The sequence below is a fragment of the Leopardus geoffroyi genome, chromosome D2 (assembly GCF_018350155.1).
Source record: "Leopardus geoffroyi isolate Oge1 chromosome D2, O.geoffroyi_Oge1_pat1.0, whole genome shotgun sequence".
Taxonomy (NCBI): Eukaryota; Metazoa; Chordata; class Mammalia; order Carnivora; family Felidae; genus Leopardus; species Leopardus geoffroyi.
Window position 1 is genome coordinate 17,617,696 of NC_059334.1, and position 52,668 is coordinate 17,670,363.

The following is a 52,668-nucleotide window of genomic DNA, read 5'->3' on the forward strand; positions in this document are numbered from 1 at the left end:
TCAATTATGACATCACACCTTTCCCTTCTCATCTCAGGCCCCAACGTACTTACAAAAACATTGTCCTGTGGTGCCTGGGTGGCTCAGTTGGTTAAGTGTCTGACTCTCGATTTCGGCTCAGGTCATGATCTCAGGGTTTGTGAGTTCAAGCCCCGCATCAGGCTCTGCACTGACAGGGTGGAGCCTGCTCTCCCTTTCTCTCTGCCCCTTCCCCACTCGTGCATGCACACACATTCTCTCTCTCAAAATAAATAAGCTTAAAAACAAAACAAAACAAAACAAAAACCAAAACATTGTCCTGTGTCGGATGTTTGAGTATAATGATGGATGCTCCGTTGAAGCCAGGGTTCTATGCACCGAGTTACACTTTGGATAATTAGTAGTGGGAAGAGGTGGAGAAGGAAGGGGGAATGCCTGAACCTGAAGGTAAGGCACCAGCCATCTTCGGGAAGTGATTGTACAGAGAAATAGCATAAAATCCGAGGTCAGAGCTGTGTCCATTTCATTCTTCCAAGATCAAGATGGTGGGGCGGGGGGAGGAGAAGGTTGGGTCATGAGAGGAGAGCTCTACACCAAGAAACATTCTGAAGTTCGTGGTCCAGAAGTCAAGACTCAGCCGGACAGAGTGCGTCCTTGCCAGGGAAGCCTCAGATGTTCATTGTCAGCTTGATGAACTGGGAACGAAAAGGAGAAAGAAAGAGAAGGGCTGGTTATCCCTCTAGGTCCCCGCCAGCACTGGCTTGTTGAGTCCATGACAACTCTGCTATGCGATTGCCTTGCCTGCGAGTATGGACTTCTGCTTCGACATGAAATATTAAAAAAAAAAAAAAAAAAAAAAAGAATCCTCAGCACTTTGTTTTCCCAGAGGTCCTGAGTTCTGAATTGGCTCAAGTCAAGTGCAGACGGTGAGAGAGAGAGGGAAGTGTGCTTTCTCCTGGCAAAGCAGACAGCCTTCCTGAGGCTCCTCAGCCGTTTCCTCTTTGACGAGGGCCCCCCTCGCGGTGAGGACACAGGTGGTCCTCCATCATGTGGAGGCTGCGGGCTCAGCATCCGGGCTCTTTACAAGTGAGCTGGTGGAGAAGTTGCATGCAATTCTCATTTCCTCCATCCTGCCTCTGCCTCCCCGCCCCCCACCCCAGCTTTCCTATCACAGCATGGTGACATGGGGGACCGTGCTTGTGTGGGACGTTGTTTTCTCTCCTCTCTGCCCCTCTTCCTGGGCACGGCACGTGCCGAGGCCAGGGTCAGGGAAGGCGGCTGGGTGAAGGATGACGCACAGGCTCTTTTAGCAGAGTAACTGTGGGTGGGGCCAACCCAGGCGGGGCAAGGATCCATTGTTACCTAGGTAGATGGGGCGGTGGGGGGGGGGGGGTCCCAATTGTGGCTCTTGAACTTGACCGTATATTGGACTCATTGGGGAATTTAAAAAATATCAATGCTTGGGCATGCCTGGGTGGCTCGGTCGGTTAAGCATCTGACTCTTGACTTTAGCTCAGGTCATGGTCCTAGGGCTCTGGGATCGAGCCCCACCTTAGGCTCCGTGCTGAGTGTAGAGCCTACTTAAGATTCTGTCTCCCTCTCCCTCTGCCCCTCTCCCATCCTCTCTGTCTCTCTCCCTCCCCCACCCTCTAAAAAAATGTATCAATGCTTGTGCCCCACCCCAAGAGATTTGGACTTATTTGATCTGGGTCATGGCCAAGCCACTGGGGTTTTGAAATCTCCCCCAGGTGATGCTAATGTGCAGCCAGAGTTGAGGATGATGGGCTTGAAGGGAGAGAGAGGGAGAAGACTCAAAGATCTTCAACATCTCCCTGTTGTCTTGGAGGTGAACAAGGGGCCGGGGGCGGGAACTTACACAAGACGGCTTGGGTCTGCCAAGGGGAGGGCAGACAGGACAGAGAGCTCGTTCCAGCCCCCACACCTGTGGATGCTCGGTTTGGAAATGACACCTTGCGGGGCGCCTGGGTGGCGCAGTCGGTTAAGCGTCCGACTTCAGCCAGGTCACGATCTCACGGTCCGTGAGTTCAAGCCCCGCGTCAGGCTATGGGCTGATGGCTCAGAGCCTGGAGCCTGTTTCCGATTCTGTGTCTCCCTCTCTCTGCCCCTCCCCCGTTCATGCTTTGTCTCTCTCTGTCCCAAAAATAAATAAACGTTGAAAAAAAAAATTTAAAAAAAAAAAAAAAGAAAAGAAAAGGAAATGACACCTTGACGCTGAGGCAGTGGGATGCTTCTATCATGCTTCTGGTGGCCTTTGGCTTCGAGGCCTTTGGCTAAGAGGGTATTGAGTACCACACCTGCCCACTCTCCCCCCACGCTGGGGACAGGCGGAAAGTGTCCCTGGCTTAACAGAGGCCAAACCCTGACGAAACTGAGAAATCTGTCTAGGAGTCCCTCTTGTGTGATAGGCACAGGGTGAGTACGCACATCTTTCTTTGGAATCCTCAGGCTGAGGCCTTGATCTCTCTGCAAATGGTGACACTGAGGCACAGGGCAGGTGAATGCGTCAAAGCACGGCCCACACGGCCATCAACCTCTTCATCTTGATAGTCAGTAAAATGCAACCCAAATCCAAAGTTGCTGTTGAATTTGGAAAGGAGCCGGTGTCTCTGGTGTGAATGTGAAAGAGGGAGGGGAGGGGAAAGGGCCCAAGGATGGGAAGGAGACACAGGCTGCCTCCTTTGCTACTGTTAAGTTCAAGGGAAGACAGAGCTGGACCAGAAGACACGGGGAGAGAAAGGAAAATAATGGGAAATAAAAATCGTGGGAACCATTGGAGGAAAGCGCTCCATAATTTTCTCCCTCCCTGCCTTGGGGCAGGAGGATGACCAGCCAGCACTCGCAAACCTTAGTACGTGTAGGAATCCCTGGGGATCCTCCTAAAACAAGATCTGACTCAGCAGGTCGGGGGTGGGGCTTGGTCCTCTGCATTTCTTATTTCTAATTTTTTGTTAGTTTTATTTATTTTGGCCACATATAACTGACATGGAACACCGTGTGAGTGGAGGACGTACAACGTGTTGATTGGATACGCTTATATATTGCAGTGGGATTATCACGGTGGCGTTAGCGAACACCCCTTTTAGGTCACGTAATGGTCATGTCTTTTTTGTGGCGAGAATAGTGAAAATGGTGTCTTTTAGCAACTCGGGGGCTTATGGCAGTCCTGTGGGCTGTAGTCCCCACGTGGCACTCTGCTGTTCCTAACCAGCTTGCCTCGGTAATGCCCACGCTGCGGGTCGGCAGACCACGCTCTGGGCAGCGGGGAGAGGGCTGTCTACACCTGGCGCGCCCCTTCCGAGCCTCTGAAACTCTGACCCGTGTTCTGCCCTCCATCGCTTTGGCTGTGGTCAGCCCCTGTCACTGGCACAAGCTGTGTCTTTCTCAGGGTTTTTGAGGTGTGTGCGCGCGTGTGCATAGAATCATGAGACCCGCAGGACAGCATGAGCAAGGGGAGTGAACAAATTGGAGGCTAGAAGGCAGACAGGCTGAGGAACCCGTATGGCAGAAGGCAGAGAAGCAGTCAAGGTTTGCTGGCTCACTCTGTTCAGGTGATTAAGCTCTTTATGCCTCAGTTTCCACTTCTGCAAAACGGGGATGCTATGAATCCTTAGCTCACAGGGCTATGGCAATGATCGCATGGACTGCTCACCGACGGGTCCCTAAACATATTAGTAGGTTTACTGTTGTCACTGCCCCCGTGGCTCAGTGTAAACTTCACATTCAGTCGCGCATTCAGCAAGCGTTTACACAGCATGGGCTCTGCCTCGTGCTGGCCGGTTCGTACCTCGTTTATGTTGAGATGAATGAACTCCTTGTTCTTTGTACTGAGCGCCTGGAACACCCCTAACGGGGAGAGACATGAGAAAGGTATCATTGTGGGGACGGTTCCTTCAACAGGTTCAAGGGTTTCCTGTGACCTTGGGGCCTGCCGGGCTGCTGGTGGAGGAACTGCTCCATCTGGTGGTGAGCACGGGTCTTCTAGAACAGCAGGCCAGACTTAGGCTGACTCCGCGGGGATCTCTCGCGCCTGGGGGAGGCTCTTGAATTCCTGGGATGGCAGAGCTGGTGGCCTTACCATTGGGTGGCACCTGTTGTCATCTACAATGTGCCAGTCAGCCGGCCAGCTCCCGGGCCCCAAACATCTCCCCTGTGCTAACTTTTTGGGGAGCTACCGATCCCCTGCAATCTACGGACCTCCTCCCCAGAGAAAGAACGCACGTACGTGAAGTTTTGCCTGAGTCTTGAGAGCCGTTCAGCCTCCATGAGCCCCTCACAAGAACATGAGACCCCAGCTGTTCCCACACATAGGAGCAAAGGTAGGACAGAGAGCCCTCTACGCTAGACGCCATGGCTAACGCGCTGAATAGCCTGGGGGTTACTTTCCTCTCTGGGCCTCAGTCTCCCCATCTTAGTCAAAGTGGCCAAGCCACTCAACCCTGGCTTCCCCTGAGAGTCACCCGGGAACTTGAGAAATACAAAAGGGGGGGGAAGGGTGGCTGTCCTAGAGCAAAACAGACAGGGCCCGACAGCCCAATGCAGTTGGGTACATCCCGAGACTGGCAAGCCAACGTGGAAAGACGGCCTGCGGAAGTTGAGCAGGGGCCAGGTCTTAGATGAGGTTGAGGGCTCGCTGAGAGCCTGCCTGTCAGAGATATCGACAGGGGAAGGGACTCAATTTCTGAGGTCTGTTATTAAATAATTCAGGAAAAAAGGATGCGTTAGAAGGACGTCTGAAAGATCAGCAGAACGATCGTTGCTGAGGCTGGTATAAGGCCCTAGAACTCCCTGGGGGAATTTTTATAAATACTGACACTGTGTGTCACCCCCCGGATTCTATTCAGTTGGCCTCCCGGGCAGCCTGGTCATCACAAAACATTATTTTTTCTTTTAACCCCCTTCTCCTATTGTGCCCGTCCCCCCGCCACACACACACACTCCCAGGTCATCAAAAAATGCTAGCCCTTCCCCGGGGGCGGGGAGGGGCTTTGTAGTGGGTGGCAAAGTTTGGAAACACTGGTGCAGGGCACATGGGGACCGATTGTCCTTCTTTCTACCTATGTATGAGTAAAAATTTCTAGAGTAAAAAGTTTAAATGATCCTGGGGTAAAACCCTAGCCTTGATATTTTAAAAACGGTCTCCAGGTGGTGAATCTAACGTGAGGATCCCGGAGTAGAGGGTGTTGGGGCAACCATACCTTCCCCCTAATAGTCCTCTGTTGTAAGAACACGTTGAGCACCCCTTGCTGGGAAGGATCGGCCCAAGGGGACTCAGGACAGGGGCAGTTGAGAGAAGAGAAGCTACCAAGTCTCATCATTTTTAGGTCGGTTTTGGCCACCGCGTAATTGTACTAAGTGACCATCTTTCAGGAGGCGCCTTCCTAAAATGCACCTCTTACCAGCTGCTGGTGACCGCCTACAGAAGGCACAACCTCCCGGCTTGGCGTACAAGGCCAAAGACCTGCTTGCCTCTCTCAAAGCACCACGATCAGCCAGCAGAAGTGTCTTGCTTGTCTCCTAAGCCCAGCCCTCCCAGGGATGACAGCCTGGTGGAGACAGGCTTCAGCAGGGAATCACCTGTGACCCAAGTGGCACAAAAGAAGCCGAGGGGGGAGCCCCAGCGCCCTAGAACCGAGGAGCACGGACCCTGCCTTGGTTTAACGAGTGCCTTGAAGTCACCTAAGCGAGCACCCTTTAGAAAATGCCAAGCAGAACGGGGCCCTGATCTGTGGGGCCCAGCGCAAAATGGAAACGTGGGGCCCCCTGTACAAAAATGATTAAAATTCCAGATGGCGACGTCAAAGTATTAAACCAAGCGTGGGTCTCCTCAGGGGTGCGGGGCCCTGTGCGCCAGCGCATTTCGCTCCCCTCCCCCAACCCTGACAGCCACCCCGGTCCTGGGTTACAAGCCCCCGGATGCGTTTCTTTCAGCTTCAACTTTGTGACAGTGTGACGAGAAACTGTAAGCCCTAAGGACCCCCTGCACATAATCTCTTGAGGTAACGACTCTTGTCTGGGATAACTGGGTCAGCGTTCAGACAAGTGTTTGGACAAGACAATGTTGAGTACAAGACACAAAGGTAGGGTGGAGGGAGGGGGACGGAGGGAGAGGGAGAAGGGGAGGGACTCCCCTGGTTCTGTGTGCTGTGATAGATTTGACCTCAGATGGGGCCTTCCTCAGAAAAGAGGCAGGAGCCCCCCCCCCCCCCCCCACCCATGGCCCTGTCCTCCCACGAGGACACTGTGAAAGCATGCGAGGAGAATGGCTCTTAGCAAGCGGAAATGTGCTGGGCCCATAACCCACAGGTCGTGCACGAAGACGCCCCCACCCCCACCCCTCAGTTAACCACACGCAGCGCAGAGATCACACGATGACAGCCGTCTGTGGCCTGTCCTCGCCAGGATTTCTGGCAGGTTATCTCTCACCAGCTCCTGGAAGGGAGCCCAGGGGTCGTGGCCCCCCTCCTGGGGGCCCAGGGGGCGCAGCCCCGACGACACTCACGGCTCGCGTTCTCCAGCCGGACCAGGCAGTTGAGGAAGTCATCAAAGCCCAGCTGGAGGTTCTCGTCTGTGTACCTGAGGACAATCAGCTGCAGGAGGCGACCGCTCAGCTGGAAGCCTGCGGGCAAGAGCGAGGAGACCCCAGCCGGTCAAAGGCCGGGCCCCGCGGGCGCTCTGTCCGCAAAGTGCGGGTTCTCAGGCCCAGCGGGGGGCGGCCGTCCTCAGACACTGCGTGTCTCCACTAGCTGACGATGTTTCTGGATGTTTGGTTTACCTGGGAGGGAACCACATTAAGAACTCTGGCAGGGCCCGGGGGGGCCTGTCTGTGAGGCATGCTCTGTGAGAAGCACCACGCAGCTTGGCAGGGGCTGTGGGCTGCAGTGGCCTCAAGGCCACGGCTACGTGCAAAGGACGGCCAACCCCAGACACTCAGACTGCCATGGTGGGGACTGCGGGGGGATGAGAGACGCCTCCTGGATCCCGTCCTTTGTGTAGGGAGCTCGTAGATGTTAGGACTGAATCATCTGGTTTGGATTCAGTCTGCTGGTGACAAAGCCAGGGACAGGGTGGCAGATGGCAGAGGAAATCTGTGAGCTCCTCCCTGACCCCCAACCATGGGATCATCCATGATAATCACCGTCCTAGAGTGCAATTAGAGGCTTGGAAGCACCACGGCCTGCCACCAAAGGGCCACACGTACCCCCGCTTGGCCAGGAAGCTCGGCCAGAGGCTGAGAGAGGGGGTGAGGCTAAGTTCAGCCCTAGTGGGTACATTTGAAAGACTCCAATATTGCACAGCAGTTTAAAACACGGGTCCCGGTGTGCGGGAGCGAGTCCTGAGCCCGAGGCCTGCCTCCGGCACTGACAGGGCTGTGCTCTTAAGAAGCATGAACTCAGGGGCGCCTGGGTGGCTCAGTCGGGTGAGCCTCCGACTTCGGCTCAGGTCACGATCTCACGGTTCGTGAGTTCGAGCCCCGCGTGGGGCTCTGTGTCGACAGCTCGGAGCCCGGAGCCCGCTTCGGGTTCTGTGTCTCCCTCTCTCTCTGACCCTCCCCCATTCATGCTCTGTCTGTCTCTGTCTCAAAAATAAATAAACATTAAAAAAAAATTAAAAAAAAAAAAAAAAGAAGCATGAACTCAGGTTAAAGACTGGCCACCCTCTAGAGCACCAGAAGCAAGTGGCTTCTAGTCTTTTCTAGGCTTTTCTTTACCTGTGGCTTTCAGGGCAGTCCGCAGCTCATAGGAGGACATGGTGCCAGACTTGTCAGCATCGAACTGAAGGAACAGGTTCTACAGGGAGGACAGAGGCATTGAGAACCAGAGGGCACCCAGGGGCGCCAGCCAGCGACAGCCCGCGCGGGAGGACAGACTCCTCACAGGGTCGGGCGAGGCCTTCAAAACAGGCCGGTCCCTGTGATTTCCCTTTTCAATTTGGGCGCCAGCGCTGTGGTACTTTGCTAAGCCTGAGACGTGATCTTGGGAATGGAAATTCCACCATAATTACTTCCCTTCTGCCCTCTCCTGGCCGGCAGCACCTTGACCGTTTAGAACCCCCTCCTGCTCTAGGCCCGCGCAATCCCCAGAGGCCAGGCCCCGGCCGGGTTACTTACTGTCCACTTCTGCAGCTTGTCCCAGAACACTTTGAACTCCGCGAACTCCAGCTTCCCGTTGCCGCTGGTCTGTGCCGAGAGCATTAAGGAAGGAAGGGAAGAAGGCAGGTGAGCCGGGTTTCAACCCGCTGCCTCGTAGGACTCCAGAGATGAAGGGGCAAGGGGCTGGCCCCGGGGGACTGGGGACACAGATCCAGGGCTCTTAGGGAGGCGGCTTAATTACAAACCATGCATCTCTGAAGAATGAAAACTGCAGGGGTGAGATGGGGAGGGCACCAGAAGGCTCGAAAAAGCACATTATAAAAAAAATTCCCTTTATTCTCTTAGAGGGGACCCCAAAGTGGTAACAAGATCCCCAAGTCCCTTCAAAACCTTCCCCCCACTGGCCAGTTCAGGCCTCTTGACTCGGTTCCAATTCTAGGGGCGGCCATCTTGGGTTGTTCCCCGAGGAGACGCCTATCCTACCCGTGAAGGAGGCCACATTCTAGAAAGGTCCGCACCGCAGGAAAGCACAGCTATTTCTGCCCATGAATTTGGAAGGATACGTCCATTAGAGAAATGATGTTTTTACAGGAAATCAGGCTGAGCTTCTTGAATTTGACGTCCTTTTCTGAAATCACACACGAAAGCAGAATTCATGCGACATATGATAAGATAAACCTATTTCCAGCTGCTGGAAGTCCTATGGTGTGGTCAGATCTGGGGCTGGTGAGGGGGACACGTGGTCACTCCCGGGATGCTGGTGACAGTGGAAACTGACAGGGCCCTTTGTGAGGAAAATTTGCTAAATATAAAAAAGATGCCTTAAAAATGGGAATGTCTTTCCATTCTTTATCCTAGTTTTAAGACTCCCAAGCAAAGAATTACAAATTAAGATTTTCTTTTTTTTTATCATTTGGTCATTAATAATGGCAAACATTTAGAACGGAAAGGGGCAACAATGCAAATGTCTCCCCGTGAGGAATAAACGACACCTGGTATATTCTTACAATGAAACATTATCTGGCGACAAAAAGGGATGCAGTGATCCTGGTAAATACTACAACGTGGATAGATTTTGTGAATGTTATGCTAAGTAAAGAAGCCCATGAAAAAGGACTCCCTATTACATGATTTTTTTTTTTTCCTAAGTAGCCTTCATGCCCATAGTGGAGCCCAACACGGGGCTTGAACTCACGACCCTCAGATCAAGGCCTGAGCTGAGATCAAGAGTCGTCAGATGCTTAACCGACTGAGCCACCCAGGCGTCCCACATGATTCTTTTTATATGAAAAGTCCAGAATAGGCCAGCCTAATAGAGACAGAAAGTAGATAGGTGGTTGCCATGGGATGGGGGCGATGGGGAGTGACAGCTACTGGGTACAGGGTTTCTTCTTGGAGTGATGGGACGTTCTAAACTTGGTGGTGGTTGCACAATTTTCCGAACATCCTAAAACCCATGGGGGGCGAATGGTATAGTAGGTGAATTATATCTCAAAGCTGTGACATTAAAAAATAAAATTGTCAAGGGGCGCCTGGGTGGCTGAGTCGGTTGAGCATCCGACTTCGGCTCAGGTCATGATCTCGAGGTTCACGAGTTCAAGCCCCGCATCTGCGCTGACAGCTCAGAGCCCGGAGCCTGCTTCAGATTCTGTGTCCCCCTCTCTCTCTGCCCCCTTCCCCACTCGCGCTCTGTCTCTCTCTCTCTCTTTCAAAAATAAATAAACATTAAAAAAAAATAAATCAATAAAAATTGGATCTATAATTTAATGACGATTATGTGTGTGCACATATATCCACACACTGAGAGATACGGACGACACATACATGAAGATACACACACGTATCTTAACAGTGGTTATTTATGGGCAGTTGATTATTGGTGGCTTTGGTCATTGTCTTGGGGCTTTTCTGACTATTTTAGAATTTTCTGCCATAACTGGCTTCGTTTTTGTAATCAGGAAAGAAACAACAAAAGCTATTTTTAAAGTCTACCTAAGGCCAGCCCTGGAAAGCAGGGAACCTGGGAGAGCTGGAGGGGAGCCAGGAGGTATGCAGTCACAGGTCACACGTCCCCTCCATAGGAGCCCTGGGGTCCCCGATGGGTGGTGGGTATGAGTACTTACTCTTTCGCAGCACAGCATTTAAAACATATTCCAGTTTCTCTGCAGTTACCTCCATGTCCTGTGGGAGGGGAGACAATTGCTTTTGATGGCCCACAGCACCTTCTTTGTTAGTTGCTTCCAGTTCTGAGCTTGATTTGGCTCAAGCAATAGCTCGGCCCTCAAGGACCTTGCCACGGGCCCGTGTGCCCACGTCGTGAGTGACTGCAGCCTGCTGAACTTCTCAGGGACTATGGCCAACCCAGAAAGGACGGGAAGGCTGGGCCCCACAAGGCAAGCTTCCCCCCTGAGCTAAATGTTCCCAGGTGCTTATGTCAGAGCACATTGATGTCTGGTTCTCCAAGCCTCTGTGCAGCAGAACCGCCTGGAGAGAATTAGAAATGCGGGCATGGATTATTCCCATGGGTTGTTTTCAAAACCTCCAGGGTGAATTTCAGAACCGCTTCTCTAAGGCCGTCTGCTCAGCGCACTAAATCTCGGCATCGAGGACACTGAGAAGCTGGTTAGAGATGGGGAGGTCCAGGCCCCGCCCCTGACCTCCTGGTGAGGAAATCTGCATTTTCCCAGGATGCTCAGGCGATGTGTCTGTACCTGACTGAGCAGCGTGGACTTAGGGCTCCTTCTGTCCAGGGTTTTGAACCAGCATGCGAAACAATCACCTGTGAAGTTACTTCCGCACACACCTGCCCAGGTTCCACCCCGGAGCTTCTGAGGCCCAGGTGTTGTTTGGTCGTCAATACAGTTTGAGAGAATCTCCTGCAACATTCTTCACTTCCCTTTCCAACCCGGATCTCCAGTTCCAGCAACTTCTGCCCCTCCTACGCTGGGAGGGGGTGCTCACCCAGGCCCGTCCTCCGGATGGCATCAGATGCCAGAAGTTAACCATTCACTCCCTTCCCCACCCAGCCAATCAGCCCCGGAAGGAGAACGGATGGCCGCTTTGCCTGCACGGGCCCCCACTTTCCTCCACCCAGACTGTTGTGCCCAGGTCTCCCTGACCTCCCGTTTATGGCACTGCTTGAAATCCCACTGTTAGGGCTTCGACCCCAGGGGCAGGTGTCACACGGGTTTTACGATTCAGGAGCCCCATTGGGGCAGGAAGCTAATGAGGTCATTAGCACCGGCCATGAAATGGTTAACTCTATTTATGGCTACCAGGGAACACAGGTGGGGACAGTTTCTAGGAGAACGGAGGAGGCGGGGCCAGGAGATACCCAGGGCCCCCAACAAACAAGCTAAGTACTGAGGGGGCAGGGATGGGGTTGGGGTCAGAGAGCGGGAGGTGAGGGACAGATCCTTTCCTTCCCCAGTGGCTGGCCCCGGCCCGAGCTGCCAAACCTGGCCACACTGCTGATGTCACTGGACAGAAATCATGTTTGTAATTTAACGGTGACGTCCAAGCAGCACCAGCCTCCCCCGGAGCAGAGAGAACATTTTAATGGAGGTGGTCTATGGGTAGAGTTCAATGAGCCACGTCTTCCAAGCTTTCTCTAGCCTTTCACAGAACGCCTCTGGGCCGGGCTGAGCTCCTTTGGGTGCTATTACCCCACGGACAGTGGCAGACCGGCGTGAGAGTGCGGTGGGGGAGGCGGTCCTGAGAGCCTCTCAAGGGACTGGGGCTGGTCTTCCAAGTGACCTGAGCTGGCCTCGCGTTGGAACTAGGTCCGCCAGGCCCCCGGGAGGCGTTGCTGACCAGCACCCTGCTGCATCCCTGGGCGGAGGAAACCAGGGCCCTGAGCTCTACAGAGGATCAAGGCCGAGTGCAGCTTGCGGCCAGCCTTACCTCGCCGGCAACTTGTTCAAACAGGGCCCGGAACTGCAGTTGCTCCTCTGTCTCCTGGCCAGCTGGAGTCGGCTTCGGAGGCTAAAAAAGCAACCAGAGGAACTCAGTTGGGCCCCACGAGAAAGGAACTTGGCATTTGCTTTCCCAAAGAGAGAGCAAGGAGAAAAGAGGCCCGCCCTGGAGACGGTGTGGCCCCGTGGGATACGCTGGGACCTCGCTGCTGTGTGGGGCGGGGTGGGGGTGGGGGACAGAACTGGCCACCGTCTGTGGCATTAGGAACGAACGGCAGCCTGATTCCTTGCGATGGCTCTTGAGAGGGAGAGTCTGGAAGGACTAATTAGTGGGACTTTGCAGGTAAGAGCGACAAAGGAGGCCAGAATCCTGACCGAGTTGGGGTCCCGGCCAGGGTGGTCACGGCCCCCTGTCTGACCCTCACCACTCTTGACTGCTTGACTCTTACTTGCTTCACCATCTGTGTTGACGGGTGGTCAACTCTTTGAGGGCAGGAGTCTGTCTCTAGCCGGGAGCCCGGGGCCTCGTGCGTGGAAAGAGCTCAGTAAATGTTTTGGGTGTTTTGTCCTGTGCGGATCCGAGCTGACTTGGGAAGTGTCAGACTGTTCCGGCTACACCTCAGCACCTCTCGAAAGTCTCAGAGCCCTTGGACAAGTATAAAACCCGCCCCTCCCTCTCCCCCTCCCCACACACGTATCGTCAGGAAGAAGTAACGTGTTGCCCTAAGTCCGCTGTAAAAGAATCCACCAGCTACTCTTGTTTTCTTCTTATCGCTTATTTTTCTTAAATTGAATGCGCTTTAAAGATACATCATCCCCTTCGGAGGCAGCAGCCACCTCTCAGGGAACAGAGCGAGTTGGTCAGCACAGAGAAAGATCGGTCCAAACAGAGCTTCCTTCCGGGCACCTACCTCGTCCCCGTGCCTGGTCCTGGTGGGATACGAAAGGCTTAGAAGGTACAAAGCCTCTTCTCCAGGAGGTTAGAATCGAGGTACTTACCTGATCGCAGATAAGACACTCCCCAAACTCCAAAGTTTTGAATGATGCTGTGACTGAAGGAAGCTTGCAGGACAGACACTGAATCCCACCCTCCAGAGTAACATGAGAAGGCTCACCTCGGGAAGGTCAATGTTCACATCTCCATCCATGTCCCTGGGTGGGGCGGGGAGGGGGGCAGAAAATACACCGACTCACTTGTGGATTCACTTCCTCCCTAGGATCTGCAGCACTAACGGGGCCCCAGAGGGCTTGGAAGGTTCTGGCCCATTGAAGCCCTTCTTTTTCCATGATGTTTATGTGTCACAGGGTCTGCAGACCCCCTGCGTTGACCTCCCTCTCTCTCCCCTATCACTCAGACCCTGCCCAGCACGAAAATGAGAGGGAGGCAGTGTAGCCATCAGCCAAGGAGAACTTGTAAATCCTGGACTTCTAGAAGTAAAAGAAACTACCAGCTACCACCCCCTGTTTCCCGGATGCGCTTTCGAAAGGGATATTTATGAAGTGAGGGTTGGGCTGTGTGTGTACGTGCCTATGTTTGGGGAAAAGAGGAAAACTAATGGAAAGGTTTATTTTGCTGTTCACATATTTAGGGGAACCGATAGTGTTTGGAAAGCAATAATATTGGCAGCAGGAGGGGGCTTCAGCTTTTAGTGAGACGAAAACATTTGGAAGAATCCAATCTTACAGAGGAAACTCGAAGCACTCCCCAAGAAAAACTGCTAAAAATTCAGAGGGAAGACCCATAATCAAACATTAAAATGGAACCCAGATTGGGGGGGTGGGCAGAACTGGCCGATGCCTGTAGCATTAGGAACTGCAGACTGAGTCCTTGTGAAGGCTCTTCAGGGAAGAGTCTGGAAGGACTAATTTAAATTAGTGGGAGTTTGGGGCGCCTGGGTGGCGCAGTCGGTTAAACGTCCGACTTCAGCCAGGTCACGATCTTGCAGTCCGTGAGTTCGAGCCCCGCGTCGGGCTCTGGGCTGATGGCTCAGAGCCTGGAGCCTGTTTCCGATTCTGTGTCTCCCTCTCTCTCTGCCCCTCCCCCGTTCATGCTCTGTCTCTCTCTGTCCCAAAAATAAATAAACATTAAAAAAAAAAAATTTTTAATTAGTGGGAGTTTGCAGATAAGAGTGACCAAGGAGGCCAGACTCCTGACCCAGTTGGGGTCCCGGCCATCCCCTGGGCACACACAAGAGAACCCTTTCACAATGTTTTAAATTGTTTAAGATCCTCTCAAGAGGACGAGGCCAATGGCAGTAGAGGTCACTGTGGTTCTTCAGTTACTGAGCTACAGAGCTGATGTGTATGCTCGAGATCACAGCAGACGACAGTACTTCATTTGGAGGCCCCTGGGTGGCTCAGTCGGTTAAGCGTCCGACTTCGGCTCAGGTCATGATCTCACGGTTCATGAGTTCGAGCCCCACGTCAGGCTCTGTGCTGACGGCTCGGAGCCTGGAGCCTGCTTCAGATTCTGAGTCTCCCTCTCTCTCTATTTAGCTGATGGGAAAGAACCACGCCTTTTGTAATCAGCTCGGGAAACCCAGCCAGACTTGAGAACCGAGAGTATTCTCAATGCCCGCCACCAGTCCAACTCCATGCCACGAAACACAAGATAAAACCGGAGGCCACGAAGTCACCGCTGACTCCATCTTGTTTTCTCAGGTCGGTCCTCAGTGGGGGGTGCATCTAGCTCAAATACAGAATTCTCTGCGATCCCTCGAATGCCTCTAGAACGTCGCCCTGATGGCGAAAAGGGCAGCAACAGGAAATTTTTTCTTAGAAGTATCTGATACGGTCTAATTTTTTGCTAAGACGCTGCAAAGGGGAGGCGGCAGAAAGTCGGGTGTACAAAATGGAGGGCAGACTTGGGTAAGGTAAGCACTTGACCATTGGCTTTGGTGATTGTAAGTGCCTGACATTACATTCTGGACTGTCGAGGCATCCATTTCAAAGACCCTCATCTCAAATAAACACATCGCGAGCGACATGGCTAGATAAAAAGCCCAGTTACCCCACCCATGAGGTTGCCCCTTTTTTTAGAAAGCTCCAGTAGACCATTTGACCCACTGCTTCCTTTGCCTTCAAGCATTTTATTTTTTTTATTTTTTTTTTCCCAACGTTTATTTATTTTGGGGACAGAGAGAGACAGAGCATGAACGGGGGAGGGGCAGAGAGAGAGGGAGACACAGAATCGGAAACAGGCTCCAGGCTCTGAGCCATCAGCCCAGAGCCTGACGCGGGGCTCGAACTCACGGACCGCGAGATCGTGACCTGGCTGAAGTCGGACGCTTAACCGACTGCGCCACCCAGGCGCCCCTGCCTTCAAGCATTTTAATTCACCAATAGTGATTCTTTTGAAACTCTAGGCTCCTACCCTCAACCCCAATAAAGGCAGAACCCCAGGCCTGTGCACACGCTCTCTCTCCCCTCAAGATATTGCTGTGTGACTCCAGGGGTGCTGTGTATCCTCCAGAACCTGTGAGCAATAAACCTTGTCCTTTCCAAGTTCCCTGGGTCATTGCTGAGATGCGTCTGCCCTCAACGTTGGCTCCAGCTAGGGAACCGTCTGGGGGGGGGGGGCTCGCCACAGGGAGTACAGGCCCAGGTGAGTGCCCTCAGATGTTCCTAGCTGATGGCATCACTGTCCCTAGGCTGAGACCGACGACCCCAAACAACTTGGCAATATTTATTAACTGACGCTGAAAGAGCAGGTCATGCTAGAAACTTTCTAGAAACCTGTTCTAGAAGGAACTGGTCATTGTAATAGCCACCCCCTTTCACTTTGCTCAGAAATAAGTCCTAGCATTTCTAAATGTGGTCCCACTCCAGAAGCTTCTTGGACATAGGGTTTGGAAAATGAAGTGCTCCACCCGGGGGGGTCTGGTGAGCATGATTCTGGAAGTGGTTGGAGAGAGCAGCTTTTCAGTGGCCTGTTTGAGGGAAGGAAGGAGCAGAACCAAAATAGAAATGTATCCCACTTTGCAAATGGGTTAAGAGACCTTCCTGCCTGCTTTCTCAGGTGCGTCATGGAGAAGAGAAGAAAGGGGTCAAGGCTCCAACAGTCCCCTGGTGACTTCTCGGGGATTGAACCACTAAATGAAGAGGGATTCTTGAACCTGTTACTCACTGGGTGATAATTTTCTTCTCTGTAAAGATCCTCAGGCAGAAATCAGCTTCCTGATGGGGCTCAAAAGTGCTGGGTATCAGGATATACTCCCCAGGGGGCAGCTGGAAGCGGTCGGAGACTTCTCTCAGGTTGATGAACGTTTTGCTTCTGGCCTGGGAAGCATGGTACCTGAAGAAGTCTTTGTTCAGGTGTTCGTCTTTGCGGGGGCTCTGCAGTGGGAACGTAAGAGGGTGGTTCTATAAGGAGGGCCATTGGTCTTGGGTATTTGGACACAGTTTGGGGACTGACCATTGAGTCTCGGGCATGTGGCTGAGAATCCAGCACATAGGTGGTGGGCTCTAAAGCTCAGCTTGGTTCCTACCCACCTGGTAAATGGCATAGCCAATGGTCAGCATGTCGGCACCAAACCTCTTGAGTTTCCTTCGATCTTTCTGCATCAGGGCTACAAGGAAAGTGCAGTCCTCCTGCCCCTCATCTTTCTCAATCAAGGACAGTTTTATCTGTGGATTGGTCCAGAAGGTATCTGCCATTGAAAGAAGTGAATTATTTTGCCTTCCTTTAGAAGAACACAAAGGACACCCCCCTACACACACACACACACACACACACACACACACACGCACGCACCATCCACCCCTACCACAACCTCCCAAACCTGAGAAAGTCATTCATTTCTTCTCTCCCTGTTCTGATGGTCCTCGTGCCCTACTTCCCATAATCCCAGTGAGAATGCCAAGTGCTCTCCCTTTTCATTTCCACCTTCTCTTGAACCATTTCCCACAGAGCTTTTAAAAGACATTCTTCTGGGGCGCCTGGGTGGCTCAGTCGGTTAAGCGTCCGACTTCAGCTCAGGTCACGATCTCCTGGTCTGTGAGTTCGAGCCCTGCGTCAGGCTCGGGGCTGATGGCTCGGAGCCTGGAGCCTGCTTCTGATTCAGTGTCTCCCTCTCTCTCTGCCCCTCCCCCGTTCATGCTCTGTCTCTCTCTGTCTCAAAAATAAATAAACATTAAAAAAAATTAAAAAAAAAAAGACATTCTTCTGGGTCTACTCAACTACAGTTCATTCCATCTTATTTTGTCCGTGTGGTATTTCAAAGGAGAGTGCGGTGCCCTTGGAGTTGTGCAATTTGAGCAGAAGCCACCCCACTCCGGCTCCAAGGGTGAACACTGAGTGGTTTACGTTCACCCCTGTTGCCTCGGACAACTGGAACAAAGCCAACCAGCATGTAGCATTCACCAGGCAATATGGGTTCAAGGAATTCCCAGTAGAAGGGAGTTGAGGACTACTGTTGGATGACCCTTGGGAGCTCTCACTGTTCATGCAAACGAGGGCTCAGAAAGCCCTGAATGCTGCTGCCAGCCCTCCTGTGACTCTCAAGAAATCCAGACTGAGGAAAAAGTCAACAGAGGGAAGAGGGCAGAGCAGAGGATTACAAACCAATGCGTTGACAGAACTATGCCTGAAGGCCACCCCGCTTCTCCTCTGAATTTTTCAGTTATGTAGGGGAAAAAATCCCTTTTTATTGCTAAACTAGCGTGAGTTGTGTTTTCTATTATTTGTGCTGGAAAAGAACCTAAGTGGGAAAACAAGAGAGTTTCCTTGAGCAATTCTTATCCAACTTCCTGCTCCTTCTTTGCAGCCCTCACCGGCCATCTCTGAAATCCTACTGTCTAAACTCTACACTTCAGGCTTTCTCCAGGGTCCTGGCCCTGATCCACTGACGTACCCCAGGTTGGACTGGACACTTGGCAATGACAGAGAGTGACAGGTGGATGACCAACCTAGAAAATTGCGGCAGCCCCCGGCGGTGGAGCCCCGCACCCAGCTTCCTTGATGGACCGTCACCTCCCATTTGTGGACAGCATCCTCCTCCAGGGCGTCAGGAGTCAGGTTGCAGATTTCTACCTTGTCAAAGTGGGTCTTGAAGTCCCTAAACGCCATCCTACAACAAGGTGGAGAGACACCAAGGCGTAGGAGGTGATGGTGATGCCATGATCCACTCAATCGCTTAATCATCTAACCGACCACTAGTGAGTGTCTGCATCTGTCCTCAAGACTCACGTGTGGGCGGACAGAAAATGCACAAAGGTAAGGAAAACCCAGAGCCTCGGTACTCAAAATTCAAGGTAAATGCATCTCTAATTTCCAATCGAATGGCTTGTTAATCTCTCAAGCTTGTGGATCCTACGTGTTTTCCACAAATTTTTTTGACTCATGACTGCATGGTTCCTGAAGCAGGCCACCAAAGTTCACCCATCAAAATGGGGCCAAGGACTGCAACCCATTCCTTCCATCTAGAGTGGGGTGTAAGCAGTGATGTGTGGGTCAAGGCTGTTGGGAGTGGGGGTGTCTTCTCCAACCTTTCCTGTTTTTCCTTTTCTGGGGGGAGCCATACAGAAGAAGGGGCTTGGGTTCCTGAATCTCTGCACAGAAAGGGCCACCCACAGAATAAGGGTGTCTTCCTGGACTGTTATAATGAGTGAGAGATAAACTGTATTGCATTTGAGTCTTTATACATCTTGAGTCTATTTGTGACAGCAGCTGGTGTTACCCTAAGTCATTGGTGCCTTGAAGCATGGAGCTGCCATGACCAAATTCTAAAATATGTGATATCAGCTTAGCATATGGGCAGGTTTCAAGGACATATTGGAGATAGAAAATAGATATTCATGTTAGGAATGGCAATATATTTATTAAAACTGTAAAAATAGGGGCGCCTGGGTGGCTCAGTCGGTTAAGCGACTGACTTCGGCTCAGGTCATGATCTCGTGGTCCGTGAGTTCGAGCCCCGCGTCGGGCTCTGTGCTGACAGCTCAGAGCCTGGAGCCTGTTTCAGATTCTGTGTCTCCCTCTCTCTGACCCTCCCCCGTTCATGCTCTGTCTCTCTCTCTGTCTCAAAAAATAAATAAAAAAATAAATAAAAAAAACCTGTAAAAATATGGAAGACAGAGGCTGTACTCCAGGGGAAGAGAATGGAAAAAGCTGGAATATTCATACGTACCAGTTTTTGGTTAGGGTGTTTAAGAAGGTATCTAAGAAAGAGGTGAGCTCAGGTAAGAATTGACTGGTTTGCTCACCAGGGAATAAAGCTAGAAATCCGAAATTTGTGGTCTTACACAGGGGAAGAGCCAACTGTTTTCTGAACCCCACAGGAAGAAACACGATTAAAAAAAAAAAGCTTCTAGAGATGAAGGTCCATTAAAAACTTTCAGTTAGGGGCACCTGGGTGGTTCAGTCGGTTAAGCGTCCGACTCTTGATTTGGGCTCAGGTCATGACCTCACGGTTTCGGGGGATTGAAAACCACATCGGGCTCTGCGCTGACAGTGCAGCTCCTGCTCGGGATTCTCTCTCCCTCTCTCTCTCTCTGCCTCTCCCCCACTCGTGCGTGCTGTCTCTCTCTAAATAAATAAATAAATAAACGTTAAAAAAAAAAAAAAAAAACCTTTCAGTTACGCAAAAACCTTTCAGTTTCCACCCTGTGGAAAGTCCAGATTAGGAATGTTTTGTGCCCACTTCAGTCTATATTCAGCTCTCAAGGTCGCTGCCTTCAGGGGTCCTTGTCATCAAGTGGGGCGAAGGAGTAGCCCCTGGGAGCAGTGGGGCTGCCTGCCTTCAAATTCACGGTGCAAACTCGGATAATGGGTAGTTCGGGAGAGGGGTGCCGGGCTGCAGACCCAGGCTCGGCCGCACATACAAATCAAATTCTCTGCCAACCTGGGTGAATGCGAGGGGGTTGAGACAGATGCATTTGCTTTACCAGAGAAATCAAAGACAGACAGACAAGGGAAACATGCAAGTAAGCCAAGGGCCATAGGGCGCTCTCATACCCGTTATGTCGTTAATACAGAAAGGAAAACAGAGGCCAGCACTGTACCAGAATTCCCCGTCGTCGAGAGAGGTGTGACACAGGCGCTTCTGCTCAGCTGGCCCGACCGAAAGCCACTCGGAGGAACTAGGGATAAGCAAAGTCAGGCTTTAGGTGGAGGGTCTTGCATAGCGGCCGAAACAACACTGGCCTTGGTGGAGAGGAGTGTCCCTCCTGGGGAGGCAGGGTATGCGGCCATGTGGGGAATGGTCCCGGTCAGTGACTGCTCCCTGGGCCCCAGAAATGTCCCAGGGGAGCTGGAGGCTGGTTGAAAAGTGAGCGTCCAAAAGCAGCCGATGGAAAAGGCCCTTGGGGTCATTTGAACCTCCTCCATGGGGGATTCTCACGGGGCCGTCATAGGATGTTGAACACCAGCAGGGTAGCAGAAACTTCCAACTGGAAGCCACGAAAGGACTGAAATGCGTGCCCGGGAGCATCTCCTGGCCTCGCCTCTTCGTTTGTAAGCGACGTTTTGACAAGTGATGGTAATAATGCCTTATGTTCACCTGGGCTTGAGATTCCACACGCCAAACACCTTATTTACGTGACCGTGCTAGGAGGCCAGGTGGGGTTCTGTGAGGTTCACGGGCCCATTTCGTGGACCCGGGCACCCAGGTGGGCAGCCATCACCACCCGCCTCCAAACCCAAGAGTTCCACCTCGCCTCCGAGTTCGCTGTGTCTCCGCGACCCCCGCAGCCACCCCCAGAGAGTTCAGGCCGAGTCACCACCAGTGTGGTGCTCAGCCAAGGCTGCCCGCCTCACCCACGCCCTGCATGGGCCCCTCCCAGGAGGAAGGAGCCCCTCTCCAGGTCCAAACAGGGTTGGAACAGCAGAACTAAGAGCCATTATTTTCTTTTTGAACCATTACCTTCCACGGGGCTCACCCCCCCCCGCCGATAGTGGGTAGACTGGCTAAGGAGCACTTTCAGCACTTCCGTCATAACAGGGGGTCAGGATCAGGACTCAGAATGGGGACCTGCCCTGCATCACCCCAAGGCTGAGCGGGAGCATCCGGCCTTGACCCCAGTAAATGCACTCTCCTTATTTCACCCTCTGCGTGTTTCGCAGGAGAAGGAGAAAGGGGCCCCTCGCTCTTTTACACCGCGTGTTCTCTAAACTGAAGGACGCGATGAGTCTACGCAGGATAGGAAGCCGTCTCGTTCATTTGGGTTTCAGTATTTCTGTGCTTTCCATTTCTGCCAGGAGAGGGAGGCCGCTCTCTTCCCTCCTGTGATGCTGCTGGGGTGTGAATCCATCTCGGCCACAGCTCCTGGGCTCTGAGGAGGCAGGAGCCGAACCAGGGCGGCAGGTAGGGGGACAAGAGCAGCCATGGGAGGCCTGGCCTCCGCGGGGGCGTGTGCTGTGCCCTCGGGCTGGAGTCAGGTTAACGGAGACACAGACGCGCTGACGATTGTGCCGCGGTGGCTTGGTTGTGAGCAGAGGACAAACACGAGCTCAAGATCTATTCAGGTTCGAGACTTGCCGGAGGTCTCCCCAGGGCCCCACGAGCCATGAGCGGGCGGGGCTGGGACAGCAGGACCCCAAGACGGCAGGGGCAGGGGCAGGGTGGGCCCCGCCCAAGCATATCTAAACATTCCCTGGTCCCCGTCACCTGGGCCGCTTCCCGAGGGACAAGGAGGGGACACACACCTGCAAACCAAAACTTTCTTTATAACTGGGGACCAAATAAAGAACCCTGGCTGACTGCTGTGTAATGGATGAATTTCCTGTCTTGCTTCCTCTGTCTCTCCACTGGGCCACCGGGCCTCTGGCCAGTGGTCACTGACCAATGAGAGAGAACCCTGGAATGACCTGCCTGGTGATATTTCAGGGATCCTCACACCCAAAATACTCATTGCCACCCCCACCCCCACCCAAAACACATACGTACCAAATATCAAAGCTACCATAATTGGAGATCAAGCCTTTCACAATACCATGGGGATATGAACTATTCCCATGGGAGGGAATACATCCACTGACATAAATACAATTATTGGAAAGTTTCAAAAGACATTAGGGGCACCTGGGTGGCTCATTCGGTTAAGCGACCGACTTTGGCTCAGATCATGATCTCGCAGTTTGTGGGTTCTGTGCTGATGGCTCAGAACCTGGAGCCTGCTTCAGATTCTGTGTCTCCCTCTCTCCCTGCCCCTCCCCGACTCTCTCTCTCTCTCTCAAAAATAAATAAACATTAAAAAAATTTTTTAAGCCATTATAAGGGTGCTCCATTTTGACTACATGATGGACCAGAGGGCTAAAAAGGGAGGAAGTAAGGCCACCCAGAAGCAGGACCCTGAACAAGAGTCAGGAGGGAACTGGGAGCTGTAGACAAAGGGCCCCTTCTTCATACGTCTGCCCAAACCAGTGCTGGCCCCTCTGTGCCCCAGAAGGCAAGGAGGTGGGGACTGACCTGTCACTCCAGGACCCGTTCCACTCAACCTGGCCCCAAGGGTTCCGGACTCTGATGAGCTCCACGTTCCGGCCTTGGAAGTTTACCTGGAGAGGAAAAACACCAGGGAGATTATATATTCACGTGTGAACCTCAGAGTGCTTCACCTCCAGCCCGGGCTGGATTTACCGAAAGCCTCTTGACTGTGACATGCTAAAGCCATGTCCAAACTCATCAATTCTTTTTTTTTTTTTTTTAATTTTTTTTTCAACGTTTATTTATTTTTGGGACAGAGAGAGACAGAGCATGAACGGGGGAGGGGCAGAGAGAGAGGGAGACACAGAATCGGAAACAGGCTCCAGGCTCTGAGCCATCAGCCCAGAGCCTGACGCGGGGCTCGAACTCACGGACCGCGAGATCGTGACCTGGCTGAAGTCGGCCGCTTAACCGACTGCGCCACCCAGGCGCCCCTTTTTTTTTAATTTTTAAATGTTTATATTTATTTTTGAGACAGAGAGAGACAGAGCATGAGAGGGGGAGGGGCAGAGAGAGAGGGAGACAGAATCCAAAGCTGTCAGTACAGACCCCGGTGCGGGGCTGCAACTCGTCAACCGCGAGATCATGACCTGAGTCCGAGTCTGCTGCTCTGGTGACTGAGCCACCCAGGCGCCCCGAAACTCATCAATTCTTCACTGGCCCTTGGAATTTTCTAGTTCCTAGTGAACATAATGGCTAGCGTTACCAACACCGTTATACCAGTCACCCACGATGGTGGCACTGCAGCTGGGAAATAACGTAGAATTATAAATAACAAGAAACTAGTCCGCATGAATCTTCAGATGAACGAGTTTTCTCTCTGGACTGGAATCTCCCTAGACGTGGAGACCAAGTCTTATTTATCAGTGTACCCTCAGCGTCTAGCACAGCGAGCGGTAAAGAAGAGTGGCCAGAAGTACTCATGGAGTGAGTTTTCTTCATCCTTAACATCTTACTCATGGATCAGTGAAAAGTATGCAAGCACACACTGGAAATTTAAACAATGAATAAACAAAAACCACTTGCAAGCCTTCTGAATCCAATCTCCCCCCACTTTCAGGTGTCAGGTGAAGATTTCTGCTGTCCATATGGAGAACCCTTGGGCCAGTAAAGAAGGATGATGCAGTCATGGCCTTCATGCTCTGCCCTGGACCAGGAGAGAGGGCCAGTGCATTTAGAAAGATTTCGGAGGAAAGAGAGCAGAAGTAAAAGACTTTTGTTCATCAGTGAACCAGAAATTTTAGCTCAAAACTCTTTACCCTCATGCACTGGGCACAAATTAAATTTTTGACGTGTAAAATTAAGTTAGTGTAACCTCTCCAGGGTCCAAGATGCATCATCTAAGATGTCCATGAAGAGAATTGTTCACGGAAGGTAAATCCCTTATAGGTGGAGAGAAAGGAAAAACAACTGAACAGATGTGATGAAAGGTTTCTATTTCTTAAAATAACATTTGGAAGATGTAACATTAAAAATCACCTGCCAAAAAGAAAAAAACCACCTGCCTACCCAAGTGAGTGATTGGCAAGGCATTATGGGTGGGAAGGAGGAGGTAAGAACACTTTGCAAATAGTTTTAATTCTAAAGAATGCAACTGTATCCCCTGGTGAGGAGGAAGGACCGGCTTCCTTCTGCACTCCTTACTTCCCACTCCTCTGGACTGGGTTTCTCAAAACACGGGTGGCAACAGGAGGAGACCAGAAGTGCCGGTGTCCTCTACAAACCGGGTTTGAGACTTGTCCAACAGAAGCATGAAGTGGGCAAAGACAAGCCTTCGGACTTCGTTGAACTTGAACCTGAGAGGATACAGCCCTTGGCTTCTTGTCCTCCTCTTCCAAGTCATCCCCCTTTGCTTCTCTTTCCCACGTGTCCCCCCAGGAGCGCTTGTCCAAACCAAGCACTCACTAGAAGTCAGGGTGGTGTGCCGTTGGGTCTGGAAGCCCCTGGGAATCAGTTCCACCCTGGACTATAGCTGCAGAGAATAGGACTTTTGAAGGTTAATTTTATGCGTCACCCTGACTTGGCCACTGGTGCCCAGATATTTGGTTATACACCACTTTGGGTGTGTCTGTGAGGGTGTTTCTAGAGGAGATTAGGATAGGTAGACTGAGTCAAGCAGATGGCCCTCCCTAGTGTGGGTGGACCTCATCTGATCAACTAACTGAAGGTCTGAATAGAACTACAGAAGGTGGAGGAAGGGGAGAATTCACTCTGTGTCTAACTGCTGAGCTTGGACTTTGGTCCTCTTTTGCTCTGAGACCAGGACTTGTACCCTTGGTTCTCCTGGTTCTCAGTCTTTTGCACTTGGGCCAGAACATCATCCCCAGCTTACAGATGGCAGATCACAGGACTTCTCAGACTCCATAATCATGTGACCCAATTCCTCATTATCTATCTATCTATCTATCATCTATCTATATTTTAAAATTATTTTTAAAGTATATTTTAAGAGAGAGAGAGAGAGAAGGAGAGAGACAGACTATGAGCTGGGGAGGGGCAGAGAGAGGGAGAGAGAGAATCCCAAGCAGGCTCTGTACTGTCAGCACAGACTGTAAGATCATGACCTGAGCCAAGATCAAGAGTTGGGCACTTAACCGACTCAGCCACCCAGGCACCCCTCATCTATCTATATCTTATTGGTTCTGTTTCTCTAGAGAACTATGACCAGTACAAGACTGGTAGAATTAGGGAAGAAAAAAAAAGAAAAAACAAAGCCCAGGCTCCCACACCAGCTAAACAAGGTTGTTACTCTGGTGGAATCACATGTTTCTCTCTCTCTCTCTCTCTTCCTCTCTCTCCTATTTTGCTCTTTTGAATTCCAGCTGTCTCTCATCCTTTAGATGAGACATCCTCAAAAATATCTGGAAGTGTGGTTTAGGCTGTGATGCCCTGAGGGTTGCTTCAAGATTCACAAATCAATCAGTAGGATACACCACATTAATAAAAGAAAGTATAAGAAATAAGAACCATATGATCCTGTCAACAGATGCAGAAAAAGCATTTGCAAAACACAGCATTCATTCTTGATAAAAACCCTCAACAAAGTAGGGATAGATGGAACATATCTCAACATCATAAAGGCCACATATGAAAGACCCACAGCTAATATCATCCTCAATGGGGAAAAGTTGAGAGCCTTTCCCCTACGGTCAGGAACAAGACAAGGATGTCCACTCTCACTGTTACTATTTAACGTAGTACTGGAAGTCTTAACTACACCAACCAGCCAACAAAAAGAAATAAAAGGCATCCAAATCGGCATGGAAGAAATCAAACTTTCATTATTTGCAGACAGCATGATACTCTACATAGAAAATCTGAAAGACTCCACCAAAAAATCGCTAGAACTCATACATGAATTCAGCAGTTGCAGGATATAAAATCAACTACAGAAATGTGTTGCATTTCTATACACCAATAATGAAGCAGCAGAAAAAGAAATCAAGGAATCAATCCCAATTGCAATTGCACCAAAACCAGTAAGATACCTAGGAATCAACCCAACTAAAGGGGCAAAAGATCTTTACTCTGAAAACTATAGAAGACTTATGCAAGAAATTGAAGAGGACACAAAGAAATGGAAAAGTATTCCATGCTCATGGATTGGAAAAACAAATTGTTCACATGTCCATACTACCCAAAGCAATCCACACATTTAATGCAATCCCTATCAAAATACCACCAGCATTTTTTTTGCAGCGCTAGAATAAACGATCCTAAAATTTGCATGGAACCACAAAGACCCCTGAAAAAGAAAACCATCCCGAAAAAGAAAAAAAAAAACAAAACAACCTGGAGGCATCATCAGGGAAATACAAATCAAAACCACAATGAGACGTCACCTCGCACTTGCCAGAGTGGCTAAAATTAACCACACAAGAAACAACAGGTGTTGGCGAGGAGGCGGAGAAACGGGAACCCTCTTGCGCTGTTGGTGGGAAGCAAACCAGAGCAGCCACCCTGGGAAACAGTATGGAGCTTCCTCCAAAAAGTGAAAATAGAACTGCCATATGACCCAGCAATTGCACTATTAGGTATTTAACCAAAGGATAGAAAAATACAGATTGGAAGGTGTACATGCACCCCAATGCACCCCAATGTTTATAGCAGCACTATCAACAATAGCCAAACTATGGAGAGAGGCCAAATGCCCATCGGCTGATGAATGGATAAAGAAGATGTGATATGTATAATGCAATATTATTCAGTCATCAAAAAGAAGGAAATCTTGTCACGTGCAACGATGTGGACGGAGCTAGAGTGTATTATACTAAGTGAAATAGGTCACTCGGGGAAAGACAAATACTATATGAGTTCGCTCATATGTGGAATTTAAGAAACAAAACATGAAAATATGGGAGGGGTACTCTTAACGAGATCATACTCTTTTTTTTTTTTTTTTAATTTTTTTTTTTTCAACGTTTATTTATTTTTGGGACAGAGAGACAGAGCATGAACGGGGGAGGGTCAGAGAGAGAGAGAGGGAGACACAGAATCGGAAACAGGCTCCAGGCTCTGAGCCATCAGCCCAGAGCCCGACGCGGGGCTCGAACTCACGGACCGCGAGATCGTGACCTGGCTGAAGTCGGACGCCCAACCGACTGCGCCACCCAGGCGCCCCACGAGATCATACTCTTAACGACAGAGAACAAGCCGAGGGTCGATGGAGGGAGGGAGGGAGTGGATGGGCCAGATGGGTGAGGGATATTAAGGAGGGCATTTGCGATGAGCACTGGGTGTTGTATGTAAGTGAGGAATCACCGCATTCTACTCCTGAAACCAATATTGCACGGTATGTTAACTAAAATTTAAATTAAAAACAGAAAAAATAAAATAAAATTTAAAACCCTTGAAGTCATTGGCAGTCGGATACATACAAATTAAAACAATGATGCAAGATCACCTCATACCTGTTTGTTTGGCAAAATGCAAAGACCGGCTGTTGGCAGAAATTTGAGGAGGGGACAATTTGACACGTGTACTGGTGGAATCGTAGCGTGTTGCGACCATTCTGGAGAGTAATCTGGCCCTATTTAGGCAATTGAGTACATGCCTCAGATCCTGCAATCCCACCTCTGGGCATGCATCCTCCAAAACGTTTTGCCTAAGTGTCTGAGGAACCATGTTAAAAAGAAAAAATATATATAATGTGACGCACTAAATAAGTACAAGGGACTAGCATGACCGAGGCTATTCCTATACCCTGTCCACAGGGGTTCACATCGCCTACCTGGTCAATTCCTGTCACACTGTAGGCATGGCCCTTAATGAGACCAAAAGGTGTCCGGGCTTCAGACTCTGTAGCATTTCGGATCTGGAACATGAAAAGAGCACCGTTGGACCCATTGGGGACCTTAACCCTTCCCTCCCTGCCCAGACCGAGCTCCAGGCTGGGGCTGGCCCCTTCGAGCCACGTGCCTGAAGCATAGCCTCGCACCAGGATGAGGAGACCCTGAATCCCGCGACAAGTTCACTTTTTGCCCCCAAACAGAGCAACTTGACCGCCCCCATCATGCAGCACGGCACAAGATAGAAGTAAGATCCCATACACCCAAGAGAGGATGGCCGGCATTTAACAGTAGACAACCCTATGTCACACGCCTGAAAGCGAAGACGAAATGGATAATTTAGTAGCAAAGAATACATGCCCAAGGTCGACCCAAGAGGAGCCAGAAAGCTTGAACAGGACTCTAACAACTAGCTGGGATAAAATTATATGCGTGTGTGTTTGCACACATGAAGACATTGGAGAAATACTGTCAGAGTCCTCTCTACAGATACGAATTTTTTAATGATATACGAAGCAAAAAAAAGAAAACAAATTCAGGCAAGTATAAAATAAGATTCCATTTAGTAAAACCAAACTAAACTTCTGCTGTGGTTGTGTATGTATGTGCATGCCTGTGTGTACGAAGAAGAGCGGGGCGTGAAGGGCACACACCCGGTGTCACAGGGCTGGGACTTGGGGAGGGAGATAGGGATTTGCCTTTATAGATCGCACGATTGTCCCACTGGCTACAGTAAGTACACCCCAACTTTGTGATTTGGAAAACATGAAATTAAAACCTCTGTTTTAATGAAAATAAATAAACATTGACACCACCCTCCCACTGCCTGAAAGTTATGTTCTTCCTCACACGGGACCAGGGCAGCTGGCCCAGATCCCCAGCCCCAGGACAGCGGGGGGCACGTGAACAAGCCAATGAACGACTTACATCAATGGAGCAGCCCACGAGAGAGCCCCTCTTCAAAGCCTTCTCTAGAATCTCATAGAAGTTCTGTGGAGCCTCTTTAGTTGCAAAGGTCTCTGCTACACCCCCGGTGAAGTCTTCCATGGCCTCGATGGCGCTGCCTCCCTTCAGAGCCTCATAGCTACCGCTCAGCCTGTAAGGGCGGCAAGGAAGCACGGACACCGTTGCAGGGAACCAGGAAGACCACCAGGTGGCGCCCCTTGGCCAAAGATTTTCTAACTTGTAGGGCCCGTCGTTCGGGGCCTTGCCCTGGCTGGGTGGTGCCGAAGGAAGATGGGAAGCAGGCACAGGGCTTTACCTGGAGCTCCAAGGATCCAGGCTTTCTGTGAGACAGGCAGTTGGCTGTGGTGGTAAAGGGCGTGGACTCTGGTCCCTGACCGGCTGTGGGTTCAAGGGCTGGATCCACAATGTACAAGCTGAGCGCTCTGGGGACACCTCCCTTACCCAATGCTTCAGTTTCCTCATTTGCAAAATGGGGGTGATGGGTGGTGTATGCTCCCTCCCGGGACTGCTGTGAGGTTTAAATGAGTCTCTCTCTCTCTCTCTCTCTCTCTCTCCTCCCCTCTCTCCCTCCCTCCTTCTCTCTCATCTTACACACAACAGGGCTTGACCATGAAGGTGTCAGCTATATGTAGACCTGAGACAAAGTTGAAGATCTTTTTCTTCCTTTCTGGTCTTGCATAATCCCAACCTTTTTTCTCATAGTTGTATTTTTTATTAATATAGGTCTTATTAATATAAATTCATATAAGGTAAAGCCCTATGCCTGCTTATATATTATATATAAAATTATATTAATATTATTATATTAATTTCTATTAATATTAGTTGTATTTTTATTAATATTAATATAATACATTATATTAATATAAGTTAATATAATATAATTAATATACGTGCACACACACACATACACACACATATAGGCATCCTGCTTGAATTTTAAAACAAACTTTCCCATTTAGAACAGTTTCAGATTTAAAGAAAAAATTGTACATAGTACAGAAAGTTCCCATCTACCCCCACCCAATTTCCCCTAGTGTTAACGTCTTACGTTGCTTGTTCCCGGTGACTGAACCCATACATTGTTATTATTAAGGTCCTTACTTTCTTCTTATGTCTTTAGTTTTTACCTAATATGCTTCTTCTGTTCCAAGAACAGGATATCCCATCCAAGACATCACATCACACTTTGTCCTCATGTCTCCTTGGCTGTGACAGTGTTTCGGACTTTCCCTGCTTTCTATGACCTTGACAATTATGAGGAATACTGTCGGGTGTTTTGTAGAATCTCTCTCAATTAGGATCTGTCTGTTGTTTATCTATTGGTTAGACCGGGGTTATGGGTTTGGGGGAGGGAGACCACAGAAGTAAGGTGTCCTTCTCATCATGTCACATCCAGGGTCCATAGTGTCACCATGACTTATCGCTGCCCATGGTGCCTTGACCACCTGGGTGAGGTCGTGCCTGTTAGGTTTCTCCACTAGATAGTTACTCTCTCTCCCCCTGTCCACGCCGTCCCCTTTGGAAGGATGTCATTACGTGCAGCTAAGGAGCAGGGAGTTTTGCTCAACCTTACATGACTTGCAATTCTTCTACAGGGTAGATTTATTCTTTTCTCCAATTTATGTATTCAGTCATTTGTTTATATCAGAATGGACTCATGGGTATTTGCTTCGTACTCTGGCTTATAATCCAATACAACTTTACTTATTTTGTTGCTCACAGTGTTCTAGGTTTGGCTATTTTCAGCTTCTCCAGCTGGCTCCTGGGTCCCTTTGACATAACCCCATCAGTGTGTGTGTGTGTGTGTGTGTGTGTGTGTGCGCGTGTGTATCTAAAACATGTTCTCACTCCTTACTACTGCAAGATGCTGTAGGCACATCTTATGAATTTCCCACCCCTGTCCTACAATCAGCCTTATCTCCACGGAGCCTTGGTTCCTTTCATTGGAAAATGGTATTTAGAGACCAAGACCCGAGAAGTAGGAGTGCTTATTGCTGTGGGGCTGCCATTCTTTCTAGGCCATCTCTGCTGACAAAGTGGGGAAATAATGTATATACACTGACCCTGTATATATACATATATCTTTATGGAACCATCTCTTTTAAACAAGACGTGAGTTCAGCCTGAGTCGCCAGCCCTAACCCATGACAACATGCATTATTCCAGCCTCCTCCCCTTGCTTCTTTGTAACCTCCTCTCTAACTGTGAGGAACCTAGCTCGACCACCTGCCTTAATTGTTCAATTCACAATTATATACATGTATCATATATTATATATGAAACATATATATTACAAAACATATATATGATACATGTATATATGCATGATATATGTATTATATATATATACACACATATATAGCACATATATCATACACACACACACACACACACACACACAATTATATATGTATAATGGTATCAGAATGTTGTCCTGTGTCCCTATGAGAAACAACTTTATCAGCCCGAGTAGAATGCTCGTGTACAATTCCTCTTGCCGTTAATCTTACAGACCCCACTCATCTCCACCGTGACTCAGGTTAGCTCCCTTTTCTCCTACCCTCCAGTGAGTTTGTCTCATAAATTTGTGATATAGTTAAATGAAATGCATAGCCTGCATTTCATCCTGGGATTCTTCATCCTTCTCGATGATTTTTAAATCTTCTTGTATTAAGCTTCATTGTTTGTGCCGTAAAGGGTTATGGGTTTGGTAAATGAATGGCATCATGTATTTACTATTACAGTATCCTACAGAATAGTCTCGCCACCCTAAAAAAAGATCCTTTGTGTTCCACATATTCATCCCTACTCCTCTCTGTCCCTCCCCCTGAACTCCTGGCAACCACTGATCTTTTTATTGTCTCCATAGTTTTGCCTTTTCCAGAATGTCATACAGTTGGAATCATACAATATGTCGTGTGTTCAGATTGGCTTCTTTCACTCTGCAATATGCGTTTAAGATTCATCCATTTCTTTTCATGGCTTGATAGCTCATTTTTTTTTAATCACTAAATAATGCTTCATTGCCTGAAAGTACCACATTTATTTACCCATTCATCTTGAAGGACACCTTGGCTGCTTCCAGTCTTTGACAATTGCGAATAATGGGGCTAAAAACATTTGTGTTCAGGTTTTTGTGTGGGCCTAAGTTTGTATCCAAGTCATTTGGGTAGAAATGACTTTTTACCCAACTCATCTACCAAGAAATGTGACTGATGATTCATTAGGTAAGAGTATGTTTAGTTTTGTAAGAAACTGGCAACTTGTCTTCCAAAATGGATGACCCATTTGGGCCACTATGGCTCCCCCCATGGCCATTCATTGGCTCCTCCCACCAATGAATGAGAGTTCCTGTTGCCCACATCTTTGTCAGAAATTGATGCTGTATTTCGCTATTGTTTGTAATTTACAATTTCCCAGTGAAAAATGATGTTGAGCATCTTTCCATGTGTTTATTTGCCCTCTGTCCATGTTTTCTGGTGAGGTGTATCCCAATCATCTTGGGCCTCTTCTAATGACCAAAAACTAAACACAGATTTTCTTTTTTAGGAAACTTATTCTTTACTCTTTGAGTGAATACCTTTCATATTCCACTGACTCCTACCAGCTGGAATTCTTGACCCAAAGCCTTTTCCAGGGCTGCCGGGGGAGGATTTCCCTGTGCTGGGCTCACCGAGAAGGAAGCTATGCCCACCCAGCCCTGGAAAGCACAGGCTGTGGCCCCTGGAGGTGACGGTTGCACAATAATATGAATGCACTGAATGCCACTGCACTGTATACTGAAAAAGGATTAAAATGGTCAATTTTACCACAGCCCAGATGTTTGAGCTATAACAGCGCTCAATGAGAAGTCGGGAGAGCCAAGATCCGTCAACACGTCCAGAATTTCTTCCACCTCCCCTCTCAGCTCTTTGGAAGGCCAGATTCGTGACACAGGGAGAGAAGAGGGACGTGTGTCACCACTCTGCCCAAGGATGGGCACAGCTAAGCCATGACAGGAAAACTATCCACACTTTCCTTTTCCACCTCCGAGCCTGACCGAGCCCCAAGAGGGTTGGCCACATGGGGCCACACCTGTGAACTCTGTGTCCCTGGTCATTGAAGCTCTCTGAAAAGGCTCTGGGGACAGAGACCACTTCTTGGACCTGCCTGGCCCTTGGCCTGGCCCTGCAGGGGGCACTCACTTGGCGTAGGCTTTTTCCAGCAGGGCACTCCAGAACTCTCTGTGGTCGGCCGAGTGGAGGAAGATCAGGCGGTCCCTGAAGGTGGGCAGTCGGTCATCGATGACCACATCCAGCCATTCACTGTGCTGCCAGAACTGTTGGCCGGATGGAGATGGAAACCATGGGGGTGAGGCACAGGGGAGGTCCAGCCCCATCTGTAAAGGCTTGGCTCTTTCTCCCACCCTGGGCTCCCTTGGCACTTCCTCCCTCAGACCAAACCTCGCTTAGGGTCTTGAGGAAACTCACACGTGGGTTCCATGATGGGTCCCCTGGACTTTGTCCACCAAGCATCCCACCCCACCGCTGGCAGCAGATTGGAGACCCAGTGTCGACCCATCAGAGCCAGGGTCACACGTGGACCCTGTAGGGTGGGCCGAGTTAGCTCCTCTCTCCCAAGCGAAGGGGGTCATGTGGGGTTTGCTCCGCTCCTGCGCAGCTCGCTTCTCCATGTCCCTCTCTCCACCAATCGCAGGTTATCTTGGATATCCCTGCCTCTTGAGTTGCCTCTTTGCCCGGGGGCGGAAACTCTATAAGTGATCTCTTTTGGCCATTCACACGCAGAGAGAGGCTGTGGTGGGGCACACTCGTGCCAGGTGTGCCGACACCAGGTGAGTGTGCGTGCACCCGTATGTACACACGCACACGTTCTTGTGTGTTCACACACGTACCCATAAGTGAGTCCAGCTACGTGTGTGAGCGCATATGTTCACATACGTGTACGCGTGCATTCGTGTGCATGCATGCACACGTGTGTGAGTGCATCCATGTCAGAACTCAGATTGCCGGCCTTGGGGATGGAGGGGACGGGGCTGGCCCAGGCATGTCAGGACAGAAATGCGTGCCTGCCCCGTGCTGCCCCCTTCATCGGATCCTTTTAGTTCTGTGAACACCCCACGAGCTCAATATCAGTCCTTGTTTCTCCAGACAGCTTGTGAAGGCCGGGGTCCCTAGGAAATCTGCCTGAGGTCACCCACATAGGCACAGGGATGGGCGGGCATTCGTGGGTGGGCAGCTCTGCACAGGGCCTACAGGGAGAGGTGGGGAGAGGAGAGGGAACAGGGTGGAAAGAAAACTGCAAACCGATTCCCAGGCAGGCCATGCCCACGTGAGGCTCTGCGCGGGTCCCACAGGGGCGACGCGTGTCCTGCCGGGACCCCAGCAGGTGACGTCTCAGTGCTTCTCTCTGTTTCTATTTCTTACCCTCACACACGTCTCCAAATCTGTGCTTCTTCAATAAGGAGAATCTCTCGGTTTGAGAAAAATATGAGAAATAATCCATTCCCTGAGAGGTATAAGGGTTTTAGGCCATTTATGCTGAACGCACAAGATATTCCAAAGACGAAAACCCGTAGCGTGGGCCTGCAGACTTGCCAAAGTTCTACTGGATATATTCCGAACGCGGTCCTTCGAATGCGTTTAGACGTTAGCCCTTGACAAAGCCCAGTTTGGGGTGCGGCTTTCCCACAGATGGGGGCGCATTCCTCCCGGGATTACCAAGCAGCTGAAGAGGCGGGTGGCATCACGTTGGACCCCAAAGACCTAGTCTACCGGCCAAGGCCCCCTCTTACCTGGAAGTGGAATATCCCAGCATAACCGGGTCCAAAGCTTTGGTCCTGGGGGACGACTCGAACCAGAGCTTTTTCATTCAGCGTCAGGGAGGCGATGGCAGCTAATAGCCAGCAGTCGCCTGCGAAATGAAGGCCATAAATCACAGTTTTCATCGCCCAGTTCACAGTAAATTGGGAAACTCTATACGCCAGAAGGAGAAGTGGGGGCGTTCCAGATGTGGCCGCGTCTTTTCCGCGTTTAAGGAAACGGACGGAATACCACCAAAGACCTCTGCTCCCCACCCCCCCACCCCGGCCACCTTCTGCCTCCCTTCCTGGCTCTTCCCTTGCCCGGTTTATCACGCACAGCTGTTGTCGGCTGGCCAGCGTTATAGGATACGCTCACTTGGGTTTCAGACATATGCTCCATTATGCATCAGCTCTGTGCGGTTCCAGAGACTTCCCCTCCAGAGGGCGAAGCCTCCATATGTCCGTGTCAGCATGCGCTGGGTAAATAGGCAATTCATAAGCGCAGCCCAGGAAATTGGGGGGCCCTCAGATATAGCCCTTGCAAGTGCCTGGGGAGTATATTTCCGGCACCGAGGCCTCCCCACAGCCCAGACTCCGTGTAGTTAGAGATCACAGTAGCTCCAATTATTATTTTTAAATTTTTTTTTAATGTTTATTTATGAGAGAGACAGAGACAGAATGCGAGTGGGTTAGGGACAGAGCGAGAGGGAGACATGGAATCCGAAGCAGGCTCCAGACTCTGAGCTGTCAGCCCAGAGCCCGACGCGGGGCTCGAACTCACGAGCCGCGAGATCACGACCTGGGCCGAAGTCGGACGCTCAGCCGGCTGAGCCACCCAGGCGGGCCTCCAATTATTTTTCATTGTCAAGATTTGCTGACTGATCTACGGATTTCTGCAGCGATGTCTTCATGATAACACACATCTAGAGGACAATTGCAAGGTGCAGTCAGATCTCAGACCGCCCGCGTTGAGTACTGATCTGTGCTGTACCAGACGGATGCAGCCACTTGCCCGCGTTGAGAATGGAATGAGCCCCTCTCTTCATTGCTGCTTGGGAACTAGGGGTGAGCAGATATTTGGAAGTATCCATTTAACCAACGGGAACCCCTCTGTTTTCTCCCAGATCTGTTTGCCATAGATACCACCACCGTCGTTGGAATTCAAGACCCCGTCGCCCTCAGCCGGGCTTCCCCAGGGCTCACATTTCTGGAAAAGACCATATACCCCATGACCCCTTTCTGATTGTTGTGCACAGGCAGGAGAGACTCACAGAAGGCCTAGCATCAGGGAAAGGACTCCCAGAGTCGCTCTGCTTCTGGCTTTCCCTAGGGTGTCCCCCAGGGGGCACATGCCACAGGTTTCGAATGCCTCAGCCATTCTTTGGCAGCCTGGGGTCCGGCCTTGGGGAGATGGTAATGAGAAAGGACACAGGATCATTTGTTCAGCAAGGTTCACTGAGTGCCTCCCGGGAGGCGGTCCCTGCTTTCAGCTCTGGGGGCTGACGGAGGGGCCCCTGCTGTGGGGCTGACCTCCTCCCCACTCTTCTCCAACTTACGGCTTTGCCTGGTGCAGGAAAATGCCTTTCTTTTCCTGAGAGTGTGGCAGATCGTGTCTCTTCAGCCAGGAATGCCCTGAGCGTTTGAAGGAGGAGATTCAGAAGCCGGTGCTATTCACACAACTTAAACCAAAGGGGAAGACTCAAGAGCACAGCAATATTGCTTTATCTCTGCTGGGCCTGTACGGATGCAGGGTATTGCTTATCCCAGCGCTTTGCCCAGAATAAGGGTACCCTCTCAAGGTCAGTTTGTTGGGCGGCCGGATGAACAGACACTAGCAGGCAGGGGGCCGCCATCCTGATGGTGATGTTCTAGCTTTTATTTTGGGTGGCAGACTCACAGCTGTTCATTTTATTGTTAGCCCTCGTTGTGCACACATGTGCACAGTATTTGGAAATAATAAAATTGTTATAAAGTACTAGTTACAGGGGCACCTGGGTGGCTCGGTTAAGCATCCGACTTCAGCTCAGGTCATGATCTCGCGGTCTGTGAGTTCGAGCCCTGCGTCGGGGTCTGTGCTGATGGCTCAGAGCCTGGAGCCTGCTTTGGATTCTGTGTCTCTCTCTCTCTCTGCCTCTCCCCCCTCATTCTCTCTCTCTCTCTCTCTCTCAAAAATATAAACACTAAAAAAATAAAGAAAACAAAATAATAGTTACAATCAACACCAGCTAAGGTTAAATATGCAGTTGTAATTCCAAATGGGTGTTTGCACTCCTGTGACAAACCAAAACTTTGAAACACAAAGAAGCCTGTACGATGACTTTCTAAGCGAGGGGGCAGTGAAGGGAGATAGAGGAAGAGTTTGGGGGTGAGATGAGAGAGAAGATGAGGAAGGGACAGACAGAGTCTCCCGGAGAAGGCTTACCCTCAATAAATGAAGACCAATCTGAATGTAAATAGTTTCGGAAGGTCAAAGTTCTAGCTAGGCTGTCTAATTCTATCATCTATGTACAGTTGACCTTTGAACGACATGGGGGTAAGGGGCACTGATCCCTGGCACAACTGGGAATCCATGTATAACTTCTGGCTCCCCCTAAAATTAACAACCGGTAGCCTACTGTTGACTGAAGGCCTTAGTGATAAGTCGATTAACACATATTTTGGATGTTATATGTATCCTGTAAGGCACGCCTACAATAAAGTAAGCTGGAGGGGTGCCTGGGTGGCTCGGTCGCTTATGCGCCCGACTTCAGCTCAGGGTCGTGGGTTCGAGCCCCACATCAGGCTCCGTAATGACAGCTCAGAGCCTGGAGCCTGCTTCGGATTCTGTGTCTCCCTCTCTCTTTCTGCCTCTCCCCAGCTCATGCTCTGTCTCTCTGTAATGTTAAGTGTAAACATTTAAAAAAAATTTTAAGTAAGGTAGAGAAAAGAAAATGTTAGTAAGAAATCATGAGGAAGAGAAAATCCATTGGCAGTACAATACTATATTTATACAAAAAAAATCCATGGGTAAGTGGACTCATGTTGTATCATTGTATCTCTCTTTGTATCTATCATCTATGTATCTATGTATCTATCTATCATCTATGTATCTTTTATGTATCTATCTACCATCTATCTATGTATCTTCTATCTATCTTCATCATCATCATCTATGTATCTTATCTATCATCTATCTATGTATCTTCTATGTATCTATCTATGTATCTATCTATCATCTATGTATCTTCTATGTATGTATGTATGTATGTATGTATCTATCATCTATCTGTGTATCTTCTATCTATCTATCATCTATCTATCATCTATGTATCTTCTATGTATCTATATATCTATTTTTCTATCTATCATCTATCTGTGTATCTTCTATCTATCATCTATGTATCATCTATCTATCTATCTATCTATCTATCTATCATCTATGTATCTTCTATCTATCTACCTATCATCTATCTATGTATCTTCTATGTATCTATGTATGTATGTATGTATGTATCTATCTATCTATCTATCTATCTATCTATCATCTATCTATGTATCTTCTATGTATCTATGTATCTATCTATCTATCATCATCTATGTATCTTCTATCATCTATCTATCTGTCATCTATCATCATCATCATAATCTATGTATCTTCTATCTATCTATCTATCTATCTATCGTCTATCTATCTACCAACTATCATCCCTCTAGGTTTGTGACTCTGGGTTCAATGTTTGGGTAGCTGGGTCATTGAGCATGGTCAGCTATGAATCCGGGCCTCATAAGCTTACAGCTCCACTGGTTTTTCTTTCTTTTTTTTTTTTAGAAGGTCTTTTTTTTTTTTTCATAAATAGAATAAAGGTAAACCCAGTCCAATGTTGGACTAAATCCTGAAATGCAAGATCCAACGTAACTGACTTGGGGGTACTCTCGGATCAATTGTAGGAAGGAGATTGTGAAGCTCGGGGGTGGGGGGGGTGCCCCAAAGTCTGAGCCCCTGGGCGGCATAATGGTTAAGAGCAAGTTCAGATCCCGACCGCCCAGCTATCGCTCCTGTGACTCACGTTACTTAGCCTCCCTCAGCGTCGGGTTCTCATTTATAAAATTGGAAGGGTCACTGGGAGGCTGACATGGTGACGAGTTAATGCATTAGCTGTGTCATGGGGCCGGGAGCCAGACCGGCGTCACCAGGCATCTCTGTTCTCTGTAAACTCCTGGATCGCGAGCCCCACACCGTAGGCACATCCACCCCCAGGGAACAAGAGTACAAGTCGCCCAGAGTCTGCTGGGTTCCATCTGGGGGCACAGACTGGCAGACTGGGAGGGAGGAGAGGAGGAAGCAGCAGGGGGCAGCAGTGCTGTTCCCCCAAACCCTGTGCCCCTTGGGTTTCCAGGGTCCCATGCTGCCCTTGTCACGGAAGCAGCTCAGAGGCCCTCTCCTACTGGCCCCTACGGGTGCTCTGTCCAACCCCCCTCTCTCCATGCCCCATCTCCCCCACTTACCAAGCTCCCCCTGGCAGATATCTGTCCTGGTGGCCCCTCCAAGGATGAATTCTGGGTTTTCCACTATTTCCTGGAAGAACAAAGGCGTTACTGAAGTGAGGCCCGCCACGTCCTGGGCTGGTGTGCTTGGAGCAGGTGCAGGGTCTCTCTCCGTTCTGGGAGCAGAGGGCTCTTTCCTGTATTTGATTCTTTTCCTACGGAGGGACGCCACAAACCTGGGCCTGTCTCTGGGAGACATCCCTCATCCCCTGGGGAGAGGTCCTACCTTCTGCGCGGTCCCTCAGTGCAGTCCTCTGGTCAGACAACTCCTGCCATGCCAGGCTGCAAAGCAGGACCAGGAACCGAAGGTTCCCACTGCCTCTCAGGCCCTGGGCTAGGAGTCAGGGGGGGCATGAGCTCGAATCCTGACTCCCGGCTTATGGGCATTACACCTTCTGTGGGCTTCAAATGCCTCATCTTAAAATGGGGTGAGGGGCGCCTGGGTGGCGCAGTCGGTTAAGCGTCCGACTTCAGCCAGGTCACGATCTCACGGTCCGTGAGTTCGAGCCCCGCGTCAGGCTCTGGGCTGATGGCTCGGAGCCTGGAGCCTGTTTCCGATTCTGTGTCTCCCTCTCTCTCTGCCCCTCCCCCGTTCATGCTCTGTCTCTCTCTGTCCCAAAAATAAATAAACGGTGAAAAAAAAAAAATTAAAAAAAAAAAAAAATAAATAAAAAAATAAAAAAAAATGGGGTGATACAGGGGCACCTGGGTGGCTCAGTCGGTTAAGCGTCCTACTTTGGCTCAGGTCATGATCTCGCGGTCCGTGAGTTCAAGCCCCGCGTCGGGCTCTGTGCTGACAGCTCAGAGCCTGGAGCCTGTTTCAGATTCTGTGTCTCCCTCTGTCTCTGACCCTCCCCTGTTCATGCTCTGTCTCTCTGTCTCAAAAATCAATAAAAACATTTAAAAAAAAATTTTTAAATGGGGTAATACACCACAGACTGGTGTCTAGGATTAAATACAAATTTCCACTCTCCCCACCCAGCTTCTTTCTTTTTTAAAATATGTATTGTGTGTATATATATGTATGCAGTAAAACTTTGGTTTGCGAGCATAATTCGTTCTGGAAACATGCTTGTAATCCAAAGCACTTGTATATCAAACCGGACTTCCCCATAAGAAATCACGGAAACTCAGATGATTCATTCCGCAACGCAAAAATATTCATATAAGAATGATTACAATACTGTGATATAATATAACAAAATAAGGAAAATGCAAAATATAAAGAAAAAAATAAATTAACCTGTACTTCCCTTTGAAAAGCTTCGTGGCTGGTGTGAGGGAGACAAGAGAGAGGAGGGTTATTGTGTAGGACGACTTTCAATATCACTGATGGAATCACGGCTGTTTGTTGGTTCAATGGAATCTTTTTCTTTTCGTGCAACTTTAACAAGGAACCTAGCCAATGACCCAGAATGAAGCAAAGCATTCCTAAGCTCACTCTTGTATGGAAAAGCAAAGGACTGTCCTTAGGTGCTTAGAAGCGACAAAAAATACACGAGTCCCAGTTGTGGGAACTTTCCAACATCCTGAAAAATCTCTGATTTCTGCCAAACACCATGGCCTGAGACTGAGCATTTGAGCATGGGAGACGATCACCCACAATCCTGCGGTGAGAGACAGAGAGACAGAGAGAGAGGGAGAGAGACAGACAGAGAGAGAGAACCATTGGCTCAGTTGTGGTCATGTGACGTTGGGCATCACGTACTACTTGTATTGCAAGACATTGCTGGTTTATAAAGTTAAAATTTATTAGAAATGTTTGCTCACCTTATGGAATACTCACAGAACAAGTTACTTGCAGTCCAAGGTTTTACCATATATATATATATATATATATATGCACACACACACACACATATACACATGCATATACACACTATATAGTGGGAGATATGTGCATATATCTCTCATGTCACTTTACCTCAGTGCATTATATATATTCTATTCTATAGTTCACATATTATATTATTGTGTATACATAGTTATTTATACATACACTTATATATACAGAGAGATACGCATAAAACATTAACAAAAAGGCATTTGAAAACAATTGTATAAAACTCATATATTCTTTCCAGTTTTCTGGGGCACCAGTCTCCATTCCTGGCACAGACTATGGCAAAGACCAAGACAGAGAAACCCCCTGCCCCCTGCCCAGTGAGGGGGGACAGACCGGAAACAAGCGAGCAGACGTACAAGTTCAGGAGCGCTAAGCACCGGGATGGAAAGTGATGGCGTGAGACGCAGGCTATTTTAGCTGGAGCAGTCAGGGAGGGCGTCTCCGAAAAGCAGGCAGTTGAGTAGGGAGTCGGGTGAAGGTCCAGGGAGAGGAAACAACAAATCATGAGACAGAGAGGAAAGTTCTGGCATACAGCAGATGCTTGGTCATTTTAACTGGATCTGAGTGCAGGCTGAGTAAGGGACTTTCCTGCTTATTTCCAGAAACAGGACTGGAAGGAGAGGTCCTCACCAGTCCCGGGGTGGATGCCTCAGGGGACAGCTCTGCCCTGAAGGGGTTTCCTCAAGCTCCCCGGGACCCTGCTGCTCCTCTGGCCCGTGTCCCAAACAATCACCAGAGGATGGCGATTTCTTTGCGGGGAGGAGGACTTTTCAAGGCAAAGAGCCAAAGTATACAATGATGGTGCTCTCTCTGAAGCCCGCAGGATGCGCCCTCCTGGCACAGTGACGACCCCCAGAACATCTGGGGGAGAGCGCCGCTTGGCTTCATTTTCCAATATTTCAGGAAACTCGGGCCAGGGGAAGGGCAGGAAGGGCAGCGCAACGTGGTGGGGGGCAGCTCCTCGACCAGGCCGGGGGGGACCCTCTCACACGCGCTGTGTCCCCTCCGTGAGCCCAGTTCCCCAGGGGGTTTGCCGGCGGCTCAGGGCCGGGCCGCGGGAAGGTGAGGTCCCCGCGTTGCCCTCCCCGATCAGCAGAGGGGCTCGGCGCAGGCCATCTAACCTCTCCAGCCTCTGTCGCGCGACACACAGACCGCCCTCCTCCACCTTGGACATTCGGCGCCAGGTACGGAAAGTGTATTGGAGCCTCTGCCCCGAAGGGGCACCCGGGGGCCTCCCACGGCGCTCCCTGCACAACCAGCCGCCATCAGGGGGCGCTATAGGGCCCCAGCAAGCAGGACCCCCACTGCCGCGGTGTCTCACTCCCATAGTGGATGCAAAATGGACCGAAGCTTGGCAGATTCTGCCCAGCAGGCTGTGGCAGGTGCCGGGATGCCTGGAGGCCAGATGGGCCGTGGGCGACGGGCCCCGCCTGCTCCCCCTCTGGACCGTCCCCTCCCCCGCCTCCCGCCGGCCCATCCCCCCCCCACTGCACCCACTACGCCCGCAGCTGCCGCGGCCTCTGGGCTGCATCTTGCAGTCACTTGTTGTTGTCCAGGAGACTTTTATCGAATTGCATCCAAACTGTGGTTTGATGGAGGAAAATACAAAGGGAGAAGACTCAGAAACTGTCACCAAGTGAACGCCCATCCGCCAGCCGGTGTCAAGCCCGGGGGTCCCCGGATGCGCGGCCGGGACAGCGGTCCCTGCCGGGTGCCCGTGAGCGGCGGTGGGGCGGGGAGGGGGGGTGGGCGGTACGGGCGCGTCCTGGGGGTTCCGAGGATGCGCATGCCCAAGGAAGGAGCGCTGCGCTGCCAAGTGTTCGATGCCATGTGCCGCGTGACCGCACGTGTTGACGGATGTGAGTTTCACGCGTGTGAAACGTGTGCGACCCGTGTAGGCGTGGGGCACAGATGGCCCGTGCGCACGTCTCAGGTGCTTGCTGGTTCTGTGTGTATCTGGGTGCGCTGCCTGTGTGCCTGGGGTTCGTTCCCGAGGCATGTTTGCTCGGGGCCTGTTTCGTTCACTTGGTACATCATCAGGGGCTCAGCCCCACGCATAGACTTTTCTGCACTAAGTAATCAATTTAAAAGGGGGCATGGGGCGCCTGGGTGGCGCAGTCGGTTAAGCGTCCGACTTCAGCCAGGTCACGATCTCGCGGTCCGTGGGTTCGAGCCCCGCGTCGGGCTCTGGGCTGATGGCTCGGAGCCTGGAGCCTGTTTCCGATTCTGTGTCTCCCTCTCTCTCTGCCCCTCCCCGTTCATGCTCTCTCTCTGTCCCAAAATTAAATTAAAAAAAATAATAATAATAAAAAAAATAAAAAAATAAAAGGGGGCAAAGTCACAGTTCTAACAAATTCGGAGAGGCCGGGCCCTATGATTGACAAGGGTGTGCTCCCCAGGGTCGCGGAGGTACGTGGGGACACCGGGTTGGTGGGGGGGAGGTCTCAGGACAGCCCGCCGCCTCTGGAGGCACAGGGGTAGGGGTGAGCCATCTGGGCGGGGCAGTCATGGCCCCATGCCACAGTGTACCCAAGCTAGAGGGGTGTGGGCATCTTTACAAGGAGGGGCGGCCCGGGGTTTAGGCTGCGAAGTGAGGGAGGGGATCACATAGAAGAAAGCAGATGGACGCAGGCAGACAGGGAATTGAGGAGAAAAAGGCCAGATGAGACACTTGTGATCTAAGGAAGTCGGGCTGCGGGGGCCCAGGAAGACAGGCCCCTGGTTGACTGCACCGTGGCCCTCCGTGCCCGAGACCCGCCCCTCCCCACTCAAACCCCACTCACGGCCCTTTCCAGGCAGCTCCCTGGAGGTGATCTCACCTTCTCCCCAAGCAGAACGTGTCACCCCCCCCCTCCACTGCGGGCCCCCAGGTGATCTCTTTCAGTGCACCCTTGCCCTGGGCTCCCTGGAGGGCAAGGCTGGCTGCGGACCGCCCTCTGGCTTCTCTGATTCCGGCCGCTCCTGTGCTCATGCCCGGCCTGCAAAGCACAGCGGTGTTTGACAAGAAGGTGGTGCTGGGGAGGGCACCCCGCCCCACGGTCCCCCTGGGCAGCTCCGCACTTGCGGCCCCAGCAGGCACCACCTAAGTGCAGGGCGGAAATGCAAACGGCACCCAAGCCACACAGGCCTTCTGGAGGGACGTTGCTGCCATTTCCCTGCTGCCCCCCGGCCCCCGGGCCCTGTGCCAGGGACCCTGGACCTCCGTCCAGCAAGAGGAATATCAGTCCTCACTCCCCACCCAGGCCCTTGCTCCCGATTTCACACAAGTCTGCAAAACCCCTCGGAGAGGAAGCGGAGAGGTGTGTTTCTGGGAATGAGGACAGAAGGGAAGGTCTGTCTCAGGTGCACACGAAGTGAAAGGCAGAACAGACTCTGAGATTGAGTCCACAGGAAGGACAGCAACCCAGTCGACCTGAGTTAAGATAAATAAAGACGTCGTTGGGGCCCTCGGCCGAGGGCAGAGGGGCTGGGGTGTGCCGGGGGCTCTGGTCTGTGGGTGGCGGCCTCACCCATCATTTGGGGCAATCCCAAGGGAGATCAGTAGCGAAGACGACTACCTCCTAGAGCTGAGCTCTGGGACTCTGGAATCCCTCGGGGGTCCCGGTGGCCCTTGTTCCGCGGGGGGCCCGCCTCCGGGAATGGGAACAAAGGTGTTCCCCGCCCTGGCCTGTGCGCATCAAGCTTTCGTGCTGGAGAAAGTCCGACTCTGGCCAAAAGAAGGGGAGTTGTAGGCAGCGGAATGACAGGTTACGCCAGAAGGTGGAGGGGCAGACTGCGGGGGCAGGGTGCCTCCGGAGCCCGGGAGGTGATGGTGTCCGGGTACAGTGACAGAGGGCAGCGATCACAGTGACACTTATTTACAGGCCCCTTTCTGTGTGCCCTACACGTTAGCACAGGAATCCTTGCAACAGCCCAGCACGGGAAGCAGCATCATTACCCCCCCCCCCGCCACTTTTGTGGAAGACAAAAGACCCCCCAGCAGCCTGGAGGGTCTTGTTACCCCAGTTGGTGGTGCTGAAAAAGCTGCCTCTTCCAAGGTCATGGCTTTCAGGGGTACCGCATCCCGCGACTCATCGGTGAAGGGCACAGACACAGGTGGGCCTGTCACCCCCACACCAGGCGACTCTGAGAGCCCATCCCAGCTCCAGAGCGCCCCGTGCGGCTGGCCGAGGCCTTCGTGGGGCCCTATCCCAGCCCCCCGGGGCTCCTTCCGCCCACCCCTGCTCGTCTTTCCACAGGTGTTGGCCCCAAGTACAAATGTCCTTCGAGCACTCTTTGTGCAGGGGGGGGGGGTCCCACCCAGCGTCTCAGCCCAGCCCTCTCTGTGCTCACCCTGCCCGTGGCGACCCGTCCCCACGGGAGCCGGGAGCTGCTCCCAGCCCAGTCCCCGCCTGGAGGGAATGATGGCCAGCAGCGCCCGGGCAGAGGTCAAGGCCTGACTAACCAGCACAGCAAATATTGACTCCTCGTGCTGGCGCCCCTGGGGACCATCTCCTCCAGACTGTTGGGGGTGGGGCAGCTCGGACGCCGGCTCCCCTCCGGGAAGGCAGACGCGTGGTTCGGGGAGAGAAGCCCTGTGTTCCGAGCGAGCGTCCCGTGCATCCCCTTACTGAGCGCTTGCTTGCTGAGCGACTGTCCATCCGCACCGAGCACCCCGGCTGTGGCCAGAAGCTACGGACACGTCACGTGCGCCCATGCGGCAAGAACGTGTCACCAGAGACTTGGCTTGGATACGCTTTGATCCCCACTTGCGGCCGACTGACAGGCCCCTCTCTGGAGCCGGGCCCCAGTCCCGGGCTCCCCTGGGTGGGAGTCAGAGAGCTGGGGGTGGGGTGTAGCCAGACACCCGGGAGCATCCCTGACCTGCCCATATGTGCCCCCTGTGTGTCGTTTCCCGTGCAAACCGCCCGGCATCTCAGCAGTGGACTCGGCCGATGTGCCTGGCAGATGTGTGTGTGTGTGTGCAGCCCGCCCTCCCAGGACCCCCTCTCCTGGGCTGCTGAGCACCCCCCCTGCCTGCACCCCCCGTTCCTGCTGTACTCACCCCTGGCCGTTTCCACACGAAGGGGATCTGGGGCCTCTCACTGTAGAAGAGCGAGGAGCTGTTGGCTGGGAAGTCTGCATCCTCAAACAGGATGCCCTTTTGCACACACTCCTGCCTCAGCTGCTCGAAGCTCTGGCCCGAGGAGTGGGTGGCGCGGGCGTCCTTGGGAACCGGGTGCTTCTGGGGCCCTGGGGCCCGATAGAGGTAGGGCATGGCTGCTCCCCTGGCGGGTGGGCTCCCAATAGGTGGGAAGAAGCAAGGCGACTGTGTCAGCCAGGAAGGAGCCAGCTCGGGGGCACCTGGGCTGAGTGGCCCTTGGCCTCCACCTGTTTGCCTGGGAACCTCCCCGTCACGACGGAAAGGAGGCACGCCCTGATGGCAAACTGTGGAGAGGGCTCTCTGCCCTCCCTCCCAGGGCGCCTACAGACCCAGGGGGAGCAGTGAGCCTGGGCCGATTCTGCTGAATGCACCGGGGAGACCCCGTGGGAGAGAGAGGATTGCGTTATGGGGAAAGAGGGCAAGAGGGCCGCTGCGTGAAGCCCCTGGTCTTCTAAACACTTTACAAGGATTTCTCTGCGATTCTCGAGATAGTCACGGTCGGCGTTGGAGTCACAGGGTCTTGCGTTAAACGCCCGGGACGAGGGTTTTTACAGGACCCCCCAGTTCCCAGGAGTTTCAGCTTAGTTCCACACACTTTCTGTCGGGTGGACCCTGCCTCTTGCTGTACCGGCAATGTGTAGACCTCAAAGTTGTGACGCATGGCTTGAACTTCCAGTTTTGTCTAGGGTGACCTTGGACAGTCCGTGCCTGTTTTCTCGGAGTCAGGACAACAGCCTGGCAGACAGGTGTTGACAGTATGAGGGTCACCCATTTCTGGTGGCGCCTCCGTCAAGGAAATGATCACCAGCCCAGGTTTCTGAGAATTTCCCCTTCAAATGCCCCAGGGGAAGTGAAATTCAACACCGACCACGCCATTTAATGTGGGGCCTTCCCCACGCGCCAGGAATTTGGGTCCTTATTGCATTCCCATTACGTGGGTCTCTGGACAGGGGTCTTTCCGCCTGGATCTCTCCCGTGGACTGAAAGAACCAGTTTTGTGCTTTTGGGTTTTTTTTTTTTTTGTCTTGTTTTGGTTTGTTTTTTTTTTGTACATTTCTTGTAATAAGTTCTGTCTGCTGGTCTCCAGCCCAGAGACACGGGTGGCTCTGAGCCCCGTAGGCCTCACAGGGCCCATTCGTCATTTTAGCTCTATTTCCTTCCCCTTGGCAGAACAATCTGCTGAAGTGAATTCTAAATTAATTGATCCTTAGCGGGGCCTCGGGGGGCCTTCCAGTCCCTCCCTCTGCACACTTGGCCTGCAACGAATACGTTTTGCTCTCCTGTCTCCAGAGCAAGCCCGGGTGTTTGTGCATGGGACAGAGGGATGCAAGGATCTATCTCGGGGGCGGGGGGTGGGGGGGGTGGGGTGTCTGTGATGCCTCTGGGCAAAACTCAAGAACCAATGGTCTGAACCCTCACCCGGGTGCAGCCACTTGGTCCTCGGACTCCAGTGGGCTCGGACATTACCGCAGGGCAAACGGGTCACAAGTACACAAAACAGATTTGATCCTGTAGCGGGGGTTGTCCTGTTTTCCGCGCCTGGCTCAGCAGGCGATGGGTGCCGTTCAGGGCCGGCCACCTGCTGTGTGGGGAGGGGTGGAGGAAGACACCAGAAGGCAGGTGAGCCGGGGCGCATGCCCGGTGTGCAGGTGGGAGGGGCGTGGCTTGCGCCAGCCAGGGGCAGTGGGAGAGACTGGTGGGAAGGGAGAGGTTCTTTTCGCAGGATTAGTAGTGTCAGGCCTTCCTCGTGGGGTGCTGGGACCCCGACCCGAGTACAAGAACGGATGAGGGGTAGACCTAGACGTTCAAAACTTTGGATACGATGGGAGGAAAATGCCCTCCTCGTTGCTGGTGGGAGTGCAGGGTGTAAACTGTTATAAGCACTCTGGACTGTGGCTTATTAAACTCCATCAAAGGGGGCGCCTGGGTGGCTCAGTCGGTTGAGCGGCCGACTTCCGCTCACGTCATGATCTCCCGGTTCCCGAGTTCGAGCCCCGCGTCGGGCTCTGTGCTGACAGCTCTGAGCCTGGAGCCCCGTTCAGGTTGTGTCTCCCTCTCTCTCTCTGCCCCCCACCCCCCGGCTTGTGCTCTGTCTCTCTCTCTCTCTCGAAAATAAATAAAGATTTAAAAAATTAAAAAAAAAAATTACAAACGCCCAGACCCCCTGAGCCAGCCATTTCCTCCTAGCAACTTCTCCAGCAGATAGACCCACACCCATGCAAAGGGAAAGACGGTGCCCGCTTATTCATTTCACCGCCACGCTGTTGACTTTACAGACCAGCAGGTTCCACGGTGTCAGCACGGAACCGTCTGCGGGGCTCGAACCCTGGCTGGTCTCTCCACCCCTGGTCAGGGCAACGCCTTGGTGGCAAAGGTGACCCTTCCTTCTCAGCCGTGGAAGCGGTCACGGCCGGGCTGTCCAGCGTCATTCGAACCCCCTTCTGGCAACTAGAGAGTTTCCCCTCTTAGAAACCCCATTTCCTGGACCTGATTCCCAGGTCTTCCTCGCTGCCCAAGGCTACGTAACTCAAGCTCAGATGCACCTCAGATGCCCCCCCGCCCCTACCCCGGGAGAGACTGGTTCAGAGCGACAGGTGGAGAAGCAGGAGGGAAGGAATTTGTTTTGTGTGTGTTGTCCGTGCAAGGCGCTGGTGGAGGCATTCTGGGCCTGATGGCCTGTGTGCGGCAAGCTTTCGGTATCCTGTGTCAGCCTCCAGCGTGTTGGCCTGCGACACCAGGTCTCTGCCGGCCAGTGACATTTCTATAAAGAAGCCTCGTGATGGCGCTGGCCATCGCATCCGGCTTTGTTCTGGGCCTCTGGCTTCCCTGTACCCTTTAACCAACGTTCTTTTGCTTTTTTTTTTCTTTAAAAACTTTTAAAAAATGTTTATTCATTCTTGAGAGAAAGAGACAGAGCGTCAGCAGGAGACGGGCAGAGAGAGAGGGAGGCACAGAGTCCCACGCAGGCTCCAGGCGCCGGGCCGTCGGCACAGCGCCCGAGGCGGGGCTCGAACTCCCGGACCGCGAGATCATGACCTGAGCTGAAGTCGGATGCTTAACCGTCCGAGCCCACCAGGAGCCCCACTTTTGCCGCTGTGGCTTGCAACTAGGAATCCTGGGGCCAGTGGAAACCCTTGGCTTATTTGCACGTGGTATCCGGGTCCCGGAACCTGGGTGGGCTCGCAGGCCCCCCTCTGCCTGAACAGCCTCGGTGCCCCTTCTTGTCTGGTACCCACACAGGCCCCCTGTGAAGCTGTCTGCTCCCACCGATGCAAACGGCACCCGGCGCAGAGAGCACTGTTTGCAGAGTCCCCTACAAACGTTTGGGGTTTTCTACTGCTCTCCGTCTGCAGGTTGAACCGAGAGGAGTGTTGGGTGGGTGGAGGTAATGACTTCAGAGGTGGAACTCATTCTCACCTTTGACTTCTCCCCACCGCCCCCCCCACCCCCACCCCACCCCATTACCAGGAACATTTCCCCCTTCCTCTCCGTGCCCTGTGGGAACTTTTCTTATGCCATTACACTCCTTCTCTTGGACGTTTTGACTTAGAGAGGGGGTTCAATGACCTTAGTATGCCAGGTTTGGCTCTAGGTATGTAAGGTAGCTCGGGAAGTTTAGAGAAAATGCTTTCTCAACTGACTAAATGTGCTTAGCTTCAGACTGTTTCCTCACTGTGGACTTACAATCTCTGTCTGGGAGCTCAGGGCTGGGCCCTTGGCTGGCTTCTGTCCTTGTCAGGTGATTGTCAGTGTGGCCAGGGAGGTTTTGCAGCCGCTCTGGTAAGAGGAGGGTCTGTGTTCCCACCCTGAGTCTGGGCCCGGCCTGCGAGCTAGTCTGCATCGGGATACGGTTGCAGATGCACTGACGTGTAAGTCCCCGGGCCCCTGGACACCCTGGGACTTCTGCCCGGTCCTGAGAACCCTTGTGGCACCGTGTCCACAAGCCCTGGCCAGTGTGCTGCCGCGCGAGGGGCCGCAGGGCGAGAGGGTCCAGCCATCTCGGCTGTCCAGAGCCATCCCAGCTCTGTCGTGCCCTTCCGAGCCAGCTCTGGTGGAGATAGCAGAGCCCGCCCAGAACAGGAAGCCCGGCTGAGCCCGATGTGAAACACCAACCACGGACTCATGAAGGACAATGTGCTGTTTAAAGCCCTTCAGCTGGAGGTGGATTGTTATGCAGCGAAAGCTAACTGATACACCTCCCAGGAAACAATAAATATGGGGGCCGTCATCCTGAGATAGCCAGGAGCTCAGCATGACTGGGGGGGGGGGGGTAAACACCCACTGGTTTGGGATTTAGCGTTGAGAAAAGATCCCTGGGGGCGCCTGGGTGGCTTAGTGGATTGAGCATCGGACTCTTGATTTTGGCTCAGGTCACGATCCCAAGGCGCATGGGATCGGGCCCCGCGTCTCTCTCGTCCTCTGCCCCGCCCCCTGACTCACGCGCTTTCTCTAGCTAAAGAAAAAGAACAAGTAAATAAACAATTTTGAAAAATCCCTGTTACGCATCATTTTCTAAATCAGATAAATTTGGTCTGGGGAGCCTGGGTGGCTCAGCCGGTTAAGCGTCCGACTTCAGCTCAGGTCATGATCTCACGTGAGTTCGAGCCCCGCAGCGGGCTGTGGTGCTGACAGCTCGGAGCCTGGAGCCTGCTTCGGATTCTGTGTCTCCCTTTCTCTCTGCCCCTCCCCTGCTCACTCTCTCTCTCTCAAAAATAAACATTAAATAAATAATAAATAAATAAATAAATAAATAAATAAATAAATTTGGTCTGAGCTCCCAGTCTGCAGATCTGATGAGAAAGGTCAGTTCAGTTCGTTCTGGGGAGGGCTCTGCTGAGGGTTGTACAAGGTCTCCACAGGTCGACCCAGGAGGGCTGGGGGTCTCTGAGGGCAGTCACCGCCATCGCTGGGGCTTCCTGGCCTGGATGAGAAAGCAGAACACCAGAGCTAGAGAAACTCTCCCCTGTGGCATTGATCCCCTTGGCTCTGTGAGGGTGTAAATTGTCCTGACCCTAATTCTGCTGCATAAGATGCCTTATCTCAGATGTTAATCCCCGACCCCCCCCCCCGCCCCAATTCTCCATTGGATCACCCAACGGAAACATGGATTGGGGTGAGTCTGGAAGATTCCTTCCCTCGTTTCCAGAGATACTATGGGGGATTTGCTCTGCAAGGATCTGAAGGATCCTTCTATCCTAAATCCAAGCACCACACCAGGCACCCTCTGATGCACCAGAGGAATTATCCCAGAACATCCAGGCAGAACGCTCAACTGTCCTCGATCGTCCCCAATCCAGGACGCCTCACAATTACTTACACAGCCTGTCCCCGGGTCCTGGGTTGCGTCCAGCTTAGCTTTGAGGAGCCCTTGGATTTACTGGAACATCAGACATCATGAACCTTGATTTTATTTTGAGCTCACTTTTAGGGAGATTGGAATAAGGGAGGCCCGAAGCCCCAGGGGACTTTGAGAACAAGTCACATGGCTCTGGGCATGAATAATGCGGAGTCGGGAATGTCCTAAAGCATCTCCCATCGTGTAGGAGGAAGGACAGTCATTGGTAGCCACCAGAGGCGATTTTCGTGCCTGTCCTACAGGTTCCTGTCACCTGGGACTTTTTTCTGCCCAGTCAGCAGAGTCCAAAGACATCTGTCGTGTGAGAATCTACAGCTAAGATTCTCTGGTTGTCATTCGCAACCCTGCCGGCTAGGCTGGCCCAGGGACGCCAAACCGGAAACCCCGAAATAATCTATGGTCCCTGCTCATTTTTCTAGGTAGAAAATCCACAGTTTTCACCGGATTCCCCAATGAGCTTGTTTCCCTGGAGTTAAAAACCACTCCTCTCCAATGTGGCATCCACGTCTACTGCTGTTGTGATTTCTGAGATTCAGTAACACAAAACGATAATCAGAACCAAAAAGATACTTTCGCCTCACATCTATCTTATTATTATCAACGATATCATCTGATTGGGCATTTATTGTTTTATAGGGAACACTGATGAAACCATGGCTCGAGAGAAGCAGGAGCATAGTGACCAGAGCATCATTCTTGTGAATTACTGCTGACAAACAAGGTTCTTTGCTACCAGAGGTCAAAGCTTGTGTAGCTTTTCTGTAGCTGGAAGGGAAGGAATAAAAAAAAGAAAAATCCTCTCATCGTAGGCATTTGCACATTTTCCACAATGCCGCCGCGTTTATTAAAATAATTAATTTAGGGGCGCCTGGGTGGCGCAGTCGGTTAAGCGTCCGACTTCAGCCAGGTCATGATCTCGCGGACCGTGAGTTCGAGCCCCGCGTCGGGCTCTGGGCTGACGGCTCAGAGCCTGGAGCCTGTTTCCGATTCTGTGTCTCCCTCTCTCTCTGCCCCTCCCCCGTTCATGCTCTGTCTCTCTCTGTCTCAAGAATAAATAAACGTTGAAAAAAAAAATTTAAAATAATTAATTTAATTGAAAAGACCCCCATTTGTGCCCTCTCTTACATCACACACCCAACTGCATCTTGAGTAATTGGCACGGATTTGATTTAATTCCCGTCTCTTTCCGTGGTAGAGGTTTATCTTCCTGCGTCTCATCTTTCGTCACTTTTCGTTTCGTCTTTTGACACATCGTGTTCAGATTCTCATAAGTTGTATTCTCCCACGTTGGGAAAGGCGCCGTTAGGCAGCAAACACA

The 52,668-nt window shown here is 51.5% G+C and overlaps 1 protein-coding gene across 4 annotated transcripts; it reads right to left on the reverse strand.

Annotated features, from left to right (window-relative positions):
- Positions 1 to 291: 291 nt before the first annotated feature.
- On the reverse strand, positions 292 to 46,184 carry CAPN9 (calpain 9). 4 transcript variants are annotated; one of them, XM_045437394.1, is made up of 20 exons: positions 45,896 to 46,184; positions 38,967 to 39,036; positions 34,473 to 34,591; positions 32,866 to 32,999; positions 28,640 to 28,808; positions 27,655 to 27,738; positions 22,410 to 22,495; positions 20,005 to 20,082; positions 17,911 to 18,071; positions 16,495 to 16,652; positions 16,130 to 16,338; positions 13,119 to 13,155; positions 11,993 to 12,073; positions 10,213 to 10,270; positions 8,653 to 8,717; positions 8,108 to 8,176; positions 7,709 to 7,787; positions 6,500 to 6,616; positions 3,785 to 3,843; positions 292 to 674 (listed from the first exon to the last, which is right to left on the reverse strand). In XM_045437394.1, the coding sequence occupies exons 1-20, from the start codon at positions 46,106 to 46,108 to the stop codon at positions 648 to 650; spliced, it is 2,073 nt and encodes a 690-aa protein (XP_045293350.1). In that variant the 5' UTR covers positions 46,109 to 46,184; the 3' UTR covers positions 292 to 647. The 4 variants fall into 4 exon arrangements, 3 of the variants coding, with proteins under 3 accessions (XP_045293350.1, XP_045293351.1, XP_045293352.1); XM_045437395.1 differs by lacking the exon at positions 3,785 to 3,843; XM_045437396.1 differs by lacking the exons at positions 292 to 674; positions 3,785 to 3,843; positions 6,500 to 6,616; positions 7,709 to 7,787 and having other exon boundaries at positions 8,109 to 8,176; positions 8,608 to 8,717.
- Between the last annotated feature and the right edge of the window lie 6,484 nt (positions 46,185 to 52,668).

What these genes read in the sequence shown, in the direction of transcription:
- CAPN9 (XM_045437394.1), bottom strand. Translation starts at nt 46,108, where the DNA reads ATGCCCTACCTCTATCGGGCCCCAGGGCCCCAGAAGCACCCGGTTCCC. An exon ending in CTCGACGACGGGGAATTCTG is followed by an intron (nt 18,072 to 20,004) that starts GTACAGTGCTGG and finishes ACCTTGTTGTAG; the next exon opens with GATGGCGTTTAGGGACTTCA. An exon ending in GAGAAGAAAATTATCACCCA is followed by an intron (nt 13,156 to 16,129) that starts GTGAGTAACAGG and finishes CGCCCCACCCAG; the next exon opens with GGACATGGATGGAGATGTGA.